Consider the following 72,089-nt stretch of genomic DNA (forward strand, 5'->3'; position numbering starts at 1 on the left):
ATGCACATCCTCCTGTATACTTTAAATCATTTCTAGATTACTTGTAATACCTAATACAATGTAAATGCTATGCAAATAGTTGTTATTGTTTAAGGAATAATGACAAGAAAAAAAAGTCTGTACATGTTCAGTAAAGACACAACCATCCCTTTTTTTCCCCAGTGTTTTTGATCCATGCTTTGCTGAATCCACAGATGTGGAGCCCCTGGATACAGAAGGCCAGCTGTACTTTGAATGACAAATAACAGATTTAAAATTTTCAAGGCATAGTTTTATACCTGATGGCCAGCTTTGTTTATTTGACCAAGAATCTGAGTTAGCTAGTTCTAGATACTGACAGGATAAATAAAACACAACACTGCTCCCAATCTTCTCAGTTTAGCGGAGGGACAGATATGCACTCAAATAATTAAAATATATCCTGATAAGAATATAGCATAGGTATGCGCGAAGAACTTGGCAATCGAAATTTTGTTGTTCAGGCTGGGCGAGGTGTCTCATGTCTGTAATCCCAGCACTTTGGGAGGCCATGGTAGGATGATCGCTTGAGCCCAGGAGTCCGAGACCAGCCTGGGCAACATAACAAGACCCTGTCTCAATTCAAACAATTGAATTAAAAAAAACAAAAAATAATTTTTTAAAAAAAGAAATGTTGTTGTTCAAGGAACAACAACAAAAATCTAGGGAGGTGTTAGAGAAGCCATTTGCCTGAGCTGAGAGTAAGTTGCTAGTGGTTCTCTTGATTGGTAGGTGGGGCCTGGGTTTCCAGGCATGGTAGCCAGGAAGGACAGCCACATGGCAGGTTTGGGTAATTCCAAACAGTGGAGGAAGGGTGTCTGGGGGAAGACTTGTAGGAACTCAGCTGAAAAAATTGGAGGATGATACTCTGAAAGAAAAACAAAGTTTTAAAATTTCTACTCTTACACTTAACACATAACGCTTCTGTGACCGGATATGCAGGGGTTTTCCCCCCACACTCTGTTAGAAGAAAAATTTTAGACAGATTAAATTTAACAGAGTTTAACTGAGCAAAAGTGATTCTCAAACCAGGCAGCTGCCGGAGCCAGAATAGGTTCAAAATGACTCTGGGGGTGCCACATGGTTGGATGACATTTAGGGACAGAAAAAGGAAAGTGATGTGCAGAAAATGGAAGTCAGGGGCAGAAGCAGCCAGCTTGGTTGCAGTTCAGCATTTGCCTCATTTAAACAGGGTTTGAAGAGTTGGCCACCTGTGATTGGCTGAGACTCTGTGGTATAAGAGTAAGTTACAGTCTGTTTACACATCCAGTTAGGTTACAGTTCACTATGCAGAGAGAAATCTTTAGCCTGAACTTACGTAGGGAGGCAGTTTTATTTATTTATTTAATTTTTTTTTTTGAGACAAGGTCTCACTCTGTCACCCGGGCTGGAGTTCAGTGGTATGATCATGGCTTACTGCAGCCTCGACTTCCTGGCCTCAAGCAATCCTTCTGCCTCAGGCTCCAGAGTAGCTGGGACTACAGGCACATGTCACCATGCCTGGCTAATTTTGTTTTTTAATTTTTAGTAGAGATGAACTCCTGGCCTTGCACAATTCTTTCGCCTCAGCCTCCCAAAATGCTGGGATTACAGGTGTGAGCCACTGTGCCCAGCTAAGGCAACTTTAGGCTAAACCTTTTTTTGAGACAGAGTTTCTCTCTTGTTGTCTAGGCTGGAGTGCAGTTGCACCATCTTGGCTCACTGCAACCTCCACCTCCAGGGTTCAAGTGATTCTCGTTCCTCAGCCTCCCGAGTAACTGGGATTACAGGCACATGCCACCACGCCTGGCTAATTTTGTGTTTTTAGTAGAGATGGTGTTTCACCATGTTGTCCAGGCTAGTCTCAAACTCCTGGCCTCAAGTGATCCTCTGGCCTCAGCTTCCCAGAGTACTGAGATTACAGGCATGAGCCACTGTGCCCTGCCTAGGCTAAACTTAATTTAACAACACCAAACAATCTCCAGCAGACACCAACTGGGTATCCCATAATTCAATTAGATTTTGATGGGATCTACCTGGAGATGGTGTCAGATCCTGCTGGTTGAGGGTTCAGTCCCACAAGACTGCCCTCCACTTCAGATGCCAATCACACATTGTAGGTTGTTACCTCTACTTCTGACTGACCAGCTGGAAACCAGAACTCCCATGACTGCCTCCTTGACTTTGGTTAATTTGCTAGGACAGTTCATATTTACCAATCTATTATAAAAGATTAAAGGCTACAGACGAATAACTAGATGAAAAGATGAATAGGGCTATATGTAGGGGGTTGTGGTGGTGACAGTCCATGCCCTCTCCAGGTGTATGCCACCCTCCCAGCACCTCCACACATTCAGCAAACAGGAAGCTCATCGTTCAAGAGTTTTTATAGAGCTTGATCTCCAGCTCCCCTTCACCTTCCCAGAGGTGGATGGGTGGGGGTGGAAGTTCCAACACACTAATCTTCTCGTCACTTGGTCTTTCTGGTGACTAGCACCATCCTGAGGCTATCTAGGGGCCCAAACCTATGAGTATAACCTCATTAGCATATACTCAAGGGTTACCAAAGAGGCTTATTATTAATAATAAAAGACACTCCTATCACTCAAAATTCAAAGGATTTTAGGAACTTCTGACAGGAACTGGGGACAAAGACCAAATGTGTTTCATATTATACCACACTTACCTAGGCCATTCATTAACTCTTCACCTGGCTGCAAACTAAAATTACATGTAGAGTTTGTAAGAACAAAACAAACACACACACAGACACACACACACACACACACAAAACAACAAGCCAGGCACGGTGGCTCACGCCTGTAAGCCCAACACTTTGGAAAGTCAAGGTGAGCAGATTACGAGGAGTTCAAGACCAGCCTGGCTAACATGGTGAAACCCTGTCTCTACTAAGAATACAAAAATTAGCCAGGCATGGTGGCACGCGCCTGTAATCCCAGCTACTCAGGAGGCTGAGGCAAGAGAATCACTTGAACCTCGGAGGCAGAGGTTGCAGTGAGCCGAGATCATGCCACTGCACTCCAGCCTGGGTGACAGAGTGAGACTCCATCTCAAAAACAACAACAACAACAACAACAACAACAACAACAACAACAACAACTCACCAGCTTCCCAGACTCCCATCCAGGCCAATTAAACCATAATCTCTCGGTATGGAGCCCAGGTATAGTGTTATTTTTTTAAAAACCTCTAGATAGTTTTAATGTACATCCAAGATTGACAGACTCATTGAGTTCAGTCATAAAGAACTCTCTCTCCATTCCATATCATTCAACAGAGCTATTTTGTGAGGGGCTGCTCTGCTGGCTGATATTACAAGGTAATACTATGTCAAAGTCAAATGAAATATAGAGTTGAATCTCTGAAATTAAAATGTTTTATTTGGGAGGAAATAATTGCAACTCAGGGCATACACACAGACCAGCTGGTCTTTGGCATGTCTGAAGTACAAAAAGGTTTTATAAAATGGGAAAATATTACTTATTGCTCTGAGAAAATTTCACTGGTGCTAGTAAGGTTTTGAGGAGCTGGCAAGTTTTGATTGGCAAATGATGACAATGAACAGAACTAGTCTCAGAGTTGTAGCAGGTCATTTCTGTAGCCATTAGTTAAACCTGGTTTCAGGTGATAGCAGGCAGTTTCAGCTTCCAGGCTTGCAGAAAATCGCATTTTTGGAACAATGTTTTGTGCCCTGAGTGCTTCTCCCTGGCTTCTTGACTCTGTTTTAGTTGAGTAAGACAAAAATGACCCAGTTTGATGACCAACTTTCACAGTTCCTTTGGAGCATGCCTTAGTTTCTCTTTTTAGAAGAGAGCAAGCAAAGAGGAGGAATACTGGAAGCTTAATTAACCTTATTAAATATAATTGTGCAATGCAAATTAAACTGAAAAGTCCCAACATCAGTAATAAAGAAGTAGATCCTACATACTGACATGGAAGCATACCCATACTATATTGCTGAAACAAAAATTAGTTTCTACAAAATATGTGTAAGAAGCCACTTTAAAAAAACAAACTAGGTGGGGCATGGTGGCTCACACCTGTAATCCCAGCATTTTTGGAGGCCAAGGTGGGGGGACTGCGTGAGCTAAGAAGTTTGAGACAAGCCTGGGCAACATAGTGAGACCCAGTCTCTCTCTCTATTTATGTATTTATTTATGTATGTACATATTTATTTATTTATTTATTTATTTGAGACGGAGTCTTGCCCTGTCACCCAGGCTGGAGTGCAATGTCGTGATCTCAGCTCACTGCAACCTCCACCTCCCAGGTTCAAACAATTCTCCTGCCTCAGCCTCCTGAGTAGCTGGAATTACAGGCAACCGCCACCACACCCAGCTAATTATTTTTTGTATTTTTAGTAGAGACGGGGTTTCATCATGTTGGTCAGGCTGGTCTCAAACTCCTGACCTCATGATCCACCCGCCTCGGCCTCCCAAAGTGCTGGGATTACAGGTGTGAGCCACCGCGCCCGGCCGAGACCCAGTCTCTTTAAAAAAAAATGGCTAACATGGTGAAACCCCATCTCTACTAAAAATACAAAAATTAGCTGGGTGTGGTGGTACATACCTGTAATCCCAGCTACTTGGGAGGCTGAGGCAGGAGAATCACTTGAACCCAGGAGGCGGAGGTTGCAGTGAGCGGAGATTGCATCACCGTACACTAGCCTGGGTGACAGAGCAAGACTTTGTCACACACACACACAAAAAAAGTGGACGCTTGCATCACTTGAGCCTGGGAGGTTGAGGCTGCAGTGAGCAGAGATCAGGACACTACACTCCAGCCTGGGTGATGAAGCAAGTCCCTCAAAAAGGAAAAAAAAAAAAAAAAAAAAAGTAGACCCTTGCACCCTAAATCTGTATTGTTCAAAGGTTAACTGTATCCTCCTTTAAAAAAGGGGTTACTGTTAAATAATAATTTTTATATCTTACTTTTTTTCATGATCCCTAAGGAAAACATGTCACAAATGGATATGTCTTTCTAGTTTTGTCAACAACCACTTTCACGGTATTTTTGGGCTGTTGCTTTTTACTTGTCATTTTTGTGTTGTAAACCCTTGAATCAAAACTCAAGGTCTTTTCTTTTTTTCTTTTCTTTTCTTTTCTGAGACAGGGTATTACCCTGTCACCCAGGCTTGTGTGCAGTGGCACAATCTTGGCTCACTGCAGCCTCAGCCTCTTGGACTCAAGCAATCCTCCCATCTCAGCCTCCCAAGTAGCTGAGACCACAGGTGTGCACCACCCATTCCTGGCTAATTTTTTTGTATTTTTTTTTGTAGAGATGGGGGTCTCACTATGTTTCCCTGGCTGGTCTTGAACTCCTGGGTTCAAGCGATCCTCTAGTCTCGCCTCTCAAAGTGCTGGGATTACAGAGTCACCACACCCAGCCATTTCCTATAATAAAAAAATATTTTGTCTGTGATGTAGCCATCAAAGTTTTAGGGGGAAAAATTAGCATTGTCTTTCCCTGGAGTCTAGACCTATAGGAAAAAAATTGAAGGCTAATATTTGGGTTCTAGATATCGTAAAATAAATAATAAAACATCTGTGATTACCTTGATTGAAAAGTTTGTGCATAGAAATTATTCTGGTACTTTGGAGAGCTATGAGAAGCCCTAATAGAAAAAAAAAACTGATAAATACAATCAAAATAACAGTCGAGCATATATTAAGCACTTACTATGCACTAAACTCTGTATATCTCCTGTCATTAGTTGGATGCAATTATTAGACATCTTTGGTCCTCCACAACATAGGTGATTAAAAAGTCTAAGAAACTGAGGCGTTATCTATGTCTTTGGTAAGACACACAGGCCCAAGTGAAGCCTGCAATGATGTGCAGGCTTCCGCTCCCCCACGGACCACATGGACCACTTCCTCTTTTTTTTTTTTTTTTTTTTCTTTAGACAGAGTCTCACTGTATCGCCCAGGCTGGAGTGCAGTGGCGCAATCTCGGCTCACTGCAACCTCTGCTTCCTGGGTTCAAGTGATTCTCCTGCCTCAGCCTCCCGAGTAGCTGGGAATACAGGCATGCACCACCATGCCTGACTAATTTTTTTATGTGTATGTTTTTGGTAGAGATGGGGTTTCACCATGCTGGCCAGGCTGGTCTCAAACTCCTGACCTCGTGATCTGCTCGCCTTGGCCTCCCAAAGTGCTGGGATTACAGGCACTTCCTCTTTTAACTGTTTTCATTTAGAAAAACTGAGAGGACTTTTGCTGCCACTGAATGACACAGCATAGTTGAAGCGGTTTTCTCGTCACTTATTATGGCTCGAATGTTTGTCCCTTCTGAAATTCATGTTGAAACTTAATCCTGGCTGGGCACAGTGGCTCACACTTCTAATCCCAGCATTTTGGGAGGCTGAGACTGGAGGATCGCATGAGCCCAGGAGTTTGAGACCAGCCTGGGCAACATAGTGAGTCCTCCTCTCTACAAAATCAAACAAACAAAAATTAGCTGGGTGTGGTAGCACACACCTGTGGTCCCAGCTACTTGGAAGGCTGAGGCAGGAGGATTGTTTGAACCCAGGAGGAGTTTAAGAGCAGTCTGGGCAATATCGTGAGACCTCATATCTATCTATGTATCTATGTATCTATGCATCTATCTATCTATCTATCTATCTATCTATCTATCTATCTATCTATCTATCATCTATCTAAAATAAATTAAATTAAAAAATAAAAAATAATGAGGCAAAGAAAAGAAAGTTAATCCTCAATATAACAGTATTAAGAAGTAGGGCCTTTAAGAGGTGACTGGGTCATGAGGGCTCCTTCATGAATGGATTAATGGATTAATGGGTTATCCTGAGAATGGGTCTGTTATAAAAGCCAGTTTCGCTCTCTCTCTTGTGCCCCTCTAAATCTTTATCTTTAGCCATGTTATGATGCGGAACAAAGCCCTCACCCAAAGCAAACCAGATACAGCCCCTCAACGTTGAACTTCTCAGCCTCTTCCATACATTTTTCTTCCTTTCTTTTTTTTTGAGATAGGATCTTGCTCTGCCATTGTGCCATTGCAGCCTCAAACTCTTGGGCTCAAGTGATCCTGCTGCTTCAGCATCCTGAGTAGCCGGGCTTACAGATGCACACCCCCATGCATCACTAATTTTTTTTTTTTTTTTTTTTTTTGAGATGGAGTCTTGCTAGGTCGCCCAGGCTGGAGTGCAGTGGTGCGATCTCGCCTCACTGCAACCTCTGCCTCCTGGGTTCACACCATTCTCCTGCCTCAGCCTCCCAAGTAGCTGGGACTACAGGTGCCTGCCACCACGCCAGGTTAATTTTTTGTATTTTTAGTAGAGACAGGGTTTCACCGTGTTAGCCAGGATGGTCTCGATCTCCTGACCTCATGATCCACCCATCTTGGCCTCCCAAAGTGCTGGGATTACAGGCATGAACCACTGCGCCCGGCCGCATCGCTAGTTTTTAAAAACTTTTTGTAGAGACAGATTCTTACTATGTTGCCAAGGCTGGTCTCAAACTCCTGGCCTCAAGACATCCTCCAGTCTTCGGCCTCCCAAAAAGATGGGATTACAGGCATGAGCCACCTCACCTGGCCTCTTTTTTTTTGTATATTACCTGATCTCAGGTATTCTGTTATAGCAACAGAAAGACGAAGACAGAATCCTTAGCTGTCTGCAAGTGTGCATGCCATTTTCATCATCTGAAGAGTCAGCGAGTGTCTTAGGTGGAGTCTTGCAAAAGCAGGCCCTGAGCCAAAGATTTGGATGCAAATGACTTGTTAAGAAAGGGCTCTTCGAGACCGTGCCATTGCACTCCAGCCCGGGGAAGAAGAGTGAAACTCTGTCTCAAAAAAAAAAGTGGGGGGCTCCTAGGAAAAGAACAGTAAAGGAGTGGGGGATGAAGGACAGGGAATGGGAAGAAGCCAAGCGAGAGCGTGATTTCAGAAGTCCTACACTCAGCCTGATCACACGGGAAGCTTTAGAACAAGAACACACCTCAGAGTTTTTCCTGCCTCAACACAAAGGAGCTGGGCTTTGGTGCTCTTCATCAGCCTGTCTTTGGCTATCCAGGGTTGTGGAAAGAGGTGAAACATAAAACTCCGAGATACTTCCGGCTCCCTCCAGTGTCTGAGGGTAATCTGCAGGACTGAGGGTAATTGCAGATGCTAGCTGTTAGCAGCAAACTATGCAAAAGCTGAGAACTGGCTTATAAAGCCAGATCTGGGTGAGTCATGTTTCCTGTCAACATCCTCTGCTGGGCCCATAACACATGCAACCCCAAACTTCCATTACAAGTTCAAAGTTTCTAAGGGGATAGCATTACAGTGTGTATGATATTGGACTCAGACCTGAGTTTGAATCCTAATTCCACAAAAGAAATTGGAAAAGAGTCATATTGCTGACCTGACCCTTTGTCACCATATCCATAAAATGGGATAATTATTCCTATATCAGAAATTTACTTATTTATTCACTTAATCATTTGTTAAATAAATATGGAGTGTCTACTTTGTGCCGGGCACTCTTTTAGGGTGGTTCTGAGAAGGGGATGGCAATGAGAAGGGCTCTGTAAGATGCAAGACTCCAGGCAACTGCTTTTACTTCCAGTGGTTCTTTATTTTCACAGCTCATTAGAGCAAATTACCACAGCAGGGAGATACAGGTTGAGTATCCCTTATCCGAAAAGCCTGGCACCAGAAGTGTTTTAAATTTTGGATTTTTTTTTGGATTTTTGGAATATTTGTTAATTATCAGTTGAGCATCTCTAATGTGAAAATCTAAAATCCAAAATGCCCCAGTGACCCTTTCCTTTGAGCATCATGTTGGTGCTCAAAAAGTTTGAGATGTTGGAGCATTTAGGATTTCAGATTTTTGGATTAAGGATACTCATTTTGTACAATGGAAAACTTCTTGGCACTAATCTGGTGAAAGAAGAAACTACGGGAGAATCCCTTTCCCTAAAAGGCTTTCAGTAACAAGATGGCCCTGACTCATTCTGGACAGTTCCTCCAAAGGTAGGCCTACAGGTAGAGCTCTTTTCTGGCAGCATAGGGGTTTTCCAGAATGAAGGTGTATTTTTTTTTACTGAGGCCAGGAAAGGTGAAGAGAATGAAGGGTTCCTAGTGACGATGCAGCAACCAAGTCATTTATGTAATGGAGCCTTATCTGACAGATTTCTAGGATAGAAACTCAGTATCCAAGCTCAGGCTTGGCAGACTGAGGTGGGCACCGTCCCCAGGATTGCAGTGTGGATTAGAGGTTTCAACCCCAATCATATTCAACAGCCCCCTTTCCCCCAACAACCCCTTTTTATAACAATTGTTTTGTGGTGATTCTTTTACTAATATGATCATGAAAATTAAGTAATTTAGCTTGTGAATGCTCTAGCTTGGCTGCACTGCTGGTATAAAGAAGTGCCAGACACTTGCAACTGCCTAGGATCTCTGTGAACCAGCGGCGTGGAAGACTGAGAGGCACGCTGGATTGATGGCTCAGATTCAAGTATGGTATTGCAGGTTCTGGTGTAATTTTCTAAAATGGCGAAAATCTCTAGGTAAAACTCCAAAAATAAAAAACCAACATACATCTTCCTTTGAGTTACCTGGTAGTTATATTCCTGGAAAATTCAGTGTATATGAGCCTGAGGTAGTAGATGGTCAATAAATACTCAAGAAATAAAAAAATCAAAAAATATAAAAATATAAAACACATTTCTTACATGTCCTTGGTGCTTGTAAGCCCAGATTATATGCAGGCTTTTTTTTGGACGGAGTCTCTGTTGCCCAGGCTGGAGTGAAGTGGCGAGATCTGGGCTCACTGCAACCTCCACCTCCTGGGTTCAAGCGATCCTCCTGCCTCAGCCTCCTGAGTAGCTGGGATTACAGGCACGCGCCACCACCCTCAGCTGATCTTTGTATTTTTAGTAGAGAAGGGGTTTCACCATGTTGGCCAGGCTGATGTAGAACTCCTGACCTCAAGTGATCCGCCCACCTCGGCCTCCCAAAGTGTTGGGATTACAGGCGTGAGTCACAGCGCCCGGCTGCTTTTTTATACATTAAGCGTGCTTGCAGAGGACTGCGACCTCTGGCCCTCAGCCTCTTAATAAATACTCCAAGTGACTTCATTGGAACAACCACTGAGAATCACTTATCTAGAGAGTGGGAAGTTGCTGATCTCATCACTGCGTGGGGTGGGGTGAGGGAAGCAACCCTGCCCTTCCCCTTTCTCGGAAAGCAGCTGGCTTTGAAGAAAGAGAAACCAGGACGGGAAAGTCCTGATTTCTAATCTGAAACAGCGCTTTTTGTCCAGAGACCGGTGACGAGCGACCCTGGGCTCGGGTTTTGATTGGGCAGTTCGGAAACTGTAAAAGCGAATTAAAAGGGTGACAAGCTAGTGTTTTAGCCTATCCAGTTCCGGGAGTTTGCACGCAGACGCTCTGCTTCGTGACCTTGGCTCTGCTCTGTGGGCGCCGCCCCCAGCCTGGGCGCGTCCATCGTCGAGTACCTTCTCCTCTGCCTCCCCGTCCCTCTGCTTCTATCTCTCTCCAATTGCCCTCCCTGGCCTGCGGCCTCCCGGTCCTCCTTCCCAGCCCAGTGGAGCCAGGCACCCGGCTTCGGCTTGCTCAGGTCTCTGTCCGGGACTGGGAAGCCACGGAGGGCCTGGAAAGTGGCACACTCCTGGAGCTCAAGCTTCCTACTCTCTCATCGCTGAATAACTACCGGGCAGGACTGGGTGGAACAGACAACATATTTAGGTCATTGATGGGCTGCTGGGTGGATGGAGCTGGAAAGTGATGGGCACTGCTTTCTGGGGCTGCCCAGGTTCCTTCCGAGGGCTCGCTTTTCCTGGGCAGAGCGGGAAAGCGGAGGGGCAGGCCGGTCGCGAGACGCAAATAGTCGAGAATAGCGATCCGGGGAGAAGTAGGTGTCTGTGGGGCCCAAGAGAAGTACCATCTCGGTAAGTAGGCCGGTGCATGCAGGGGAGCGCAGAGCCCTAAGCCCTTCTCTGGGGCCCGCCCGTTTTCCTGCTGGGCTTCTCATTTCCTCACTAGGTTCTACGGTTTGCCGATCTAAATCCAGTTCGTGTCCCATTGTATTGTGTAACATTTTTGGCAGCTTACATCTTTGTTTATTGAGATATAGTTCACAAACCATACAATTAACACATTTAAGTGTACATTTCAGTGGGTTTTAGTATATTCACAGGGTTGTGTAACCACCTACCTCAATTTTAGGACATTTTCATCACTCCCAAAAGAAATTTTGTACCAGTTCGGTGTCACTCCCATTTCTCCCAAACCCCTAGTCCTAGGAAACCACCAATCTTTCTGTCTCTATGGGTTTGCCTATTAGTATTTCATAGAAACAGAAACATGTAATATGTGGTCTTTTGTAACTGGCTTCTGTTTTCAAAGGTCATCATATTGTAGCAAGGATCAGTTCTTCATTCCTATTTATTGATGAATATTACTCTACTGTGTAGATATACTAAGTTTTGTTTATCCATCTATAGTTAATGGGCATTTGAGTTGTTTCCACTCTTCGGCTACTGAGAATAAAATGTGGTTATCAATATTCATGTATAAATTTTTGGTGTGGACATAGATTTTCAATTCTCTTGAGTATATATGTAGGAGTGGAATTGCTGGGTGATATGGTAACTCTATGTTTAATCTTTTAAGGAACTACTAGGCTGTTCTCCAAAGCTGAATGTACCATTGTGTATGACAGTTCCAATTTTTCTACATCCTCACCAACACTTTTAATCTTTTTTTATTATAACCATTCTAGTGGATATGAAATGGTATCTCTTTATGGTTTTGATTTGTATTTCCCTAATGACTATGCATTATTTTAAAATTATAAGCTAATTAATTTTTACAAAGATTTACATGCTGTGATTTTGACAACTTAACTTCTAGGTCACATGCTCAAAAGTCACAGAGCCTAGACCCAAACCAAGCCTCTCTATGGCTAATGCTCGAACTCCATCCTCTCTTTCCTAGAAGACAATCTGGGATAAATTTTTCAGAACTCCATTTGTTGCCTCTGTTAGAAAGAAAACACTGGGCAAGATGAACCTGCAAGTAGACTAAATGGTTTATTTCTTATTTGCTTTTAGGAGTGTATAAGGAGATTTTTTGGTCTCCCGTTTTTACTTTATAAAAAATGAGTGAGTGGGCCAAGCACTGTGGCTCATGCCTGTGATCCCAGCACTTTGGGAGACCGAGGCAGGCAGATCACCTGAGGTCAGGAGTTTGATATCAGCCTGACCAACATGGCAAAACCCCATCTCTGCTAAAAATATAAAAATTAGCCGGGCGTAGTGCCATGCACCTGTAATTCCAGCTATATGGGAGGCTGAGGCATGAACATTGCTTGAACCCCGGGGAGACGGAGGTTGCAGTGAGCCAAGATTGCACCACTGCACTCCAGCCTGGGTGACAGAGTGAGGCTCTTTCTCAAAAAAAAAAAAGAAAAGAAAAAGCTCTTAATTGAAGTAGTAACCCTTTCTTGGGTGTTCAATGATATTGTGCTTCTCTTCATGTAAGTGCCCCTTAGATTCCTCCTCCTCACTACCATCAGGTCATGGAATAGGGAGGGGCACTCAGTTTCAACAGCAGTGGTCTCCAAATTTTGTTCAAATGCATAACTATAAAAAGTTTTTTGTATACATTCTCTATATATAGCTATACATTTTATACATATACTACTATCAGTCTTGATTTAGACATTACTAAAGCTTAATTTTTCTCTCATTTTTTTTCAGTTAAAAATTCAGATTGAACTATCTTACAAATGGCTCCCAGAAGATCCACTCCCTGTGGGAGCACAGCAGTTGTGGAGGTGAAGACAGGACTGGACCCAGAATAAGAGTTCAAATATGTGGGGAAATCTGACCTCTAAATTCTTATAAGTCAGAGAGTGACTGAACAACAGCAGTGAGACATTGAAGAGTTTTAAATCTGCGGTAAACCTTGGCACAGATCACTTACTTCTCTAAGACTGAATCCAAAAAGCACAATGGAATACTATAATAAGCTGAGACAGCATGGTGAATTCCAGACAAGCCTGAGCATTCCCTATAGCCAGAGAAGGAGGCCCAACACCTAACAGCCTTGGATGCAGAACTGATAGAACTTGGGGAAAGTGATGAAGTAGTTGACCTCACCTGTGAATCTCTAGAACCTGTAGTGATTGACCTAACTCACCGTGACTCTGTAGTGATTATTGAACAAAGGAGGAGGCCAAGAGCAAACACAAGGCCACTCCAAGACCACACTGGCAGTTCTGTGGTGAACACTGATGAGGAGGGAGTGAAAAGGGACAGAGATGTATGTATAACCAACAGTGCCCACCATAATTCCCTGCAAAAAAAATTTTTTTGTCATATACTACCTGGTTATATTCAGTGTCAAGTTTGCATGGATGGATGCTCAGAGATTGAACTTAGTATACAACACATCTACTCTATAGAATGTGGTCACATCTGTAGTCAGTGCTTCTGCACTTCCTTTACACATACTAACACTGCCCAGTTTGTTTGAAAAAATCAGCCTCCATCAGTATCACTGCATTTATATATGATGTATGCCTTATTGCTCAAGACAGATCCTGTGGCTGGATTTTTCCATGTCTTTGTGCAGGAACTATGGGTTGTTGGCATCCAATGCTCTGAGCTTAAAAATACTGATTTTTAAAATTGCTATCTGCAGTATATAAAAAACTCTTTGATTTCTCATATGCTCTGAGACTGCTTTTTGTTTCCTTTGGTTTTATGCTTCAGCTCTGGACTTCAGTTGCCAGAGTGTGCCAGATACTGGGGTCGTCCTTAAAGCGACTTTCCCTTTCTTATAGTCATCAATTTTTAGTTGGCCACATGTGGACATTCTGGACCACATAAATAAAGACAACACCCTAGAGATGGTGAAGTAAGTTGTAAACTAAAAATAAAATCCTAAGCCCCCTAATTGACTGAATGGAACCCCTCTTGACCAAAGTGACCCCAGAAAAACCTTAAAACTGAGTTCCTGGCTATGACGGGATGGGAGGTCAGACATGCTTCATTATATCCCTGTCTCTTTTATGGTTTAGACACAACAACTGACCAGCATTAATGTCAAAATAAAGATCATAAGGCTGACAGAATAGACCCTTTGTGGCAATAACAAATTATTCGTAAGATCTAAGGTCATGCCAGGCAAGTGTTATGTCATGCACTCCTACACTTAAAGAATAAACTATGTTCTAACTGCCACAAGATTTTCTATTTATTTATTTATTTTTTGAGACGGAGTTCTGCCCTGTCAGTTTTTCTTTTTGTTTAGCAGCTAAACAAGCACCAGCTGAGATAAGCAATTTTTTTTTTTTTTTTTTTTTTGAGTCAGAGTCTTGCTCTGTCACCCAGGCTGCAGTGCAGTGGCCCGATCTCGGCTCACTGTGAGCTCTGTCTCCTGGGTTCATGCCATTCTCCTGCCTCAGCCTCCCAAGTAGCTGGGACTACAGGCACCCACCACCATGCCCGGCTAATTTTTTTGTATTTTTAGTAGAGACGGGGTTTCACCGTGTTAGCCATGATGGTCTCCATCTCCTGACCTTGTGACCTGCCTGCCTCGGCCTCCCAAAGGGCTGGGATTACAGGCGTGAGCCACCGCACCCAGCCACTTTCTCTTGATAAGAAGACCACTGACTATGGGCTGGTTCTGGCCAGTTTATAGAGGCTAAGCACCCTTGTTCCTTCCTGTCCTGAACAGGCATTTTGACTTATAGGGTCTAATTGTTATGCATTTAAGTGTTAAGTCTCCACCTTAGGCCTGGCGTGGTGGCTTACGCCTGTAATCCCAGCACTTTGGGAGGCTGAGGTGGGTGAATCACTTGAGGTCAGGAGTTTGAGACCAGCCTGGCCAACATGACAAAACCCCGTCTCTACTAAAAATACAAAAATTAGCTGAGTGTGGTGGTGCACGCCTGTAATCCCAGCTACTCAGGAGACTGAGGAAGGAGAATCATTTGAACCTCAGAGGCAGAGATTGCAGTGAGCTGAGATGGCGCCACTGCACTCCAGCCTGTGTGACAGAGTAAGACTCCGTCGCGAAAAACAAAAAACAAACAATAACAACAACAAAAAGAGTTAAGTCTCCACCTCAAAGTGAACATGGGTTGTATGTTACATGCATATTTGTTCAATAAGCATGAGTCAGGATGACCTTCATAATTATTCATAGCTCCTCCTGTAACCTGTTGAATATGTATGTTTAGCCAACCTATTCAGCATCAAGTTCCTACCCCCACTCCTCCTTTGAAGTGCCTGTCTCTGGTCTTTGCCAGAGATTGTACTTCCTGGCCTGTGGGATGGCCACCTTGCAGGCCTTTAACCCTTTGTAAGAAATAAAGTCTCCTCTCCAAATTTATGGCTGTTGTGAGTTCTATGTTAACAAAGTAGAGAGAAGGAATTTGGGAGACTGACAACTTTGCAAACCAGAGCCACTATAGAAGTTTGGACTTTTACTTAAGAGAGAAATAAATTTCATTCTTGCTTAAGCAACTTTTATACTGGGTATATTAGTCAGGTTGACATATAAAATTAACCATCACTCTGGGTCTCGTTTACAGCAATGGAATTTTTTTATTTTTTATTTTTTTTTGAGACAAGGTCTTACTCTGTCAACCATGCTGGAGTGCAGGGATGTGATCATGGCTCACTGCAGCCTCGACCTCCTGGGCGCAAACGATCCTCCCACCTCAGCCTCCTGAGTAGTTGGCACCACAGGCACGTGCCAACATGCCTGGCTAATTTTTAAATTTTTTGTAGGGACAGGGTCTCATCATCTTGCCCAGGCTGGTTTTGAACTCCTGGGCTCAGGTGATCCTCCCACCTTGGCCCCCCAAAGTGCTGAGATTACAGGCATGAGCCACCATGCCTGGACACTGTTTTTAAATAGTGAAAAAAAGACTTGAAGTACTCTTTGTGAAGATTGAGACCTCTTGCTACATAGGATTTGGAATCACAGGCTTCTAGAGACAGAAGGGGGTCTTAGGAATTCACATTTTAAAGAAGGAGGAACTGACACCCATAGGAGTTAAATGTCTTAGCTAAGGCTACTCAGTGCTCTGGTGAGAGACAAGGCTTCCATCTTCTAGGCCAGGCTAAAGGGGAACCTTCTTACCCCTAGGCTAAAGGTTCAAAAATGTGCAGGCGCTGGCTTTAGTAAAATCAGCTATACTAAGCATTGTCAAATGTTTTAGCCAACAACAAAAACGATCAAGATGAAACAAAATTACTTTTTTGACTAAGTGATCACCAGCATTTCATAGACATTTATCTGACAAAGGTTTTGATCTAACAAATGCCATGTATTGCCAAGGTGAGCAAGATACAGTACTACCTATCCTGCGGTTGTTCACAACTTAGTGGAGGGGCAGACATGCAATCAAACAATTAGAATACACTCTGTTAAAGCCACGTGTACAAAGATCTAGGGTGCTATAGAAATGTGTAAAACTAGGCCAGGCGTGGTGTTGCTCACACCTGTAATCCTAGCACTTTGGGAGGCTGAGGTGGGAGGACAGCTTGAGCTCAGGAATTTGAGATCAGCCTAGGCAACATAGTGAGACCCTGTCAGAAAGAAAAGAAAAAAGAAAAGAAAAGAAGGAAAGAAAGAGAAAGAAAGGGAGAAAGAAAGAAAAAAGAGAGAGCAAGAGAGAAAGAAAGAGAAAGAAAAAAGAAAGAAAAAGGAAGAAAGAGAAAGAAACAGAGAGAGAAAGGGAGAAAGAAAACAGAAAGAGAGAGAAAGAAAGAGAAAGAAAAAAAGAAAGAGGAAGGAAGGAAGGGAGGAAGGAAGGAAGGGAGGGAGTAAAGCTGTGTTTCTCAACTGGGGAGTGATTCCAACCCCTGCCCCCAGGAGACATTTGGCAATGCCTGGAGACATTTTTGTTATGACTGGGGGGCGGGGGGGCGGGGGGGTGGCTACAGGTATCTAATGTGTAAACGCCAGGGACACTGCTAAATATCCTAAAATTCACAGGACAGCCCCTCTAACTTAAGACTTAGCAGGCCCAAAATATCAATAGGGCTGAGGTTGGTAACCTCTGGTATAGAGCCAGCAAAATATTTTCTACAAGAGACAGGGAAGTGGGTAAAGCTTGGTTTGGGGATGAGGGGGTGGTTAGGGAAGAGTTTAGTAAAGAGATAATGACGGGGGTGTGGGGGAAGGGAAACTCCCATCCGAAGGGACAACATATACAAAGCTGCAGAAGCGTGACATATTTGGGCGATCCCAAACACCGGGGAAAGAGCTGCGGTCATTAAGTCTGGACAGCTAGGCAGGAGCTAGACGTGCAAGAAATCATATTGAGTTAGAGGAATTACTGTAAGAAAAACTGTTTGGCTCTGTGGTGGCTCTTTATAAGTCACTCAGGAGCACAGTGTTGGTACATCTCTCTGCAAGCTAAAACTGCTGAAGAAAGCTGTATGAAATGACGCTTTTTTCATCCTGCTTTCTTAGGGCCTGGTGTTTCCCAGGCCTGTGTTACTGTCTCAGAGATAAAATCAGGGCTGCTTCATTGGAATATGAGAGGTGAATTAGCTCTCTATTAAAGCCACTCAGCTGGTGTCTTGATGGTGTGATGGGATCATGAACAGGGGTGAGGTGGTTATTTTTCATGAGTTAGGCTTAATATAGGCTGCTGCTGACATGTATTTCCTCTTTCATAGAGCATCCTTAGTCCAGAAATGGGGAGCTATGAACCTTAAGATTAGACTACTAACTCGAATCTAAATGAGCTGCCCTTGTCTCCTACAAAAGAAAAGTTGGGCAGGTAGGGTATTCTAATGAGGGGTTCTCTTTCTCTTAAGCAAGTGATGATCAAAGTTAACTGACAAACTGTCACGGAATCTGCCAGACCTCACTCTGGCCTTGCCGCTACTCTCCAGCTCCTGAACTTTTCTTTCTTTCGTCATGCTCTGAGCCCATTCCTTGAAAACTAAAAGGTCCCTGACTCCCAGTCTGCAGCCATCCTGGGCCTGCTGAGCTCTGATTCAAGTGCCTGCCTCTGCCCCTTGGTGGGCTGAAGTTTCATGGAGGCGAGTGACCCTTTTTTTTTTTTTTTTTTACTTAGCAGGGCTTCTAGGAATAGTGTGGAAAACAGGATCATTGAAGAGGATATGGATTTGGGAGCACAAAAGGAAATTCATGAAGGGAAGTATTTAACTTGTGACAGCTGGTAGCTACTATACTCTCTCCAAGCCTTGGAATAACTGATAATTTAGACTAGAGAAGCTGGTAGGAAAGTAATGAAATCCACCAAAACATTTTGAGAAAAAATAAACTGTATACTATATACAATTTACTTTCATTATCAATGTAATCATTTTATTTTAGATTTAAAAATTATTATGTATAACTTGGTTTGCTTCCAATACCTTCACATTTGATTATTTTATATTTAAGGCAGAGTTGATACTCAGATAGTAAACATTTTTAATTGAATTCTTCCTTTAAGACCTCTTCAGAGCTAACATAAAGGAAGTTATGTTCTTCTGAACTTAGTGTTTTCCTGATTGTCAGACAAAAGAAAATGGTTATTTACTACATGAAAGCTTGAAAAACTCACTAATGGTTTTTCAGGGGCCCTTGAATCCTGAGTTATCATCCATTTCCACTAGTTTCCACTTCTTATAAAGTTTAATTTCATTATATTAATCATTAAGATCAGTTTCTAATTTCCTCTATCATAGGACCTTTAGGTTTGCTGCTACTCATCTCTGTGCTTAGCTATTGAAGCAAACAGGGCTATAAGCATTTTGTTTATAATTTCTAGGGCAAAAATAAACACTATTGCCTAAACCTACTATATTCTTATTACTTTAAGGCCAAGTCAGTGAAAATAGACACTTTTCCATAATAGTAAAAAAATTGTTTGTGTGATACTGAGTTTCCCATTACTTCAGATGTTCAGGCAGAGGTTGGAAAGGAGTGCATTAAATGGCTTAAAATTTCTTTCAACTCTGGGAAGCTCCAAGAAGTCAGAAAGTTCAGAATCTTACCTTCTTATGTGCAAATGGCTTGACTCGTGAAGCAGGAGTGTGTCTTGCTCTTAGGTTTAAGCTGGCTGTGCTATATAGTTTGTCTCTGTGGATGAACTGTATTTTTCTGCTCTCAAAGTTAATTCTTCATAAAAACTGCCCATCAAAGTTTAAAAATTACTTTGAAGGAATAAAGGTTGAAAAGCAACAAATGAACTCTCCTTAGATATCTTAACCATGATTTCAAAAATTTACAACACAAAACTTCTCAGGAAAAAAAAAATCTCTGGTAAAAATTAAGGATTTCTTATGCAAGCTTCCATGGACTTCATAGCTCTTTGCCTTTTCTCTGCTCTTTGAGAATGTGCACAGTGAACTGAAGGAGGAAGATACATACTTTCTTTCTTTCTTTCTTTCTTTTTTTTAGGACAGAGTCTCACTCTGTTGCCCAGGCTGGAGTGCAGTGGCACCATCTCAGCTCACTGCAACCTCCGCTTCCAGGGTTCAAGTGATTCTCAAGCCTCAGCGTCCCAAATAGCTGGGACTACAGGGGCGCACCACCACGCCTGGCTAATTTTTGTATTTTTTTTTTTTTTAGTAGAGATGAGGTCTCACCATGTTACCCAGGCTTGTCTCGAACTCCTGACCTCAGGTGATCCTCCTGGCTCGGCCTCCCAAAGTGAGGCTAAGATTACAGGCCTGGGCCATCGCGACCTGCTGATGTGCTTTCTTATAAAGTGATTCCTGCCAGCCAGGGCTTTATAAGGATGAATATCAATTCCTGACTCGAGTTTCTCTCTCTCTGCCTTAAGGTTAGACTTCTTCCCCTAAAAGGGGCTGGCAGTAGATGTGTTTCCTAAAAGATTTCCAGGTCCAGAAATTTTAGACTCTCCTTTGGTTTCCAATTCTATAGCTCCCTCTAGAGCAGTAGGAAGTTATTGCAGATATTTTCCTTCATAAATTTGATCCATTTAATAAATTCAATTCCACAAAACATATTGATGGGCTCTCTGCTGACTCAATGGTTAATAGGCTTTGGGGTCAAATAAAGAGTTCAAATCTGGGACCCACTACTTAATAATTGTGACTCTGGGAAGATACTTGAAGCAATCTAAGCTTCAGTTTCCTTAAAATATGTAATAATACGTATTTCATAGGGTTGTTCTGAGATTAAATGAAATAATGTATGTAAATCCTCTTCCACAGTGAATGCTCAGTAAATATTAGCTAATATAATTAATCCCTTGTTTTACAGAAAAGGATATATTATTGAAAGTCAGGGGAATTGGCAAACCCTCAGCTAGCAAGATGAATTAACCATATAAAACCAGTCAATCATATAATATCAACAATTAATAACATTAAATATACTTTCATATCATATAACTCACCCTTTTGAAGTTTACAATTCAGTGATTTATAGCATATTCACAAAGTTGTACAATTATCACCACTATCTAATTCCAGAACATTTTCATTATCCCCAAAAGAAATTCCATACCCATTATCAGTCACTTCCCGTTCCTCTTTGCCCTGCCTTGGTAACCGCTATATACTTTAAATATACTTTAAAAACACACGGAGGGGGCAGCCAAGATGGCTGAATAGGAACAGCTCTGGTCTACAGCTCCCAGCGTGAGCGATGCAGAAGACGGGTGATTTCTGCATTTCCATCTGAGGTACCAGTTTCATCTCACTAGGGAGTGCCAGACAGTGGGCGCAGGATAGTGGGTGCAGCACACCGTGCGTGAGCCGAAGCAGGGTGAGGCATTGCCTCACTTGGGAAGTGCAAGGGGTCAGGGAGTTCCCCTTCCTAGTCAAAGAAAGGGGTGACAGACAGCACCTGGAAAATTGGGTCACTCCCACCCTAATACTGTGCTTTTCTGACAGGCTTAAAGAACGGTGCACCAGGAGATTATATCCTGCACCCGGCTCCGAGGGCCCTACGCACATGGAGTCTCACTGATTGCTAGCACAGCAGTCTGAGATCAAACTGCAAGGCGGCAGCGAGGCTGTGGGAGGGGCGCCCACCATTGCCCAGGCTTGCTTAGGTAAACAAAGCAGCCGGGAAGCTCGAACTGGGTGGAGCCCACCACAGCTCAAGGAGGCCTGCCTGCCTCTGTAGGCTCCACCTCTGGGGGCAGGGCACAGACAAACAAAAAGACATCAGTAACCTCTGCAGACTTAAATGTCCCTGTCTGACCGCTTTGAAGAGAGCAGTGGTTCTCCCAGCACGCAGCTGGAGATCTGAGAACGGGCAGACTGCCTCCTCAAGTGGGTCCCTGACCCCTGACCCCCTAGCAGCCTAACTGGGAGGCACCCCCCAGTAGGGGCAGACTGACACCTCTCATGGCCGGGTACTCCTCTGAGACAAAACTTCCAGAGGAATGATCAGACAGCAGCATTTGCGGTTCACGAAAATCCACTGTTCTGCAGCCACCGCTGCTGATACCCAGGCAAACAGGGTCTGGAGTGGACCTCTAGCAAACTCCAGTAGACCTGCAGCTGAGGGTCCTGTCTGTTAGAAGGAAAACTAACAAACAGAAAGGACATCCATACCAAAAACCCATCTGTACATCACCATCGTCAAAGACCAAAAGTAGATAAAACCACAAAGACGGGGAAAAAACAGAGCAGAAAAACTGGAAACTCTAAAAAGCAGAGCACCTCTCTTCCTCCAAAGGAACGCAGTTCCTCACCAGCAACACAACAAAGCTGGATGGAGAATGACTTTGACAAGTTGAGAGAAGAAGGCTTCAGATGATCAAACTACTCCGAGCTACAGGAGGAAATTCAAACCAAAGGCAAAGAAGTTAAAAACTTTGAAAAAAATTTAGACGAGTGTATAACTAGAATAACCAATACAGAGAAGTGCTTAAAGGAGCTGATGGAGCTTGCTGTATTCAGGAAACCCATCTCACATGCAGAGACACACATAGGCTCAAAATAAAAGGATGGAGGAAGATCTACCAAGCAAATGGAAAACAAAAAAAGGCAGGGGCTGCAATCCTAGTCTCTGATAAAACAGACTTTAAACCAACAAAGATCAAAAGAGACAAAGAAGGCCATTACACAATGGTAAAGGGATCAATTCAACAAGAAGAGCTAACTATCCTAAATATATATGCACCCAATACAGGAGCACCCAGATACATAAAGCAAGTCCTGAGTGACCTACAAAGAGACTTAGACTCCCACACAATAATAATGGGAGATTTTAACACCCCACTGCCAACATTAGCCAGATCAACGAGACAGAAAGTTAACAAGGATACCCAGGAATTGAACTCAGCTCTGCACCAAGCGGACCTAATAGACATCTACAGAACTCTCCACCCCAAATCAACAGAATATACATTTTTTTCAGCACCACACCACACCTATTCCAAAACTGACCACATAGTTGGAAGTAAAGCTCTCCTCAGCAAATGTAAAAGAACAGAAATTATAACAAACTGTCTCTCAGACCACAGTGCAATCAAACTAGAACTCAGGATTAAGAAACTCACTCAAAACCGCTCAACTACATGGAAACTGAACAACCTGCTCCTGAATGACTACTGGGTACCTAACAAAATGAAGGCAGAAATAAAGATGTTCTTTGAAACCAATGAGAACAAAGACACAACATACCAGAATCTCTGGGACACATTCAAAGCAGTGTGTAGAGGGAAATTTATAGCACTAAATGCCCACAAGAGAAAGCAGGAAAGATCCGAAATTGACACCCTAACGTCACAATTAAAAGAACTAGAACAGCAAGAGCAAACACATTCAAAAGCTAGCAGAAGGCAAGAAATAACTAAAATCAGAGCAGAACTGAAGGAAAAAGAGATACAAAAAACCCTTCAAAAAGTTAATGAATCCAGGAGCTGGTTTTTTGAAAGGATCAACAAAATTGATAGACCGCTAGCAAGACTAATAAAGAAGAAAAGAGAGAAGAATCAAATAGAAGCAATAAAAAATGATAAAGGGGATATCACCACTGATCCCACAGAAACACAGACTACCATCAGAGAATACTACAAACACCTCTGTGCAAATAAACTAGAAAATCTAGAAGAAATGGATAAATTCCTCGACACATACACCCTCCCAAGACTAAACCAGGAAGAAGTTGAATCTCTGAATAGACCAATAACAGGATCTGAAATTGTGGCAATAATCAATAGCTTACCAACCAAAAAGAGTCCAGGACCAGATGGATTCACAGCTAAATTCTACCAGAGGTACAAGGAGGAACTGGTACCATTCCTTCTGAAGCTATTCCAATCAACAGAAAAAGAGGGAATCCTCCCTAACTCATTTTATGAGGCCAGCATCATCCTGATACCAAAGCCGGGCAGAGACACAACCAAAAGAGAGAATTTTAGACCAATATCCTTGATGAATATTGATGCAAAAATCCTCAATAAAATACTGGCAAATTGAATCCAGCAGCACATCAAAAAGCTTATCCACCATGATCAAGTGGGCTTCATCCCTGGGATGCAAGGCTGGTTCAATATACGCAAATCAATAAATGTAATCCAGCATATAAACAGAACCAAAGACAAAAACCACATGATTATCTCAATAGATGCAGAAAAGGCCTTTGACAAAATTCAACAACGCTTCATGCTAAAAACTCTCAATAAATTAGGTATTGATGGGACATATCTCAAAATAATAAGAGCTATCTATGACAAACCCACAGCCAATATCATACTGAATGGGCAAAAACTGGAAGCATTCCCTTTGAAAACTGGCACAAGACAGGGATGCCCTCTCTCACCACTCCTATTCAACATAGTGTTGAAAGTTCTGGCTAGGGCAATTAGGCAGGAGAAGGAAATAAAGGGTATTCAATTAGGAAAAGAGGAAGTCAAATTGTCCCTGTTTGCAGATGACATGATTGTATATCTAGAAAACCCCATTGTCTCAGCCCAAAATCTCCTTAAGCTGATAAGCAACTTCAGCAAAGTCTGAGGACACAAAATCAATGTACAAAAATCACAAGCATTCTTATACACCAATAACAAACAGAGAGCCAAATCATGAGTGAACTCCCATTCACAATTGCTTCAAAGAGAATAAAATACCTAGGAATCCAACTTACAAGGGACGTGAAGGACCTCTTCAAGGAGAACTACAAACCACTGCTCAATGAAATAAAAGAGGACACAAACAAATGGAAGAACATTCCATGCTCATGGATAGGAAGAATCAGTATCGTGAAAATGGCCATACTGCCCAAGGTAATTTATAGATTCAATGCCATCCCCATCAAGCTACCAATGACTTTCTTCACAGAATTGGAAAAAAACTACTTTAAAGTTCATATGGAACCAAAAAAGAGCCCGCATCGCCAAGTCAATCCTAAGCCAAAAGAACAAAGCTAGAGGCATCATGCTACCTGACTTCAAACTATACTACAAGGCTACAGTAACCAAAACAGCATGGTACTGGTACCAAAACAGAGATAGAGATCAATGGAACAGAACAGAGCCCTCAGAAATAATGCCGCATATCTACAACTATCTGACCTTTGGCAAACCTGAGAAAAACAAGCAATGGGGAAAGGATTCCCTATTTAATAAATGGTGCTGGGAAAACTGGCTAGCCATATGTAGAAAGCTGGAACTGGATCCCTTCCCTACACCTTATACAAAAATTAATTCAAGACTGATTAAAGACTTAAACATTAGACCTAAAACCATAAAAACCCTAGAAGAAAACCTAGGCATTACCATTCAGGACATAGGCATGGGCAAGGACTTCATGTCTAAAACACCAAAAGCAAGGGCAACAAAAGCCAAAATTGACAAATGGGATCTAATTAAACTAAAGAGCTTCTGCACAGCAAAAGAAACTACCATCAGAGTGAACAGGCAACCTACAAAATGGGAGAAAATTTGCACAACCTACTCATCTGACAAAGGGCTAATATCCAGAATCTACAAAGAACTTAAACAAATTTACAAGACAAAAACAACCCCATCAAAAAGTGGGCAAAGGACATGAACAGACACTTCTCAGAAGACATTTATGCAGCCAAAATCACATGAAAAAATGCTCACCATCACTGGCCATCAGAGAAATGCAAATCAAAACCACAATGAGATACCATCTCACACCAGTTAGAATGGCATCATTGAAAAGTCAGGAAACAACAGGTGCTACAGAGGATGTGGATAAATAGGAACACTTTTACACTGTTGGTGGGACTGTAAACTAGTTCAACCATTGTGGAAGTCAGTGTGGTGATTCCTCAGGGATCTAGAACTAGAAATACCATTTGACCCAGCAATCCCATTACAGGGTATATACCCAAAGGACTATAAATCATGCTGCTATAAAGACACATGCACACGTATGTTTATTGTGGCACTATTCACAATAGCAAAAACTTGGAACCAACCCAAATGTCCAACAATGATAGACTGGATTACGAAAATGTGGCACATATACACCATGGAATACTATGCAGCCATAAAAAATGATGAGTTCATGTCCTTTTTAGGGACATGGACTAAATTGGAAATCATCATTCTCAGTAAACTATCGCAAGGACAAAAAACCAAACACTGCATGTTCTCACTCATAGGTGGGAATTGAACAATGAGAACACATGGACACAGGAAGGGGAACATCACACTCTGGGGACTGTTGTGGGGTGGGGGCAGGGGGGAGGGATAGCATTAGGAGATATACCTAATGCTAAATGATGAGTTAATGGGTGCAGCACACCAGCATGGCGCATGTATACATATGTAACTAACCTGCACATTGTGCACATGTACCCTAAAACTTAAAGTATAATAATAATAAAAAAAATGGTGGAGTAGAGAAGTCCCAAAGTCCATCCCTCCACAAAAACTGGCAAAAATTTTGAAGATCGAGTTTTTTAAAACTTGAAACTAATCAAAAGCTTACAGCAACCAGGGAAATATTTAATAATAATTAAATAAAACCTTGAATCTCTGTAAAATAACTTTTTAACACTTTAACTTACTCAGGTTTACCTCATTTCCCATCTTGGTGGTGGTTTTAAAGACAGCTGACATTCCAACTACAGTTACATAGTACAAGTGGGAGCAGCATGGACCTTATTCCCAAAGAACTGTGGCTTTGACCTGTCTGGTGCTTCCATGAAGTGTTACATAAAAGGCTTGCCATTAGTTTGTTTAACTCAGAACTTTTTCACAGATGAGATGGCTACCCTGGAGGTATAGTTTGGAAACATTTAAAAGCAAATGTTTTTATTGCTGCCACCTGGGGAAAGGCATAATAGTTGGGGCAAACAATAGAGTAACCAAAAAGCTGAGAAAGAAAGGCTGGGGAAAGAGTTATTTTGGGGAATACCCTTTGAAAAGTACCCACATATTCCTGGTAATCTAGAAGGCCAACTGCATGCCCAGGACTGAGTGCATACTAAAAAAAAAAAAAAAAAAAAAAAACCTGAGAAAGACCCCAAGTTTTCTTCTCGGAGTGACTTTTAGGATCTGTGTAAGCAGGAACTGAGGACTAAGGAAGTTGTAAACTGTGTGTTGAAGGCATGCTCAACATATACGAAGCCCATTTACAAAGACTGGGAGGTTTTTGTTGTTGTTGTTTGATTTGGGTTGATTCTAGGCATTTAAGGAAATCTCTGTTGAACTATTAGATGACTACTAAGTTCATGGGACAGAATTCAGTAGCTACATGTGACAAAGATACAGACTTTACAAAATTTGTTTAGAAAAGTCACTAACTAAACAAAACAACTACAACAAGAAGTAACAAAAAACCCCAGAGAAGGTGGAAGATTCTGATTTCCAGAGATTTCACATTATACTTGTCAAAGTATCAGATATTCAACAAGTATAAATAAATGAGAACATATGGCCCATGGACAGGAGAAAAGGAAATTAATAGAAACTATTCCTGAGGAAGCTCAGACATTGGACTCACTAGACAAAGATTTTATATCAATTATTTTAAATATTCTCAAATAGCTAAAGGAAACAATTTGCAAATAAGGAAACCATGAGACTGATGTCTCACCAAATAGTGAATATCAGCAAAGATGTAGAAGTTATAAAAAGGAACCAAAGAGAAATTATGGTGTTGAAAAGCATAATAACTGAAATGAGAAATTCACAAGAAGTGTTCAAATCAGATTTGAGCAGGCAAAAGAAAGAATTCATGAAACTGAAAATAGGTCAATTGAGATTATGCTGAAGATCAGGGAAAAAAAAGAATGAATAAAAATGAGCAGAGCCTCAGAAACCTGTGGGACTGTTATGCATAGTTGGAGTCCCAGAAGAGAGGAGAGAAGGGGACAGAAAGAATGCTTAAGGAAATAATGGTTTAAAACTTTTGAAATTTGACAAAAGACATAAAGCTATACATCAAAGAAGCTCAACAAACTCCATGTAAGATAAGTTAACAGAGAGCCACACCAAGTTATAATTAAACTATTAAAAGCCAAAAATAATCTTAAAAGTAGCAAGAGTGAAGTGACTTATGTACAAGAGAGCCTCAATAAGTTAACAGCTAATTTTTCATCAGAAATCGTGGAAGCCAGAGAGCAATGGGATGACATCTTCAAAGTAATTGAATAATCCACAAAGAATTTTGTATCTGGCCAAACTATCTTTCCAATATGAAGGAGAATTTAAGACATTCTCAGACAGACAAAAACTGAGTTTATCTCTAGTAGACCTTACCTACAAAAAATGACAAAGGGACTTCTTCAAGCTGAAATGAAGGGACATTAGACAATAACTTGAACCCAGACAAAGACATAAAAAAATCACTCATCAAAGAACTACCTATTTTTGGTTTGTAACTCTTCTTTTTTTTCTAAAGTTTTAAAAGATAATAGCATAAACCAATAATTGTATATAAAAAAAGAAATCAATCTTAGTTTAAAACTCAAGTGTGCAAAGAATAGCACATAGTATTTTCTATAACACTGCTAAATATTGGCTTTGCATTCCCATTCCTGTGGGCTGGAGGTAAATTTGTTATCTTTCAGGAAAGGCATCCACACTGATTAATGCTGAAAGTCCATTACCCAGTCTAGTCAAATTCATATATTGAGGACATTTGAAATATTCTGCCCACTCCCAGCACGTGCACGTGCACACACACACACACACACACACACACACATCTTTCTTTAAATATATAGAAATGTTAAAGTGTCAAAAACAATTTAAGTGTTGGTTTTTAAATGGTGGATTAAAAGTAATTTTCTCCCTTCTCTTAGAAACTCATCCTTCTTTAAGTCAAAAACCACAAGGAGAATGAAAAATAGACAAATAATTTGCAATGAAACTAGAGACATCAAATAGCTTGGACTACAATCTATGAGGAAGGACTGCCAAATATAGTGAAAGTCAAGCAGGAATGTGAGAAAGGATGCCTAGGGAAGCAGACCTTACATGAAGGGAGGTGGTACTTTTCCAAAGAAAGCACCCCATCCTGTTGGCCACGACCCACAAGCCTTGGTACAGAACAAAGAGAACAGGCAAGCAGGCTTAAGCTGGAGTAACCCATTTGTTATACAGATTTGAGATATGGGAAAGGTGAAGTTGAACAAGGACAAATATGCCATATTTTCAGAAAGCAGTCTGTTGCTGAGGTAGAATGGAGGAGAGAGACTCTGCATTGCAAACAACCCTGCAGTGTTGATCATGGGGAAAAAAGAACCCATGCAAACATTGTTTTATAAAGAAAATAGCCTCAAATATAACCCTGCCTCCATCCTCATACAAGTCTCTTGCAAATAGCTGATTCAGGAAGAACTCACGTCATTCAAAGGTGTTTAGAGAAATACAAAATAAATAGCATCTATAAAACAACAAAATGGGAGAAAATGTCCAAAGCAAAGCACAGAAAGTTATGGAGTTAGAAGATATGAAAAAGAAATTAATAAAGACTGGAGTGAGAAGCGTCAACATCTGTCTGATAGGAATTTCAGAAAAAGAGGCTACAGAGAATGGTTGAAAGGCAACATTCAAAGAGAAGATGGCTATATTAGGTCCAGACAGGCAAGACCCAGGTTTGGGGAGATCAGGCATCAGCAATAGGGAATACAGGCTATGTGAGAAACTATGGAGCAAAGGGCTACAGACTCAATCAAAAGCATTTTCACAACAAAAGTGAGAATGTAGACATGGAATGAGGGCAATATAAATAGTTATTAATGAGAATGGAATTTGATCATGAGGCAAAGAATGTTTAGCCATGTTCCCCTGGCTAGAATAAATCTGAATATAAGGGAAACTAAGCCCATAAGGAGAGGTAAATATAAACTTCTAACTAGGAATGGGCAGGGTTAGGAATGAGGAACAGAGCAGTTCTGGATATTCCAATTCTCAAGTGGATATATAGCAGATGGAAATTGCTCTGGCCTTCAGGATAGAGTTCTTTGAATTCCCTGATTTCACCAATGACTTGAGTGTCAGAGCAAGTTCGTACTCCTCTGAGCTCCAGTTTTCCTCTCAAGAACAGAAGAGTAACCTCTGGACAAACTCTCAGGGATTTTGCCTCAGAATACATCTTCTGTCTATGTTTAAGTTTTTTATCCTTCAGAGGAAGATGATATGCAAGTTGAAAAGTAGAAGCTAGGGACTTCTAGTTGCACTTTGTCCTGGTCCCATAAATGTAGTGGAGGTCCAGATGTGAGCAGCTCTTGGGCAGAGCCTCTATGTTATTCATTTCTATGACCCAGGAAGTATGGGCATAGAAACAAAGCTGCCATCACTGAATGTTTATTTACACCATTAGACCTTTAGGCACTGAGATTGAAGCCACTTCTGGTGGCCACTTCTGGTGGCTATTCATCAAATAGTAGCCCACCCTGGAAGGCATTATATAGCATTCTGCAAAGCAGGATATTATTCAGTATAAAAATTCTGGCTCTGGGCTGGGCGTGGTGGCTCATGCCTGTAATCTCAGCACTTTGGGAGGCCAAGGTGGGTGGATCACTTGAGGTCAGGAGTTCGAGACCAGCCTGGCCAACATGGTGAAACTCTGTCTCCACTAAAAATACAAAAAATTAGCCAGGCATGGTGACGCATGCCTGTAATCCCAGCTACTCGGGAGTCTGAGACAGAAGACTCGCTTGAACCTGGGAGGCAGAGGTTGCAGTGAGCCAAGATCATGCCATTACACTCCAGCCTGGGCGACAGAGTGAGACTTTGTCTCAAAAAAAAAAAAAAAAAAAAAAAAAAAAAAAAAAAAAAAAAAAATTCTGGCTCTGGAGTCAAATGGCTTCAATTTAGTATTATTAATTTTTTGAGATAGGGTCTTACTTTGTCGCCCAGGCTAGAGTGCAGTGGCATGATCTAGGCTCACTGCAGCCTTAACAGCCCAGGTTCAAGCGATTCTCCAGCCTCAGCCTCCCGAGTAGCTGGGATTACAGGCATGTGACACCACACCCAGTTTTTGTTTTTGTTTTTGTTTTTTCCGGTAGAGACAGGGTTTCACCATGTTGCTCACGCTGGTCTCAAATTCCTGGGCTCAAGCGATCAAGCTTTGCCTTGGCCTCCCAAAGTGCTGGGATTACAGGCGTGAGCCATCGTGCTTGGCCTACAGCTTCCATTTTTTCAAAAATTGAGGTAAAATTCATACAACATAAAATTAATCTTTTAAGATGTACAATTCAGTGGCATTTAGTGCGTTCACAATGGTGTATAATAATCACCTCTATCTAGTCTCAAAACATTTTCGTCCTCCCAAAAGGAAACCCCATGACCAGTCACTTCCAGTGATATGAGCAGTCACTCCCCATATCTCCTTCTCTCCAGCCCTGGCAACCAATGATCTGCTGTCTCTATAGACTTACCTATTCTGTATATTTGATATAAATGGAATCGTGTAATATGTGACCTTTTGTGTCTGGGTTTTTTCACTTAGCATAATGTTTTTGAGGTTCATCCATGTTGTAGCATGTATGAATACTTTATTCCCTTTTCTGACTGAATAATCTTCCATTGTATGAATATGGCACACTTTTCCATTCATTAGTTAATGTGCATTTGGATTGCTTCCACCTGTGCCTATTGTGAATAGTGCTGCTATTAACATTTAGGTACAAGTTTTTGTTTGACTATCTGTTTTCAGTTCTTTTGGGTATATTCCTAGAAGTGGAATTGGTAGGTCTGTCTTATGGTAGTTTTTTGTTTAATTTTTTGAGGAACTGCCAAACTGATTTCCACAGTGGTTGCACCAATTTATATTCTCAATTAACAATGTACAAGAGTCCATTTCTCTGTATCACCAATACTTATTGTTTTCCATTAAAAAATTACAGCAATACAAGTGAGTGTGAAGTGGTATTTCACTGTGGCTTCGATTTGAATTTTCCTAATGACTAGTAATACTAAGTATTTTTCCATGTGCTTGTTGGTCATTTGTTTATCTTCTTTGCATAATTGTCTATTCAAGTCCTTTGTCCATTTTAAAAATTGGGTTGTTTATTTTTTGCTATTGAGTTGTAAGAGTTCTTTATTCTGGATAATAGACCTTATCTGGTATAGGATTTGCAAATATTTTCTTCCATTCTGTGAGCTGTCTTTTCACTCTTTTGCAAAAAGAAAACTAAAAATAGTTTGTTTTTTGTGATGTCTTTATCTGTCTTTAGGACCAAGATAAGCTATCCTCACAGAATGAATTAGGAAGTGTTCCCTCTTGTTTTTTTGGAAGAGTTTGAGAAGGATTGATATTAATTCTTTAAATAGTGGGCAGGATTACCAGTGAAGCCGTCTGGTCCTGGGCTTTTCTTTGTTGGGAGGATTTTGATTACTGATCTACTCTCTTTACTTTTGTAGGTCTGTTCAGATTTTCTGTTTCTTCTTGAGTCAGTTTTGGTAGTTGGTGTGCTTCTGGAAATTTTCCATCTCATCTGGGTTGTTCATTTGTTGGCATACAATTGTTCATAGTTTCTTATAATCCTTTTTTATTTCTGTAAGATCTGTACTAATTTACCCACTTTCATTTCTGATTTTAGTAATTTAAATCTTCTCTCTTTTTTTCTTCATCAGTCTACTTAATGGTTTCTAAATTTTGTGGATTTTCCCTCCAAAGAATCGCATTTTTATTTCATTAATTTTTCTTTCTTTCTTTTTTTTTTTTGAGACGGAGTCTCACTCTGTTACCCAGGCTGGAGTGCAGTGGCGTGATCTTGGCTCGCTGCAAGCTCTGCCTCCTGGGTTAACTCCATTCTCCTGCCTCAGCCTCCCGAGTAGCTGGGACTACAGGCGCCTGCCACCACGCCTGGCTGATTTTTTGTATTTGTAGTAGATTGTTTTTCTATTTTCTATTTTGTTTCTTTTCTTTTGCCTTTTTTTTTTGAGACACGGCCTCACTCTGCTGCCCAGGCTACAGTGCAGTGGCACAATCATGGCCCACTGCAGCCTGGACCTCCCAGGCTCACGTGATTCTCCCACCTCAGTCTCCCAAATAGCTGGAATTACAGGTGCATGCACCACACCTAGCTTTTTTTTTTCTTTTTAGATGGAGTCTCGCTCTGTTGCCCAGGCTGGAGTACAATGGCACGATCTCAGCTCACTGCAACCTCCCCCTCCCAGGTTCAAGCAATTCTCCTGCCTCAGCCTCCAGAGTAGCTGGGATTACAGGTGCTCGCTACCACGCCCAGCTAATTTTTTTATTTTTAGTAGAGATGGGGTTTCACCACATTGGCCAGGCTGGTCTTGAACTCCTGACCTCAGGTGATCTGCCCACCTCGGCCTCCCAAAGTGCTAGGATTACAGGCATGAGCCACCACACCTGGCCTTTTAAAAAATTATTATTTATAATTTTTAGTAGAGATGACATCTTACTGTGTTGCCCAGGCTGGTCTCAAACTCCTGGGTTCAAGTGATCCTTCTGCTTTGGCCTCCCAAAATGCTGGGATTACAGGCATGAGCCACCATGCTCTGCCTCTATTCTTTACTCTTTCCTTCTGCTATCTTTGGTTTAGCTTGTACCTCTCTTTCAAGTTCTAGGGAAAATTTTGGCTATTGATTTGTGGTCTTTCTTTTTTGATGTAGGTGTTCATAGCTATAACTTTCCTTGTTAGCACTATTTTCACTGTTCCCATAAGTTTTGACATGCTGTGTGTTTTTGTTTATTTGTTTTTGAGACAGGGTCTTGTTTTGTCACCCATGCTGGTAGATGTGATCTTGACTCACTGCAACCTCCACTTCCTGGGTTCAGGTGATCCTCCTACCTCAGCCTCCCCAGTAGCTGGGACCACAGACATGTTCCATTATGGCCAATTATTTTTTTTTCTTTTTGTATTTTTGGTAGAGACAGGGTTTCACTAGGTTGCCCAGGCTGGTCTCAAGCTCCTGAGCTCAAGTGATTGGCCTGCCTCAGCCTCCCAAAGTGCTGGGATTAGAGGTGTGAGCCACTGTGCACAGCCTGTATTTTTGTTTTTACTCATCTCAAAGTATTTTCTAATATTACTTATAATTTCTTCTTTGACCAATTAGTTAAGAGTGTGTTGTTTAATTTTCACATATTTATGAATTTTCCAGTTTTTCTTCTGTTATTGATTTCTAGTTTCATTCCATTGTAGTCAGAGATATTTTGTATGATTTTTTAGAACTATTTCTATCTTCACATCTGTCTCTTTTTGCTACACGTATTTTGAGGCTCTGTTGTTGGGTGTGTATATGTTTATAATTGTTTTATCTTCTTGATTGATTGACCTTTATATCATATCCTTGATAATATCCTTCTTTGTATTCTTGTAACAAGTTTAACAATTTTTATCTTAAAGTCTATTTTACTTGATATTAGTAGAGCTATTCCATCTTTTTTGGGTAACTATTTGTATGGATTGTCTTTCCAACTTTTTACTTTCAACTTGTCTGTGTATTTGGTTCTAAGGTGAGTCTCCTGTAGACAGCCTATAGTTGGGTCATATTATTTTTATCCATTTTCCTAATCTGTGCCTTTTAATCAGAAGTTAATCTATTTCGTCTAAAGTAATTACTGATAAAGACTTACCTATGCCATTTTGTTATTTTCTATACGTGCTTTTTTGTTTCTAAATTCCTTCATTACTTCCCTTTTTTGTGATTGATTTTTTTCTAGCGTAACATTTTGATTCTTCTCTTTTCTTTTTCTTTATATTGCTTAGTAGTTTTTTCTTTAGTAGTTACCCAGGGGGTTATAATTAGTCAACTTTATAACAATCTAGGGTGAATTAATGCCAACTTAGTTTTAATAGTACAAAGCAAAAAATTTTACTATAAAAACTCTGCTCCTTTTCAGCTCTGTTTTCTCCTTTTTGTTGTTATTATCACCAATTATCTCTTTATACATTGCATATCCATTAACACACATAACTATTGTTTTGTGCATTTGTCTTTTATATTGAATAGGGGAAAAAGAGGAGTTAGAAACCAAAAACTGCAATATTGGACTTTACCTATGTAGCTACTTTTTCACTGGTCTCTACTTCTTTATATGGCTTGGAGATACTTCTTAGTTTCCTTTCATTTCAACATGTAGGACTCCTTTTAGCATTTCTTCTAGAGCAGATCTACTAGCATTTTTTGTAGATTAAGACTACTAGACAACTCCTTCAGTTTTTGTTTATCTGGGAATGTCTTAATTCCTCTTTTCATGAATATATAATTCTTTATTTTTAAAAAATTTTAATTAAAAAAAAGTAGAAACAGGGTCTTGCCATGTTGTTCCTGGGCTCAAATGATCTGCCCACCTTGGCCTCCCAAAGTGTTGGGATTACAGGTGTGAGCTACTGTGCCTGGCTGGATACAGAACTCTTAGTTAACAGTTTTTTTCTTTCGGCAGTTCAGATATGTCATCTCTCTGCTTCTTGGCCTTCATATTTTCTGAAAAGAAATCAGCTAGTAATCTTACTGAGAATCCCTTGTATGTGAAGAGTCATTTCTCTCTTGCTGCTTTCAAGATTCCTTCCTTGTCATTGGACACTTCAATTATAATGTGTCTCATTGTGAATCTCTTTGAATTTATCCTGCTTGGAGTTTGTTGAGCTTCTTGGATGTAAAATTTCATCATATTTTGGAAGTTTTCAGCCATTACTTTTTCAAATATTTTTTTTTTTTTGAGACAGAGTTTCACTCTTGTTGCCCAAGCTGGGGTGCAGTGGAGTGATCTCAGCTTACTATAACCTCCACCTCCCAGGTCAAGCAATTCTCCTGTCTCAATCTCCCAAGTAGCAGGGATTACCAGTGCCTGCCGCCATGACCGGCTAATTTTTTGTATTTTTAGTAGAGACAGGGTTTCACCATGTTGGCCAGGCTGGTCTCTAACTCCTGACTTCAGGTGGTCCACCTGCCTCGGCACCCCAAAGTATTGGGATTACAGGCTTGAGCCACTGCGCCCGGCTGCTTCAAACATTCTTTCTGCATTTTTCTCCTTTCTTTCTGAAATTCTTATTATGTCTGTTTGATAGTGTCTTGTGGATCTCTTAGGCTCCGTTCATTGTTGGTCATTCCTTTTTCTTTTTTTTTTTTCTGAGATGGAGTGTCATTGTTGTTGCCCAGGCTAGAGTGCAATGGCGTGGTCTTGGCTTACTGCAACCTCTGCCTCCTGGGTTCAAGCAATTCTCCTGCCTCAGCCTCCCAACTAGCTAGGATTACAGGCGCCTGCCACCACACCCAGCTAATTTTTGTATTTTTAGTAGAAATTTTTAGTAGAGATGGCTAACCATCCTGTGTTAGCCAGGATGGTCTAAATCTCCTGACCTCGTGATCTGCCCACCTTGGCCTCCCAAAATGCTGGGATTACAGGCATGAGCCACTGTGCCTGGCCTGAAATGTGTTTTTTTAAAAAGGAGTGAAGGGGACCCTGGATGGTTGACGATATCACACTACTGACTAAGGAATCTGATTGATTTTCCAATTCTTTGTATATAATTTCTAGAAAACAAAAATAAAATAAAGGTAATAACTAGTAGAGCAGAAGTTGAAAAATAAAACTTTCAACAGACACTTGGGGAAAGTGGGTAAAGAGAGAGATGTACAACAAAGTACATTTCTTTGATTTAGTACTGTTTCTTCCTCTGCCTTGATTCTTTATTAAAGTTTAAATAGCATCATACGCTATAATTTCAGAAAACACTCAAGTTACTGGTTCACTTTCAAAGGAGAGATTATGTGCTTTTACTTTAGTTGTACCAATTTTCAGCTCCTTTAGGAATGGAGCCATCATCCTGGAGTGTTAAAATGGGCAACAAGAAAGATAAACTCATTTTAGCTGTTCTTTTCTAAAGGTATCCACCAACCCCTCCTCCAACATCGATCCAGGCAACTATGTTGAAATGAATGATTCAATCACCCACCTACCCTCTAAAGTGGTGATACAAGATATTACTATGGAGCTACACTGCCCTCTGTGCAATGATTGGTTCCGAGACCCACTGATGCTAAGCTGTGGCCACAACTTCTGTCAAGCCTGTATCCAAGACTTTTGGAGGCTGCAAGCAAAGGAAACATTCTGTCCTGAGTGTAAGATGCTATGTCAGTATAGCAACTGTACATTCAACCCTGTACTGGACAAGTTGGTAGAGAAGATTAAGAAGTTACCCTTACTCAAGGGCCATCCACAGTGCCTAGAGCATGGAGAGAACCTGAAACTGTTCAGTAAACCAGATGGGAAACTGATCTGCTTTCAATGCAAGGATGCTCGGTTGTCTGTGGGGCAGTCTAAGGAGTTCCTGCAAATCTCTGATGCTGTCCGTTTCTTCACGGTGGGTGAGCCCTGGGCCTTGAACAATTCCTTAGAAAAACTAGTAAAAATATTTCATAGGGCTTCTTCTTTCTTCCAACCCCATCCCTTTATTCAAATGATGATTAGAAAGCCCAGACTGCTCGAAAGTACAATGTATCTTGCAAAGTTCTTTTTCTAGAGTTGCTGCTTATAGGAAAGGAACAGTGGAGGAGCCCTGGCTTACTCCCTCAATCAAATCTGTACCTAAACTCTGCCATGGTAGCACTTTGCTAAACACTGTGTAGAATATGGATAGATAAGATATTGCTCTTGTTATAAAAAATTCAAAATTTGGTTAAGTTTAAAAAGAAGAAAACAACAGAAGCAATATTAAGATAGCCTCCTGTTAAAAGTTAAATTTTGTCACATTTGTAATTCTTAAGGGTTTAGAATTTCTGAGACTATTAGAGAAAAATGAAATAGGGGACATATAGTGAAAGAAAGGGAAAGGACTTGAACTGGGAAATCATTTGGATTTTGAAGGGCAGAAGGAAGAAACAAATGTTCCAAGTGAGAACAACACAAGTAAAATGATAGATGCTGAGAACAGTATATAACTAGAGTGGAAAATGTGTAGAGTTCTATTCCCTTCTTCAAATCCCTGTAGCTAGCTACTAAGAGAGAAAAACTAAGTTTTAAGCTGTAATTTACTCCATGATTCTTTTTTTTTCTTTTTTTTGAGATGGGTCTCACTATGTTGCCCAGGCTGGTCTCAAACTCCTGGGCCCAGGTGATCCTCCCATCTCAGTCTCCCAAAGTGCTGAGATTACAGATGTGAGCTGCCACACCCGGCCTTTTCTTTTCTTTTTCACAATTCTTGAACGAGACAAGAACTATGATACAGGGGAAGGGGAAGATTTTTGCAGCAAGAGCTTGCTTTTTTCTTGCACACTGGGGCCTTGGGGAAGATGTCCTTTATGGTCCTTCATCTCCCGAGTTAGTCTGGGTTAATTCTATTTGGTATTCCCAGGAGGAGCTTGCCATCCAACAGGGTCAACTGGAGACAACTCTGAAGGAGCTTCAGACCCTGAGGAACATGCAGAAGGAAGCTATTGCTGCTCACAAGGTGAGGAGCAAGAAAGAGGGGTTATGAGATAGAACTGAAACACACCCTCCATGTAACTTCAGCTATGGGTACAAAGGTGCCTAACATATATTATCAACACACTAAATGGTACCTAGGCTATGGAATTGGAAAACTGAGTCTGTAGGGTGGAAAGGAATATGGTGGTGGAGTAGGTTCCTAATAGCTGATCAACAGAGCAGATTAACCTTTCCCCTAATATGCTGATCTTTTTGATAGTTCAGTCACCAGGTGACTGTCGTGGGGTTGAAATGTGTCTGGTCTTTGGCTTTATCTATGGCAAAAAAAAAAAAGGAACTTATCAGAAAAAAATCAATCACTAAAGATTGCTATGTCCAAAGAAATACCTTTATTTCCTTTGAGTTTATAACCAGACACCTCTGGACTAGGTCTCTAAGGTCATAGGCTTTTCTCAGCTGATTTGATCTTCTTAGCTTCCTCCAAGCTAAATAAAGCTATTGTCTGCACTTTCAACTTCATAGGCACTCTAGGACAACATTAATGGCTAGAGATTTGGCAAATCAGTCCCTAGGTTGGGGGTGCTAAATTGGAAGTTCTGTTTCTTTATTCATTATTCTATGGAGAAGAGCCTTCTCAGGTATTTGGCACCTGGAAGAAAAAAATACGCAGACTCAGGGAAAGAAGAAGGATATATGGAAGTAATGATGTCTTCAGAAAATCTTGTTCCTTTTGTAAAAATTCCTATTAGTGTGAGCATTCATTCATTCATTTAACAAATATTTATCGGGTGGGTCAGGCATAATACTAGATATTGGGGATGGGAGACAGCTGTTAATTAAATAATCCCACGAGTAATAATAAAATAACAACTGTGATAAGTACTATAAATGAAAGTATAGGGTATGATGATAGCATATAAATGGAGAACATAATCTAGACTGGGGGAGGGGTGTTCTCTGACGAAGTCACATTAAAAATTGAGAATTGAAGGATAAGTAACTTATCCAAGTGAACTGGGTGAGTGGGGATATGAAGGAGGTACCCTGGAGAAGAATGTTCTAGGAATAGAAAAGAGTATCTGGAAAAGTCCTGAGATGGAAAGTTAGCTGCTATGTTAAACAGAGAAAAGGCCAATAAAGCTGGAACATGCTAAGCAAGATGATATTGATGAGGTGGATATGGGCTCACTGTAACCTCATACTCTTGGGCTCAAGAGATCTTCCCACCTCAGCCTCCTGAGTATCTGGGACTAGTTTGCCACACATGGCTAATTATTTTATTTTTGGAGAGACTGGGTCTCACTATGTTGCCCAGTCTTGAACTCCTGTTCCAAGCAATCCTCCCAGCTTGGCCTCCGTAGGTGTTGGAATTACAGGTATGAGCCACTGTGCCCAGCCAAGACTATCTTAAGGGTGCAATAATAATTATGGACCATGGGATCCAAGCTAGATAAGAGAGGACATGAAGGTAGAAGTTCCTGAATAGAAATGGAGGGATTGGTGAATAGGAGGTTTCAATGAGATCCAATAATTGTTGCAATAGGAGTATCTGAGTGAGCCTGGTGCATAAAAAGTTATTTTGGAGATGATACAATTGCTGGGGGTGATAAAATCCTAGGTGAGACTATAGGAATGAATCAATAAATGTGGAAATCACTAGAAATGAGGAGAATGAGGAACTGAGAAGCCAGGATGTCAAATAGTTTAACTGTGAGGATGTTGAGGTAACCCAAGGAAAAAGCTGCAAGTGTAACAGTGGCATTCCCCCAGTTCTGATTTCTAGGTAAGGACAGTTCTTCCAGCCTCCCAATACCCCCAGTCTAACAGTACCACTTGGCAGCTTTTGGATTATCAATCTAGGAGGGTATTATCTTTCATTCTAGAATGTTTGACTAACTCCACAGTCTTATTTAATATGGCATTGGTTACCATCTCAGTACTGCAATAGGAAACTAGAGGTCACTTTTGCCTATTTCATCCTGAACTATTAAATTAGTTGGAAAAGGAGTAAGTCTCCCAAAGGACTCATTTTAGTATGACTGAATTTGATATTCAGTAGCCGTTTGTATGCATTTTTCTGTGATGGTATTTACCAAGTGTGTGAGTGTTGGTGGTGTGGCCCCCATCCCCAAGCACTAGTCTCTGCAATAACCATGGTGATAATCATGGAGGTTTCCAGGAAAACAAGCTACATCTGCAGCAACATGTGTCCATGGAGTTTCTAAAGCTGCATCAGTTCCTGCACAGCAAAGAAAAGGACATTTTAACTGAGCTCCTGGAAGAGGGGAAAGCCTTGAATGAGGAGATGGAGCTGAATCTGAGCCAGCTTCAGGAGCGATGTCTCTTAGCCAAGGATATGTTGGTGAGCATTCAGGCAAAGACGGAACAACAGAACTCCTTCGACTTTCTCAAAGTGAGAATCCACACCAATATGATTATGGGTACCTTCCTACCTAGAGGGGGGAAGAGGTTTGGAAAGAATGCAGAAGTGGCTTTTCACATCCAGGGAAAACAAAACAAAACAAAACAAAACAAAACTGTTATAGTGCTTTTAAGATTCTCTGGAAGAAAAGGAGGAGGCTGCTTCAGCTATATGCACAGCAGAAAGCTTTACTTTCATCCTCTTAGGAAATATAATTTTTAAACTCCATTAATAATAGTATATAGTAATGGTTTAATATTTTTCCATAAAGAGCTTGATGCTTTATTTCTCAAAAATAAAAATGTTGCAGCCTGAGTTGTATCTTTGGCTCTCAGCAATCATAAGTTGACCTGTCTGAAAAGCTGTTTTCTAACCTTTGCTTTCTTAAGCTTCACCTCTAAAGAAACGTTGGTTACCATCTCAGCACTCAGAAGTTTAATTAGCTAGAGTAAGGAAAAGTGGCCTTGGGACTGGGATACCTAATGTGTTTTTCTTCTGAGACTATTTGAAAGTATACGTAAAGATAGCTTAACCTTAAGTATTGTCTTATTGGCTTCTGTCTTGCTCCCTGTAGAAGGGAACTCTAGAAAGAGCAAAAGATCAGTTTAACCTGGGTTAGGATCAGGGATGAAGATTAGAAAAAGTGTATGAAGGATGAAAGAAGTTGGTAGAGATGAGTTGGGGACCATCTGCACAAATTCTGGTGGTGGCTGGTATCACCAAAGAAATTTTGAGAGTTGATGAACAGGCATCTGATGTCTTTCTTTCTCCTTTCTTCTAGGACATCACAACTCTCTTAAATAGGTAAGTGTTTCCCTATGGTACTATTAATATCATTCCTTGAGTCTCTGGAGGATGTCTAAGGATAAATGATTTATGTCCCCTGCAGCTTGGAGCAAGGAATGAAGGTGCTGGCAACCAGAGAGCTTATTTCCAGAAAGCTGAACCTGGGCCAGTACAAAGGTCCTATCCAGTACATGGTATGGAGGGAAATGCAGGACACTCTCTGCCCAGGTATCAGTGGGTAGTAACTATTGGTTCTTGAGGCTCCTAATCTATGTTTAATCTGTGTGACCTCTTCTGTGGCCCTAATTAAGTTTTTACAGTCTGGGATAGGGAAGGGGTACAGTTTGGCCAAAAGGAGGCTAGTTGGTATGACTGAATTTCTTCTAGTACCATGACCTAAGAATTTATGACTTTGTGCTGGTAAATAGATATGAGTTTGATATCAGGATTACTTCTTAGCATATGATTTTGACTGATTTATGAAATGTGGCAACAGCCAAAATTTTATCTTGTTTTGCTAAATCAGCTATATGAATCCCAGGGGCTTCTCTGAAGAAGGAGGAGGTTTCTGAACATACTCTTTTTATGTACACTGGGTCTTTACAGTTTCTTTTGTGCTTGATGTTCATAGCGTAGAACATTTTAGAAGATTGTTTAGATCTTCAGTGCTTCAGAAGAAAACCAATAATTTAAATAAACATACCTAAGAAGGACACTAAGTGTTTGTGTTCCTGTAGATACCAAAGGACTGAGCAAGACAAAATAACACCCATGGCATTTCAAGAACATCAAATAAAGTTCTAAATAAAAATCTTTATAGAAATAAAATTCTAAATAGAGTTTTTATAGAATTCATAGACTCATCATTATTATTATTGTTTATGGTTATTGATTTAATGAGAAATCACAAATATATCCCTGATTTAATGAAAAATCGCAAATTTTTCCAGGTAATTGACATTGAAGAAAAATCAACTATACTGAGATATAGTTAACATAGAGTAAAATTATCCAATTTTAAGAGCACAATTTGATGAGTTCTGATGTATATATACACTTAGGTAAACCTCTCCATAATCAAAATATAGAAGATTTTTATCACTCCAAAAAGTTCCTACATGCCCCTTTGAAGTCAATCTCTTCCTTCTACTCTCAGCCTCTAACATTTACTGACATGTTTTATTTCACTTTAAATGTGTCTTTTCTAAATTTTTGTCTAAGTGATAGCATACATTACGTAGTGTTTTGTGTCTTCTGGTTTTTTTCACTTAGCATAATTTTTTTTTTTTTTGAGATGGAGTCTCGCTCTGTTGCCCAGGCTGGAGTGCAGTGGTGCCACCTCTGCTCACTGCAAGCTCTGCCTCCAGGGTTCATGCCATTCTCCTGCCTCAGCCTCCCGAGTAGCTGGGACTACAGGCGCCTGCCACCATGCCTGGCTAATTTTTTTGTATTTTCAGTAGAGACGGGGTTTCACCCTGTTAGCCAGGATGGTCTCGATCTCCTGACCTCGTGATCTGCCCGCCTCAGCCTCCCAAAGTGCTGGGATTACAGGTGTGAGCCACTGCGCCAGGCCGCATAATGCTTTTTGAGCACTTATGTTGTTCCATGTATCAATAATCATGATTATTTATTCAGTTTACTTATTCATTTCCCAGTTGATGGACATGGGGTAGTCCATGGTAGTTTTATCCATCCTGCAATTAGTGAAAATCCCAGTTTCTCTATATCCTTTCCAAAACTTGATATTGTCAATCTTTTTAATTTAAACCATTTTATTGAATGTATAGTAGTATCTTATTGTGGTTTTAATTTGCATATCTCTTGTTTTGGTGGGAGGGTGGGACAGAGTCTCACTCTGATGTACAGGCTAGAGTACAGTGGTGCATCTCAACTCACTGCAACCTCTGCCTCCGAAGCTCAAGTGATTCTTGCGCCTCAGACTCCCCAGTAGCTGGAATTACAGGTGTGCACTGCCATGCCTAGCTAATTTTTGTATTTTTAGTAGAGACGAGCTTTTGCCATGTTGGCCAGGCTGATCTTGAACTCCTGGCCTTAAGTGATCCATCCACCTCAGCCTCCTAAAGTGTTGAAATTACAGGCATGAGCCGTGGTGCCCGGCTGCATATCCCTAATGAGCAATCCTGTTGAGCGTCCTTTCAGGTGCTTCCTTGCCATTCATATATTTTTTTGGTTGTGTTCAAACTTTTGTCTATATTTTTGTTAAATTGTTGTATTATTAAGTTGTAAAGGATACAAATCCTTTATCAGATATATGTTTCTTAAATATTTTTTCTCACTCCATGGCTTGCCTTTTCAATGTATTTTTATTTATTTATTTTTTTGAGATGGAGTCTCGCTCTGTCACCCAGGCTGGAGTGTGGTGCGATCTTGGCTCACTGCAAGCTCCGCCTCCTGGGTTCACGCCATTCTCCTGCCTCAGCTTCCCAAATAGCTGGGACTACAGGTGCCCGCCACCACGCCCGGCTAATTTTTTTGCATTTTTAGTAGAGATGGGGTTTCACCATGTTAGCCAGGATGGTCTTGATCTCCTGACCTCGTGATCTGCCCGCCTCAGCCTCCCAAAGTACTGGGATTACAGGCGTGAGCCACCGCACCCGGCCATCTCTGGCTAATTTTAGGACTTGCTTTTTGTCACTTGCTTCCATCAATTTGATTATACGGGGTCTTGGTGTGATTTTCTTTGTATTTATTCTGCTTGTGCTTCATTGAGCTGCTTGGATCTAAGGGTTTATAATTTTCATCAAATTTTGAATAATATCAGCTGATATTTCTTCAAATACTTTTTTACCAACCCCTTTTCTCCTCTCCTTCTTGGAGTCTAATTTTACATATTTTAGACAACTTGATATTGTCAAGTTGTCTCATGTCATCGATATTCAGTATTTTTTTAGACTTTTTTCGACTCACACTTTATTTTAAATGGTTTCTATTGTTATTCAAGTTCTCATCTTTTCTTCTGCACGGTCTAACCTTCTGTTAATATTGTTCAAGATATTTTCATTTTATATACATTTCATTTCATTTCTAGAAGTTTCATTTGGGTCTTTTTATATCTTTCTTATCTCTTCTCACCATGTTCATGCCTTCCTCTACATTCTTGAAAAAAATGGAAGACATTTATCCATTTTAATATCCTTGTCTGCTAATTCTATCATCATTGTCATTTCTGGGCCTGATTTTATTGTTTGATTGTTCTCCTGAGAGTCATATTTTCCTGCTGCTTTGTATGGCTAGTAATCTTTTTCTTTTTAATGGGATTTATTTTTTAGGACACTTTTAGATTTTTTAATTTTACAGAAAAACTGAGAAGATAGTATAGAGTTTTTTATATGCCCCATCCTCATTTTTCTCTATTATTAACATCTTAGATTTAACATTTTTAACAACTAATGAACCAAATTGATACATTATTAACTGAAATCCACAGTTCCTTTAGATTTTCTTAGTTTTTACCTAATGTCATTTTTCTGTTTTAGGTTTCCATCTAAGATGCCACATTACACTAAGTTGTCATTTCCTTTAGGTGCCCCTTGGCTGTGACAGTTTCTCAGACTTGCCTTATTTTTTATGACTTAGACAGTTTTGAGGAGTACTGGTCATATATTTTGTAAGGATGCTGCACTATTGCAATTTGTTTGATGTTTTCCTCATAAAATTTGGGTTATTAATCGGGAGAGGAAGACAGTAGCATTAAAGTGTCATTGTCATCACATTAAGTGTTCATACTGTCAATATGATTTATGACTATTGATGTTGACTTTAATCACCTGGCTGAGGAAGTGTCTGTCAGATTTCTCCACTGTACTCTTTTTCCCTCCTTCTATACTTGTATACTTTGGAAGGCAGTCATTGTGCACAGCCCATGCTTAAGGAGGGGATAGTTATGCTCCCTCTCCCTGAGGGTTGCGTATTAATGTAAATTATTTGAAATTTTGCTGCCCTGGAGATTTGTCTCTTCTGGTTGGTAATTTTTTACTGGATGCCAAATATGATGAATTTCATATTGTTTGTACTGAGGAATTCATATTGGTGAATTTTGTATTTGCTGGATTTTGTTGTAGTTCTTTCAGTTCTATTGAATTTAACTCTGGCATGCAGTTAACATGGTATGACATCATTTTGTTCCTTTTGAGGCTTAAATAAAGCCTAGTTAGAGTGGCTCAAGAGCAGCCTTTAATCTAGGGCTAACTTAGCCCAGTTTCTAAAGTAACATACCCTTCTGATTACCCTACCTGACTTTGACATATTACGACACTTTTCCATTCTGGTTGGCAAGATTGAAAATTATTCCCAGCCTTGTGTGAGCTCCAGAAATTGTTCAGTCTATTGATTTCTGGAGGTTCTTTCTCTGGCCTTGACGAGTTTCACTGCATGCATGTGCAGATTAGTACTCAGCCACAGCCTTGAAAGAATCCCTTTGTAGATGTTTGTAAGTTTCTGTGAAGTTCCCTCCTCTGTGTTACTCTGCTCAGCAAATTGTAGCTGCCTTGGTATGACAGAGTTTTTCTTCCTGTATACTTTGCTCTGTAAAGCCAAACTTCACTTCTAGCAATCTTTTAAAGTGCAAACTGATTTTTAAATTTTTGGTATAATTTTACATCAAGAAAACCAAATGAGATTTATTTAATATATGACTATTTATTAATAATGTATTATTTATCCATATACTCTCCCTCTATACAGAGTGGGAAATTGTTTTTCTATGGTAACTGTGGTCAGACCTTTGTAAAATATATTCCATACTTTTAATTTCTAAGTCTTTGCTTATTTTGTAGATCCATATATTCTCCTTTTCTGCCAGCCTTATAAATTAGGCTGTTGCTTTAGAGCAGGAGCTGGCACTTTTCTGTAAAGATTTGAAGAGTAAATATTTTAGGCCTTGCAGGTGTATGGTCTTTGTTGCAGCTACTTAACTCTGCTCTTGTAGTGAAAAAGAAGCTACAGACAACATATAAATGAATGGTCATAAATGTGCTCCAATAAAACTTTACTTACAAAGTAGGCAGTGGGTCAGATTTGACCTGTTGGTTGTAGTTTGCCTACTCTAGCTTAGGGAATTTTTCAATTTAAAATATTTGCATGAACAAATGCCCAAATAATGTGGAGTGAACCATATGGGGAAAAAGCATTCTAGGACAAGAGAAGAAATTATAAGGACCCTGAAATAGGAATGATCTTCATTATGTTCAAGGAACTGCCAAAAGGCAAGGGTGGATGAATCAAAGTAAATGAGGGAGAGTGTGGTAGGAGATGAAGTAGAGGGGTAGGTAAATCATGTGGCTCTTTTTTCTTCTATAAGGACTCTGGATTTTATCTCAGATGCGATGGTAAACATAAGAGTATGCTGAGCAGGGAAATGGCTTGATCTCATTCATGATATGTGTAGAATAGGGTGCAGATGGGCAAGAGAGGAAACAGAAGAGTAAAAAGCTATTGCAGTAGTTCCAGGCCAGTGATATTTCTGGAAGTAGTCGGAAGTGTTTGGGCACAAGATATATTTTGAAGGTGGAGCTGACAGAACTTTTTGTTATATGAACGTGGCATGAGAAGGAAAAGAGAGGACAAAAACCTGACTCATGGGAATCTTCAGAGCCAATGCAGGCTGAACTAGCTAGAGATGTGTCAGAGGCTTAGCAAAGAGAGCAGAGTGGGATTCCAAAACGTTGCTAAAAAGTCTTTATGGTACCTCCAAAGAAAACCCAGTCCTCACATCAGAAAGATTAACAACCCAAAGTGAATGGGGATATGTAAAGGGATAGGGATTTAGCCTATATGGAAAAATTCAAGATTCTTAATTCTTCAAAGCCTCTTGTTGGAAAGAGAAGTCCCTGGGATAATGGAAAAGACTCAGGCTTTTCTGAGAAGATAGAGTTAGACTAGAGTTCATGACTAGCCTGGCCAACATGGTGAAATCCTGCCTCTACTAAAATTACAAAAAATATCAGCTGAGCGTGGTGGTGCATGCCTGTAATCCTAGCTACTCAGGAGGCTGAAGCAGAATTGCTTGTACCCAGGAGGCGGAGGTTGCAGTGAGCCGAGGTTGTGCCACTACACTCCAGCCTGGGGGACAGAGCAAGAATCTATCTCAAAAAAACAAAACAAAACAAAACAAAACAAAACAAAACAAAACAAAAAACAGAGAGAGAGAAACTAGATTGATTCTGCTTCCAAGGATAAATAAATCCAATAACAACAAATGCATGCATATATGTATCTGTGTCCATGGTGTGAACACACATAGCTATTAGGTCTCCTTTATCAAATTTCATGTCAAGGTCCAATGATATCACATCTGGAATTTGTGTCATCCTCTTGCTGGTCAGCTTTCAACCTCTCTTCATTTAGTTTAGATATTCTTTTTTATACTGCTGCCCTTTGAATTGTCTAAACCAATGCTTGTAAAATTATCTGTGATGAAGGGCCAATTAAAAAAACCTCAATCTGTCATGGACTGATACTTTTGTAGAATACAATATAAATTACTTGAAAAAGTAAAATTAAAAAAAAGCAAAGATTACAAAGTACAAGCCCAATTTTGTAATTATTAGATTCAACTGGCATAAAATTACTGTCAATTTGCTATGAAAGTTTTTAAAAGTTTACTCTTAATTTCTGTGGACCACATTATGAGTAGCAATGACATAAACCACTCTAGATCTCAAAAATCTCATTATCTGTTAAACCAAAATAAACCTCTCACTATTGTCCTCTAAACTCTGTACCAGTTAGTTCAGTCTTGCCTGTGTCTAACAGGCAAGCTCTTGTGTTCTCTTCCACACAGGGGACTGTTTTTAATCCATTTCTTTCTTTCCGCTTATTCAAAACATCCTAAATACATCTCATGTATATACAACTGAATACTTACCTTCCTCAGAAAGCTTTCCTAGAACATCCTTACCTAATTTTTACCCCTTTGGCATTTGTATTTTCTTATATTTATTAGTATAGGTTTATATTATTTGTATTGTTTCCTTTAGTAGAGCATAAATTACTTCCGAGTAAACCCTGATTTTTACCCTAAATATAAAAATGTCTAGAATATACTAACATGGATACCCAAACAATAAAAAGCATGTAAGTGGCCAGGTGCGGTGGCTCATGCCTGTAATCTCAGCACTTTGAGAGGCCTAGGCAGGTGGGTTGCTTGGAGCCAGGAGTTTGAGGCCAGTCTGGCCAACATGGCGAAACCCTGTCTCTACTAAAAAATTACAAAGATTAGCCAGGTGTGGTGGCACACACCTGTAATCCCAGCTACTTGGGGGGCTGAGGCATGAGAATTGCTTGAACCCAGGAAGCAGAGGTTGCAGTGAGCCGAGATCGCACCACTGCACTCCAGCCCTGGGCAACCTTGTCTGCCTCAAAAAAAAAAAAAAAAAAGCATATAAGTAATTGCTTGCCTGTCTAAGAGTCTATGTGTATGGGGAGATAAAGTACTATTGAATATTAAATACTATCTTTTACTGTGGGAATTTGTGTTTACCCCCTTTTCTCCCATGCTCTGCTTTCTTTTATTTTCTTACTAGGCCTGTCTCCACTAACTCTGGACCCTAAAACAGCTCACCCAAATCTGGTGCTCTCCAAAAGCCAAACCAGCGTCTGGCATGGTGACATTAAGAAGGTAATGCCTGATGATCCTGAGAGGTTTGACTCAAGTGTGGCTGTACTGGGCTCAAGAGGCTTCACCTCTGGAAAGTGGTACTGGGAAGTAGAAGTAGCAAAGAAGACAAAATGGACAGTTGGAGTTGTCAGAGAATCCATCATTCGGAAGGGCAGCTGTCCTCTAACTCCTGAGCAAGGATTCTGGCTTTTAAGACTAAGGAACCAAACTGATCTAAAGGCTCTGGATTTGCCTTCTTGCAGTCTGACACTGACTAACAACCTCGACAAGGTGGGCATATACCTGGATTATGAAGGAGGACAGTTGTCCTTCTACAATGCTAAAACCATGACTCACATTTACACCTTCAGTAACACTTTCATGGAGAAACTTTATCCCTACTTCTGCCCCTGCCTTAATGATGGTGGAGAGAATAAAGAACCATTGCACATCTTACATCCACAGTAATGAGTCATACTATTATACAAATTCAGAGTGTTATTAAAGAGGTATTGAAATATTTTACCAGTCTCACTGGATTCTCTTCTCAATTTGTGGGGAACTATGGAATAATGAAAAGAGGATGCGCAAATCAAATTCCATTCTTTCAGTATCCTAAATGGATTTCACTGGAGGCTTTCAAGGTATCATTCTTCTCCGGGGTCTTTTATGACACAGGAGCCACTCTCATGAGAGTGATCATCATGCTACTGTTACTGGAGCAAACTGCAACTTGAGTTTGTGATGTTTGGGAACCCTTTTCAAATATGCCCAGAAATGATCATGTTGTCATATTTTCCAGCTTAATGACCCTTAGCAGATGAATTTTCAGGTGTTCACTCTTCTATTTATTTTTTGATATACATTTTCATCTTATTTCATTTTTAGAACTTACTGCTGTAATTTTATTTTATTTTTTTGAGACAGAGTCTCGCTGTGTTGTCTAGGCTGGAGTGCACTGGCATGATCATGGCTCACTGCAGCCTCAACCTCCTGGGCTCAAGCAATCCTCCCATCTCAGACCCTGAGTAGCTGGTACTATTGGCACACGCCACCACAAGTAGAGATGGGGTTACATCATGTTGCCCAGGCTTTTCTGGAACTCTTGGGCTCAAGAGATCCTCATGCCTCAGCTTTCCAAAGTGTTGGAATTACAGGTGTGAGATACCATGCCTGTCCTGTAATTTTAAACCATGCTCCACAGGCTTAAATAAAAAAGTAGGAAATGATCTGGACTAGTTTATAATCTTGTCTTGAATTCTCTCAAGATACATTTTAGTCCAGCAAATCTGTGATTCTTTCCTTTCCTTTCTCAGTTCCATTTCCCTGCTTTATCTATCTGCAGGAGACAGGCATATATATATATATGCAGTCTGACAGATGGGGTCTCACTATGTTGCCTAGGCTAGTCTTGAATTCCTGACCTCAAGCATCCTCCCACCTTGACCTCCTAAAGTTCTAGGATTACAGATGTGAGTCATCACACCCAACCTCCATCTACTTTTGACTACATCCTTTTTCATCATTCCTGCCTATAATTTAAGTAGTATTTTGCATCTTGTTCTGTCCAATATACTCATCCTTGAGCTTTTTCCAAGTCTAAAATTCTTCACATCATTGATCTCAGCAGTACTCTTGATTGACTGTCCCTATTTCCTTTCTTTGGAAGTCCTCATCTAAACGGGCTTTATTCTCTATAGCTGACAGTTTTGGGGGGACTTTTTAGGACCTTCAGCATTGGCCCTCTAAAATTAAAATTAGCACAGTTTCTTTTTTTGGGGGGGGTCAGGGCAAAAGCTTAAATGTATGTATGTGAAAAATAATGCAAATACTACAGACAATATTCATGTAGTTTGTTATATACAATATGCATACATTTACAACTGATTTGGATAAACAGCCATAACAGGATTAAGACTACATTTAAGAAATTGCCTTTTTTTTTTTTTGAATTCACTTCAATCAGAACGTAGTAAGAACATATTTTGTGCCTGGAATCTTGCTTAATGTCTTAAAGGGTATAAAAGCAGCATAAAAAGAAAAAGAAAGGCATGCCAATAGAAAGTAATCTGACTAAAAATTAATTCACTTCTAAGGTATAAAAAGTTACAGCTAAAATATATTATTTTTTAAGACAAGGTCTTACTCTGTCACCCAGGCTGGAGTACAGTGGCACGAACACGGCTCTTTGCAGACTGGGACTCTTGGATCCTCCCACCTCAGCCTCTCAAGTAGCTAGGATTATAGGCGCAGGCAACGACGCCCAACTAAATTTGTATTTTTAGTAGAGACGAGGTCTCACTATGTTACCCAGGCTTGAAATATGTTATTCTTAAGATGCAATGGTTCTTAACCCTGGATACACATTAGGTTCACGTAGGAAGCTTTAAAAAAATTTAGATGCCTGGAATCCAGCCAAGACCAATTAAGGAAAGATCTCTAGCAAGTGAAACCCTGCTAGAGTCCCAGTGTACAGTAGCTACAAGCCACTAGTTTCTAAAGGCTCTCAGGCGATTCTAATGTGTGGCTGGGGCAGACAGCCACTGAACTAAAGCAACATGTTTTATTTTTTACTTAAAAAATTTTTTTCCACAAGTTATTGGGGTATAGGTGGTATTTGGTTACATGAGTAAGTTCTCTAGTGGTGATTTGTGAGATTTTGGTGCACCCATCACCCGAGCAGTGTACACTGCATCATGTTTGTAGTCTTTTATCCCTTGCCCCCCTCCCACTCTTCAAGTCCCCAAAGTCCATTGTATCATTCTTATGCCTTCGCATCCTCACAGCTTAGCTCCCACATATCAGTGAGGACATACAATGTTTGGTTTTCCATTCCATGAGTTACTTCACTTAGAATAATAGTCTCCAATCTCATTGAGGTCACGGCAAATGCCGTTAATTCATTCCTTTTTATGGCTGAGTAGTATTCCAGCGTATAAATATACCACAGTTTTCTTTATCCACTCGTTGATTGATGGGCATTTAGGTTGGTTCCATGATTTTGCAATTGTGAATTGTACTGCTATAAACATGCATGTGAACGTATCTTTTGCATATAATGACTTCTTTTCCTCTGGGTAGATACCCAGTAGTAGGATTGCTCGATCAAATGGTAGTTCTACTGTTGCGGGAAGTCAGGGATCCCAAACGGAGGGACCGGCTGGAGCCACGGCAGAGAAAACATAAATTGTGAAGATTTCATGGACATTTATCACTTCCCTAATAATACTCTTATAATTTCTTGTGCCTATCTTACTTTAATTTCTTAATCCTGTTATATTCATAAGCTGAGGATGTACGTCATCTCAGGACCCTGTGATGATTGCGTTAACTGTACAAATTGATTGTAAAACATGTGTGTTTGAAGAATATGAAATCAGTGCACCTTGAAAATGAACATAATAATAGCGATTTTAGGGAACAAGGGAAGAAAACCATAAGGTCTGACTGCCTGTGGGGTCGGGCAAAAAGAGCCATATTTTTCTTCTTGCAGAGAGCCTATAAATGGACATGAAAGTAGGAGAGATATCGCTAAATTCTTTTCCTAGCAAGGAATATAATATTAAGACCCTAGGAAAAGAATTGCATTCCTGGGGGAGGCCTATAAACAGCCGCTCTGGGAGTGTCTGTCCTATGCGGTTGAGATAAGGACTGAGATACGCCCTGGTCTCCTGCAGTACCCTCAGGCTTACTAGGATTGGGAAACCCCAGACCTGGTAAATTTGAGGTCAGACTGGTTCTCTGCTCTTGAACCCTGTTTTCTGTTAAGATGTTTATCAAGACAATATGTGCACCGCTGAACATAGACCCTTATCAGGAGTTCTGATTTTGCCCTGGTCCTGTTTCCTCAGAAGCACGTGATCTTTGTTCTCCTTTTTGCCTCTTGAAGCATGTGATCTTTGTGACCTACTCCCTGTTCGTACACCCCCTCCCCTTTTGAAATCCCTAATAAAAACTTGCTGGTTTTGCAGCTCAGGTGGGCATCACAGACCTACTGATATGTGATGTCACCCCTGGCAGCCTAGCTGTAAAATTCCTGTCTTTGTACTCTTTCTCTTTGTTTCTCAGACTGGCTGACACTTAGGGAAAATAGAAAGAACCTACACCCCCAGTATTCTACTTTTAGTTCTTTAAGGAATCTCCATACTGTTTCCCATAGTGGCTGTACTAGTTTACTTTCCCACCAGCAGTGTAGAATTGTTCCCTGTTCATTGCATCCATGCCAACATCTACAGTTTTTTGATTGTTTTGATTATGGCCATTCTTGCAGGAGTAAGGTGGTATTGCATTCTGGTTTTGATTTGCATTTCCCTGACCATTAATGATGCTGAGCATTTTTTTCATATGTTTGTTGGCAGTTTGTATATCTTCATTTGAGAATTGTCTATTCATGTCCTCAGCCCACTTTTTGTTGGGATTGTTTTTTTCTTACTGATTTGTTTCAGTTTGTTGTAGATTCTGGATATTAGTCCTTTGTCAGATGTATAGATTGTGAAGATTTTCTCCCACTCTATGGGTTGTCTGTTTACTCTGTCGACTGTTCCTTTTGCTATGCAAAAGCTCTTTAGTTTAATTAAGTCCCAATTATTTATCTTTGCTTTGATTGCATTTGCTTTTGGGTTATTGGTCATGAAATCCTTGCCTAAGCCAATGTCTAGAAGGGTTTTTCCAATGTTATCTTCTAGAATTTTTATAGTTTCAGGTCTTAGATTTAAGTCTTAGATTTAAGTCCTTAATCTATCTTGGTTGATTTTTGTATAAGGTGAGAGATGAGGATCCAGATTCATTCTCCTACATGTGGCTAGCCAATTATCCCAGCACCATTTGTTGAAAAGGGTGTCCTTTCCCCACTTTATGTTTTTGTTTGTTTTGTTGAAGATCAGTTGGCTGTAAGTATTTGGGTTTATTTCCGGTTTCTCCATTCTGTTCCATTGGTCTATGTGTGTTTTTTTTTTTTTTTTTAAATACAGAGTCTCGCTTTGTCTTCCAGGCTGGAGTGCAGTGGCACGATCTTGGCTCACTGCAAGCTCTGCCTTCCAGGCTCACGCCATTCTCCCACCTCAGCCTCCTGAGTAGCTGGGACTACAGGCATCCGCCACCATGCCTGGCTAATTTTTTTTGTATTTTTTTTTTAGTAGAGACGAGGTTTCACCGTGTTAGCCAGGATGGTCTTGATCTCCCGACCTTGTGATCCACCTGCCTTGGCCTCCCAAAGTGCTAAGCTTACAGGCGTGAGACACCATGCCCAGCCCTATGTGCTTATTTTTATACCAGTACCATGCTGTTTTGGTGACTATGGCCTCATAGTATAGTTTGAAATCAGGTAGTGTGATGCCTCCAGATTTGTTCTTTTTGCTTAGTCTTGCTTTGGCTATGTGGGCTCTTTTTTGGTTCCATATGAATTTTAGAATTGTTTTTTCTAATTCTGTGAAGAATAATAGCAGTATTTTGATGGGGATTGTACTGAATTTGTAGATTGCTTTTGGCAGTGTGGTCATTTTCACAATATTGATTCTACGCATCCATGAGCATGGGATGTTTTTCCATTTGTGTCATCTACGTTTTTTTCAGCAGTGTTTTGTAGTTTTCCTTGTAGAGGTCTTTTGCCTCCTTAGTTAGGTATATTTCTAAGTTTTTTTTTTTTTTCTGTAGCTATTGTAAAAGAGGTTGAGTTCTTAATTTGATTCTCCTCTTGGTCGCTGTCGGTGTATAGAAGAGCTACTGATTTGGGTACATTAATCTTGTATCCAGAAACTTTGCTGAATTCTTTTATCAGTTCTAGGAGCTTTCTGGAGGAGTCCGTAGGGTTTCCAAGGTAAATGATCAAATCACCAGCAAACAGTGACAGTTTGACGTCCTCTTTACTGATTTGGATGCGCTTTCTTTCTTTCTCTTGTCTGATTGCTCTGGCTAGGACTTCCAGTACTATGTTGAAGAGGAGTGGTGAGAGTGGGCATTCTTGTCTTGTCCCAGTTCTCAGAGGAAATGCTTTCAGCTTTTCCCCACTTGATATTATGTTGGCTGTGGGTTTGGCATAGATAGCTTTTATTACATTGAGGTATGTCCTTTGTATGCCACTTTTGCTGAGAGTTTTAATCATAAATGGATGCTGGATTTTATCAAATGCTTTTTCTGCATCTATTAAGATGATCATGTAATTTTTGTTTTTAATTCTGTGTATGGGTGTATCACATTTATTGACTTGCATATGTTAAGCCATCCCTGTATCCCCGGTATGAAATCCACTTGATCATGGCGGATTATCTTTTTGATATGTTGTTGGATTTGGTTAGCTAGTATTTTGTTAAGGATTTTAGCATCTATGTTCATCAAGGATACCAGTCTGTAGTTTTCTTTTTTGGTTATGTCCTTTCCTGGTTTTGGTATTTTAGGGTGATGCTGGCTTCACAGAATGAATTAGGGAGGGTTCCTTCTGTCTCTATCTTGTGGAATAGTGTCAAAAGGATTGGTACCAATTCTTCTGTGATGTCTGGTAGAATTCTGCTATGAATCCATCTGGTCTTGGGCTTTTTGTTTGTTTTTTGGGTTTTTGTTACTTTTTTTTTTTGAGACGGAGTCTCGCTCTGTTGCCCAGGCTGGAGTGCAGTGGCACAATCTTGGCTTGCTGCAACCTCCACCTCCCAGATTCATGCGATTCTCCTGCTTCGGCCTCCCAAGTAGTTGGGACTACAGGCATGCATCACCACGCCCAGCTAATTTTTGTAGTTTTAGTAGAGACAGGGTTTTGCCATGTTGGCCAGTCTGGTCTCAAACTCCTGACCTCAAGTTATCTATCTGTCCATCTTGGCCTCTCAAAGTGCTGGGATTACAGGCATGAGCCACTGCATCCAGCCTCCTGGACTTTTCTTTTTGTTGGTAATTTTTAAACTACCATTTCAGTCTTGCTGCTTGTTATTGGTCTGTGCAGGGTATCTAATTCTTCCTGATTTAAGCAATGAGGGTTGTATTTTTCCAGGAATTTATCCATCTCTTTTAGGTCTTCTAGTTTATGTGCATAAAGGTGTTCCTAGTAGCCTTGAGTGATCTTTTGTATTTCTGTGGTGTCAGTTGTAATATCTCCTGTTTCATTTCTTAATGAGGTTATTTGGATTTTCATTCTTCTTTTATTGGTTAATCTTGCTAAGGGTCTGTCAATTTTATTTGTCTTTTGAAAGAACCAGATTTTTGTTTTACTTATCATTTGCATTTTTTTGTTTGTTTCAATTTCATTTAGTTCTGCTCTGATCTTGGTTATTTCCTTTCTTCTGCTGCGTTTGGGTTTGGTTTGTTCTTGTTTCTCTAGTTCCTTGAGGTGTGACCTTAGAATTAGATGTCAGTTTGTGTTCTTTCAGTCTTTTTTTTTTTTTTTGAGATGGAGTTTTGTTTTTGTTGCCCAGGCTGGAGTACAATGGCGCTGTCTCTGCTCACTGCAGCTTCCGCCTCCCAGGTTCCAGTGATTCTCCTGTCTCAGCCTCCTGGGTAGCTGGGATTACAGGTGTCTGCCACCACGCCTGGCTAATTTTTGTATTTTTAGTAGAGACAGGGTTTCACCATGTTGGCCAGGATGGTCTCAAACTCCTGACCTCTGCCCACCTGAGCTTCCCAAAGTGCTGGGATTACAGTCGTGAGCCACCATGCCTGGCCGAGATTTACTTTCTTATTTACATTTTTCAATACTGCTTGATGTTTCAGTTTGTGAATATATCATTTTACCAATATAATTTTTAATATTTAACTTTTAAAAGAACGAAAAAAGAGAAACAAAGTGACTCTAGCTTAACTTTACTTTTTTTTTCTTTTTTGTTTTTTGTTTGACATGGAGTATTGCCCTGTCGCCAGACTGGAGTGCAGTGGCGAGATCTCGGCTACTGCAAGCTCCGCCTCCCAGGTTCAAGGGATTCTCCTGCCTCAGCCTCTAGAGTAGCTGGGACTACAGGCATGCACCACCACACCCGGCTAATTTTTGTATTTTTAGTAGAGATAGGGTTTCACCATGTTGGCCAGGATGGTCTCGATCTCCTGACCTTGTGACCCACCTGCCTCGGCTTTTCTGATTATAAAGAGAAAAACACTTATGAGACTATTATTTTAAAAATCTACAAAACAAAGAAGAGAGAACACTCAAAGTTTGCACAATGTCTTTGGAGATAATCTGTCAGTCCAGAATCAAATTTCCTAAAAGTATTAGGTGACCATAAAAGGAGAGAGGGGAAGCATGACCTCATCACGAGGTGAGAAAAATTGGCCATTAAAATTTACAGCTGATAAAGGGACAGAAAACATGTTAGAAGGGTCCATTACAAGATAATTTAATAAAAAATATTGAAAGCAGCATAGAAGAAATCCAATGTTACAGAAATTTCATCTGTCCTGCAAAGGACATACCTGAAAAACTGAGGAGCAATTCTGAAATATAAAGAAAAAACAAACAAAAAAGAATAAATATCAAATAAATATGAATATAAGTAAAATAGGACAACTCACTAAATACCACGAGATAAATAAATAATATCTTCAGTTTGTAAGGGATCGTGTCAGAAATTCTGCATACTATAGTAGACTGGTTTGCTAAAATGGCAATGAGCATCCCCTTGTTTTATGAGTCCCCTTTTGCAATGTGACTTTGCAGCATCTCCCATTAGGAGGTGGAGTCTATTTTCCCACTCCTGCAACCTGAGCTGCTGGTCTCAGTTCCTTGCTTTGGACAACAGAACATGTTAGATGTCATGCTGTGCCAGTGGCAAGCCTAGGCCTTGCAGATGCATGTAATTTGCATGTTCTGTGCTTTCTCTTGGAAGCCTGCCAAGCTGCCATAGAAACAAGCCTGGCCTCGCCAGCTGCAGGATGAGTCCACAGAGGACAGAGCCATTCCAGATGAGGCCAGGCCCTAGCCAACCCGGCAGCTACTACAAATACATAATTGAGACCATCCTAGACCAGAAGTTTTCAGCAGAGTTCAGCCCAAATTGGAAACCTGCAGAATTCTGAGCTAAATAAAAGATTATTGTCTTAAATCGCTGATTTTTTTTTTTTTTTTTTTTGAGACTGAGTCTCGCTCTGTCGCCCATGTTGGAGTGCAGTGGAGCGATCTCGGCTCACTGCAAGCTTTGGCTCACTGCAAGCTTTGCCTCCCAGGTTCACACCATTCTCCTGCCTCAGCCTACCCCGCAGCTGGGACTACAGGCGCCCGCCACCATGCCCGGCTAATTTCTTTGTATTTTTAGTAGAGATGGGGTTCCACCGTGTTAGCTAGGATGGTCTCGATCTCCTGACCTGGTAATCCCCCTGACTCAACCTCCCAAAGTGCTGGGATTACAGGCGTGAGCCACCGCACCTGGCCAAGTTGCTGACTTTTTTTTTTATTTGAGAAGGAGTTTCGCTCTGTCACCCAGGCTGGAGCGCAATGGCGCAATCTCGGCTCACTGCAAGCTCCGCCTCCCGGGTTCAAGCGATTCTCCTGCCTCAGCCCCCAGGTAAGCTGGGATTACAGGCCCGCGCCACTACGCCCGGCTAATTTCTTTTGATTTTTAGTAGAGACGGGGTTTCATCGTGTTAGCCAGGATGGTCTCGATCTCCTGACCTCGTGATCCCCTCGCCTCGGCCTCCCAAAGTGCTGGGATTACAGGCATGAGCCACTGCGCCCAGCCACGAGTCGATGACTTTTAAAAAATCTTTTTAATTGACAAGGAAAAATTATATTTATGGTGCAGAACATTATATATATGTACCTTTATATATACATATATATACCTTTTTATACATACCTTTATGTTTATATACCTTTATAGATATATATACGCCTTTTTGTGGTAAGAACACGTATAGTCTATTCTCTTAGCAATATTCAACTATATAATATATATATTTTTTGAGATGGAGTTTCACTCTGTCGCCCAGGCTGGAGTGCAGTGGCACAATCTCAGCTCACTGCAAGCTCCACCTCCTGGGTTCACACCATTCTCCTGCGTCAGCCTCCCGAGTAGCTGGGACTACAGGTACCCACCACCATGCCTGGCTAATTTTTTTTATCTTTAGTAGAGACAGGGTTTCACCGTGTTAGCCAGGACGGTCTCGATCTCCTGACTTCGTGATCCGCCCGCCTTGGCCTCCCAAAGTGAATATATTGTTCTTAACTGCAATCACCATGGTGTAAGATAAATCTCTTTAACTTATTCCTTCTTTCTAACTGAAATTTTGTGTCCTTTGACCAACATCTCCCCAATACCCCCGCCCCTCAGCCTCTGTTAACTTTTGATGTGGCTTTTAAGGCATCAATTGCTAATCAACACATTCACATTGACCCTAGCTGTCATTTATATGGGAAGGCAAAGAAAGATAATCTCAAGAATAAAAGAGACTTGAAAATACATTATCTTTTAAAAATTACTTGAAGATGGACATGAAACACTGAAAAAAGATAAAGCAAAATTAAGATACCAAGACAGGAAAAATCATAATATAAAATTATTGTTAGAGACTAGTGATAACAACTAATACAAAATGATGAAATTATTATAAATATGACTTAAAATAATACAAATAATATGCTCATGAAATACATAATACAAAACTATGAAATTGCATAAAGCTAAATTAAAATGTAAGTTTGTATAAGTAAATAAAAAAGAAAAAGAGAGTACATAAAAGTATGTTCAAATTCTTATTTTAAATTATAAAGGGGTCTTAAAGGAAACCAGTGGTTATATCAAATAGATATACGTTATCACATTTGAAAAAAATTTAAAGGATTAAAAATGTGGTGTTAAAATAGACTGAAATTAAAGTACGCAAACTGCTGGAGAGAAGAAAAACAATGAATGCATCTAACATACAGCAAAAGACAGAAATGACAAAAAAAAGCAAGGCATGAACATCAACAACCAAATAAAAACAAAATGACAGAAGTAGGAGCAAATATATCATTTATTGCAATGAACATAGAAAGATTAAAATTCCGTATTAAATATAATTGATATAAAAAGAATCCAACTAAGCAAAAAGCCTAAAGTTGAAAAAATATATTAGACAAACACAAATAAACTGAAAGCTACAATTGAGAAATAAAATCAGACACTGCTGAATTCAGGGCAAATATATTAAAAAGGATTCTTAATGGCTTTATAATTAACATTTTATAATGAAAAGAATAAAATCTATAGTTACATTATAAATATCCACAAATATGCATCAGTCAACATTGCTTCAATATATAGAATGAAAAGAAGTATAAAAACAAGACAAAATTGTTAAAAGCACAGTTATAATGCTATTGACAGATCAAACAGATATAAATAAACAAACATAAAACAAAAATTAATCCTGTAGTTGTTCATCTTTTTAGACTCTTGGACCCCTATGGGAATCTCATGAATTTTCTCTCCTCACTCAGAAGCATGTGCATATTGCCTGCATGTCAGGGAATTTATGGATACCTTGAAGCCCATTCATGAACTTCTTTGTGGTCCCCTATGGTTTACTAATACTAGATAAAAGGCTTTGAGTTAAATAATAAAGGTTGGTTTAATAATTACCAAACTTTAACTCTATGGAGAATAGATTTCCAGTGCCCATGGCTCATTCACATAAATCTATCATATTAGACCACAAAGACAATCTATAATTCTAAAAAGTATATATTATGCAGACCACATCTCTAAGCAAAGTGCAGTAAAACTAGAGACTAATAAGAACATATTAACCCTAAAAATAGAGTCACTTTGAGTTGTTAAAAGTCACTCTCTAAAATAACTCTTTGGTTAAAGAGGAAAAGAAAATGATGACTAGAAAAAAATTAGCAAAACTAAGAACACTACATACTATATCTTAGAAATGTAGATGAGTGATTAACACCACATTAGTTATTAAAAGCTAGCTCTTTCAATAAACTGTGTTGGGACAACAAGCTAATAAATTGGCACTGAGGATACAAAGGAAGAATAGAATTCATGAAGAGCTAAGTCAGTTTTGAAATAAAAGAGGAAAGATGAGGTGGGGAGAGCACATTATTCTTTATGATATTAAGATGTAGGAAAGGCCATTGTGATATAAACAGTATGGACTAACATGGATAGAGATAAATAGAACAAATCGGAACAGAATAGAGACCTCAGAAACAGATTTGTTTGCGTGTGACTTTGATTCACAGTAGATGTGACTCTTTAAAGCAATAGGGAAGGGATGATTTGGTTGGCATATAGCATTGAGAAAACTGATTCCGTAGGACATGAGGAGATGATGCAGAGAAGGGATTCCTGAATGGCCAAAATACATATAAGGAGACTCTTACACACACAAGTATATAGATAAATAAAAACTAAAATGACAGTAAGATACCATTGTATATCCATTATAATATAAAAATTAGAAAGATGGTGAAGATGTCAGAAAACCGGCTCCTCATGCACTACTGACAGTTGTATAAACTGGTACGGCCCTCCTAGAAAGCCGTCTGGTTGTGTCCTCAATAAAATAAGTATGCACACATCTGTGATCCATAAGTCCCTCTCTTGGGCGTATATCCTAGAGAAATTTTCCAGCAGGTTGGTAAAAATGCATTTTAGAAGATGTTTTAATGCATATTTTTGGTATTGGAGATAACCTAGGTATCCAACAATTGAGGAATGGGTAAGTTAAAGGTAGAAAATGTAACGCAACATTATTTAGCCTCAAAAGTAATGAATGAGACAGCATTCAGCACCATGGACAATCATTTAAAACATGCTGGGTGAAAAGTTTTTAAAAAGACAGAAATTTATAGTATAATGCCATTTGCATAAACTTGTTTAAAATTTTGTGGGTACATAGTAGTTATATATATTTAGGGGGTACATGAGATGTTTTGATACAGGCATGCCATGTGAAATAGGCACATCATGAGGAATGGGGTACCTGTTCCCTCAAGAATTTATCTTGTGAGTTACAAACAATCCAACTTTACATACAACAAACTATTTTTCAAAGATAAATAAATTTGATTATATATAAAGTGTATGTAACAGATACCTATGGAAGAAGATAAATGAGACAGTGAAACAGGGATAAAGGAAAAATTAAATAAATGGATTTATACAAGAGAGGGGCCTTACATGGGTGTATGATTACAATGTGCTATGATTAACTCAACATTCTGATCTATTTCCACTTATTAAAGTATGTTTTAAAACACTAGCTTGCTTCTCCTCTAATTTAGATTCAGTTAGCATTTGCAGAGCATCTACGAGTGCCAAGTACTTCCACATTCTTTCTTTCATGTAATGCTTACAAGAAACAGGGATGTTTGCTATGATTGTCTACATTTTGCTAAAGGGAAACAGGCACCTGAATTTAAAGAATTTACCCAAGGTCACAAAGTTAGTAAGTAGAAAAGAAGGGATTGAGACCTGGGTCTGTGTGACGCATTGTGTTCCCTCTAACATAATCTACAGTGTCTGTGTGTGGTGTTACAGTGTTGAGACATCATTTAAACTCATGAATCATAAATCATGCTACTAGAACTATAGACAATAGACTGGATACTGACTCCTAAGAACAATAAACAAAGATATTGATGCTGCTGTGATGACAGAAATCACAACACAACAACACAAGAATGCATAAATCCTGCCATGACCTCTCTTCCCAGTGGGGTTCCTCACCACAGGAAACATACACAAGAAACTAGAGGGGCTTGAAAAATGCAGTTGAAGGTTATGGCTCAGACCTGTCGGCCTACACTAAGCTTCCTCCTTTCTCTCCTTGAAATAAAGATAACCAGGCCCTGAGACTACTTAAACAGAATCTTACCCTCTTTGGAGAGTCATCAGAACATAAGATAGTGATCTTCTCTATCACAAGGCACAAGATTTTACATAATAATTCTGACTTTGTACAGGAGCTTCAGCTGAGACTCCAAGATTTGTAAGAAGTCAACAGAAAGTGTGTCCATTGCCCCAGAAAAATGAGTAAGTGCTTATGACGGGGATCCACCGATATCCATGTCCTCTGCCTCTTCTGGTTACACTGCTGGACTACATTTTATAGTCTCCTCTTCTATGTAAGGGAGGCCTGATAACCAGCTTTCAGCAATGCAACGTAAGTGAAAGGAACTATCTCACCAACCAGCCATGTCAATTAAAAGGAAAGTTATCTTCCTTGTATCAGTGAATTATTTCTATGAAACAAACCATCCCAAACATAGTGGCTTAAAATAACAACCATTTATTTATATCATAATTCAGCAGGTCAGCAACTTAGGCCAAGCTTGTTGGGTGATTCGTCTAGTCTTGTCATGGCTCCCTTTTGTGTCCACAGTCAGAGGCAGGTCAGCGACCTTCCCTCCTTCTGGAGTTTGGCTAGCTATAGGCTGGGGTGACTGCACAGCTGGCCACGTGTCTCTCATTCTCCAGCAGACAAATCCAGGCTTGTTGATTTAGAAGTGGCAGGATTTGAAGAAAAAGAGCAGAAATGTGCAAAGTTTCCTGAGTCCCACGCTCAGAACCAACACAATATCATTTTTAACCACACTCTATTGGTTTTAACAGACTACCAAAGGAAGCCATGGCACAAAATAAGACCATTCACATAGAATACAGCAAATACACTAGTGAAAGAAGTCTAGATACTGAGCAACTACACAAAGCAGAGCTCCCCTACAACCACCAACCTATTGACCACTTTCGTCAATGACATGACCATTTAAAGCCACTGAGGTGTTTGTTATAGCATTTAGCCTATGCTGACTTGGCTCACTAAGCCACCAAACTCATTCAGCCCATCTTTAACATCCAGCTTACGTGAAAGAAGATTTGTGTTAATTAAAGGGGGAATCATTAGAGAAGATTCTTGCCCCTCACCTACCCCAAAACAACAGAAGGAGTTCCCAAAAACTAATTTTTGGAGATTGGCATTGTCCGATAGGAGGAACAAGTTGAAACTTCCTCCCTGGCTGAAGGTTTGCACAGCCAGAGAATCTTGTGATGAGGCTGGAATGTGAGAGAGCTGTTGGGAGAAATGGACATGGTTTCCCTAGAATCTGGGGAGACATGAACGTGAAGGGCTAGCTGGAGCACCACCTGAGGGCAGAATAGAAATGGACTGTACCTTGAGAATTTAGTGGATCAATGAAGCCAATTTTTCATGTGGACCCTATGAAGTTTAGTCCACGCTTAAGCTATCTTGAGAGGACCTCATCAAAGACACTGCCTGTGTCCCCAGCCATGGAAATCTTCATACTTTGTTTTAATGAGAGTAGACATATGCGAGGACAAGAGATCTTCTGAAACCAGATGAGTTTGGCCACACATTCTCTGCATTTTGCATCTTTCTGAAAGCATTCCTTTGAAAATTTTTGGTGTTGGTTAATAGGGTGATCATCATTCTGGAGGAAAATGTTCAGAGAGGGAGAAGAGATGCAAGCATGTGACTCTCATCCCATGAAGCCAAAGGTATGCGAAACACCCAGACTCAGAATTAACTGTGACAGATGGTGCCTAAACATCTGCCTCCGGTAGGAACCAGACTACTGCTCCACCTGCTACTAAGAGAGCTTGCAATCATCTCCCCCAATACCCTTCTCCCCAGGGAAGCCTTCTCATCCACCAAACTCCTCTCCACTTGCCTCCTTCACTGTTTTTTTCATCTTTTGAAATCATAACCCCGTAATCACACCTGTCCTCTGGGGCTTCCATTCCCCTGTAGGGCCATCTGACTTTCCATATGTGTGCTTCATCTCCTTTCTGAAAAATGTGGCTTAGTATTTCAACCCTCCTCAACATGGCACCAAGAGTATATCTACTTTGTTCTATAGTTCTTGAAGAGCCTTAAATCTAAACCATGACATCAGCCAGAGTTTATAGGATTACTTGATAGTTTGCAACAAAAGTCATACTCGTTGACAATAATAATAACAACATACATACCAATTGCTATATGCTGGGCCTATAAGGTATTATTTTCTCTACTTTATTGATGCAGAAACTGAGGCAGCAGAACTGTAAAAGGACTTGTAAAAGTTCATACAGTAAGTATATGGCAGAGCCAAGATTCAGGGCTGCCATGTATGGCTGTGCAGGTTATGCTTTGCACTGTATCAGGAGGTACCATTTGCCTCGGCTGATATACAGCCTGCACAACACTACACACCAGAATCTGAATGTAGGCAGACTGTCTCCAAAGTTCTTATGGACTCTCTAACAAAGGGAGTTAAAGCATAGCATAAGATTTATGTATGAAGACCTTCATCACAGAAGTGTTTATCCTAGCAAAAAAAAAAAAAAATATTGAAGCAAAAATAGAGGAATGACTAAGCTAATTACATTTAGGCCACTTCACAAATAATTTTAAAACTATTAATAATGTATAAAAATGATGTAATATTGAAAGATACCTTAAATTATAGTAAGGGATGAAAAGAATCAACATATGAAAGTCAAAAACAGAAACACACCACCCACCTTGAGCCCCTGAGATGATACTATACCTTCTGGGACCAACTGAATACCTTCTGACAAGTCAATTATATTTTACTCCTGTCATCATGTGCAGGAGAGCAACTAGTCCTCAATGGAATAAAAATTGTTTCTAGCTGAAGTTTTCTTTTCCTGACATCATGCTTGTTCCCGCAAATCCATGATGTCCAATCAGGGTATCTCAAACAACATTGCGCCTGGCAATGGAACTCACCTCAGAGTAAAAGAAAGCAGGTAATGACTAATACCAATGGAATTTACCAGGCTTACCATTACTTCATTATCCAGAAGTAATTAGCCTTACAGACCAAGCAAAATATTTGCTTTCTCCTTCAGATCATAAAAGTATTAGACTAAAAATTATTTCCAAAACTTAACTCCTCCATTTCTGACCTGGATAAGACGGCAGATTCTTGCCCTCTCTAGTCCTCTCCACAATGCACAATAGCAAACTGTAGGGACCAGCCGTACACGGTCTGTGGGTCTTTCTCCCTGTGTGCAGAGAGGAGAGATCATAGAAATAAAGACACAAGACAAAGAGAAGACAAGACAGCTGGGCCCGGGGGACCACTACCACCAAGACGCGGAGACTGGTAGTGACCCCGAATGCCTGGCTGAGCTGTTATTTATTGGATATAAAGCAAAAGGGGCAGGGTAAAGAGTGTGAGTCATCTCCAATGATTGATAAGGTCACGTGAGTCATGTGTCCACCGGACAGGGGGCCCTTCCCTGTTAGGTAGCCCAGGCAGAGAGAGAGAGAACAGCTTACGTCATTATTTCTTCTATGCTCTTTTCAGAAAGATCAAAGACTTTAATACTTTCACTAATTTTGCCACTGCGATCTAGAGGGCGGAGCCAGGTGTACAGAGTGGAACATGAAAGTGAAACAGGAGAGTGACCGCTGAAACACAGCATCACAGGGAGACGGTTAGGCCTCCGGATAACTGCGGGCGGGCCTGACTCCACAAGAGGTGGTGGAACAGAGTCTTCTCTAACTCCCCCGGGGAAAGGGAGACTCCCTTTCCTGGTCTGCTAAGTAACGGGTGCTTTTTCTAGGCACTGACGCTACCGCTAGACAAAGGGCCGCTAGGCAACCGGCGTCTTCCCAGGCGCTGGCGTTACCGCTAGACCAAAGAGCCCTCTAGTGGCCCTGTCTGGGCATAACAGAAGGCTCACAGTTGTCTTCTGGTCACTTCTCACAGTGTCCCTTCAGCTCCTATCTCTGTATGGCCTGGTTTTTCCTAGGTTATGATTGTAGAGTGAAGATTATTATAATATTGGAATAAAGAGTAATTGCTACAAACTAATGATTAATGATATTCATATATAATCATATCTATGATCTATATCTAGTATAACTATTCTTATTTTATTTATTTTCTTTATTATACTGGAACAGCTTGTGCCCTCGGTCTCTTGCCTTGGCTCCTGGGTGGCTTGCCGCCCACAACAAACATTGCAAAAATAACTCAAGAGACAATGAAAGGGGAACTCTGAGAGGTAGAAGACGAGGGTGCATCGGTTTGAGACCCCAGGCAGGACTGGAGAAGCGACACAGTGTCAGGGCATCCTATGTCCTTCCAACCTACAAAAGAGGTGATCCAGGTCAAGCATTTTCTGATCTGAGCCTAGCAACAGAAGGCAGCCCAGGTAGGCTAAGGTCTCCCCCACATTGAATAGGAGTCTACCTATACCACCACCTGAGCCCAGCAAATAGGGTGGATCAGAAGCCCACTTACATACTAAGGGGGCAGGGAAGCTTTCTTCTTCCCTGATGGGCCTGAGACTCTCCTCCTCCTCCACCCAGAGACACCATGCAGTTGGAAGGCACCAGAAAGGGAAACACACCAAAATAAGAGAGCGTCATGACTAACTGAATTCGTTTGGCAGACAACAATGAAAAAGAAAATCCAAAAAGAAATAAATTTTTTGAAAGCATTTACATTGCCATCAGACACAAGAAGGTCCTGTCAGGCATGGACAAAGTCTATACAGTCATAACTCATGGCCTAGAGAGCCCTTGGAATGTACAGCTACAGACAGCTACAGATACCCCATATCCTTGCCCCTAGGGACACCAGGAAACAGGGTTTCATCAGCCAGACTGTGGTGACAATGACTGAGGATTACTTCCCTTCAATCCCCTCAGAGACAAAATGAAATGAGGGGAAAGTCATCCCTGACTTTGTTTAAAACACAGCATCCTACACAGGTTTTACAAACATCTTATTTTTTACGGCCTTTTTCTGTTATTTCATTTTTAAGAAACCCACCACTCGCCTATTCATCCCCTGACAGAAACTTATTTAAAGCTCATGAGAAAGCAGAGAACTATTTCACAACATTGAAGCAAAATAATCTGACTGAACCAAGCTTTCACAGGGGAACTGGGGAAAGAGCGAAGAACCAAGCAAAATAGACGAGTCAGGAGACTAAATTTGTAAAATAGTTTGGTTTTGAATTCTTATTTCTAGTTTTTCCAAAGTAGCATTATAACTAAGAGATTTTCCTCTAAGTTGCTATAAAAAGCAAAAGTGGGCCCAGATGTTACCAGGGAGCTGTCAAGGCTCTCCTGCCTCAAGAAACACCTTACCCTTCCCAGAGAATGACTTTGGAAAGAGGTCACTCTCAGAGTATTTACTAAGAGAGAGAAGGAAGTCAGTACTCCACAATTCTCCTGGATTTGTAATCCCTTGCTCTTCTGCTGGCTTTTAATTTCTATCTGGATGGCCTACTATGAGGCTGCCCTGACCAGATTCTTCCCCAGAACAAGGAGCTTTCAGTAAGTGAGAAGAGAGGAGTGACAAATCACACTCCACTTTCAGAGTGTCTTGTTATGGAAAATTTTCTTGCATCGCATCCGAGAGCATTAACATAAAATAATTGCACTAGGCCGGGCGCAGTGGCTCACGCCTGTAATCCCAGCACTTTGGGAGGCCAGGGCAGGCAGATCATGAGGTCAGAAGATCGTAGCCATCCTGGCTAACATGGTGAAACTCCATCTCTACTAAAAATACAAAAAAATTAGCCAGGTGTGGTGGTGGGCACCTGTAGTCCCAGCTACTCGGGAGGCTGAGGCAGGAGAATGGCGTGAACCCAGGAGGTAGAGCTTGCATTGAGCAGAGATGGTGCCACTGCACTCCAGCCTGGGTGACAGAGCGAGACTCTGTCTCAAAAAAACAAAACAAAACCAAACAAACAAAAACTGCATTAATGTTAGAAAGAACTTATGAGAACATTGTAAAAGTATCAGTAGAGCACACATTCATTCATTTCTTTAACAAATAACTATTGAGCAACTTCTACATGCCAGATATTGTCCTAGCCACAGGAAACACAGCAATAAAAGAAAAAAAAATCCTGCTTTAGAAGGCTTACATTGGAGTGAGAAGAAACAGACAAATAGTTATCGGCATCTGACCATAAGGTAGGTTAAGGAAGAATAAAGTAGATTAAGGAAGGCAGAATTAGGAATATAGGGAATGAGAATACTGTTTTAAATGCTGAAAGATAATCTTTCTGAGGAGGTGACCTTGAGTAGAGACAGAAAGAAATGAGGGGAAAGTATGCACAAATGTGGAAGAAAAGCACTCCAGACAGAGAAAAAGCGCATGGGAACATGCACGTTCATGGAGAGTGAAGAGGGGAGGGTGGATGGAGAGTCGTGTGCTGGCAGCGAGAGCAGGGGTGGTGGGAGCAGCCCACAGAGCACCTATGGCCAATGGAAGGATCAGACTTTCACTGTGTGCAATATAAGAAGCCACTGGAGAGTTTTGAACAGAACAGCAACATCTTCTGGTCCACGTTTCTAAAGGGTCATGTGGATTGCTGTTGCAGGATAGGTGGTGGAAGGGGCAAAACCAGGTAGGAGGCTATTGCCGCAGTCAAGACCAAAGATGGGGGTGGCTTGAATCAGGATGGTAGCAGTGGAGATGATGAGACATGGTCAGATTCTGAACAGATTTTGTAGGTAGAGCTGACATTATTTGTTGATAAATTGGCTACATGGACTGTGAGTGGGAAATAGGAATCAAGGCTGACCCCAAGACTGTTGACCCAAAAAGCTGATAGAATTTACTGAAAAGCAGAATACTGCAACAGAAGTAAATCAGAGGTAGGTATGAAGCGAATTAAGAGTTTGATTGGAGATGTATTCAGTTTGAGATGCATGTTACACGCCTCAGTGGAGCTGGCAAGTAGGCAGTTGGACTTAAAAGTTGGACACTTACAGGAAACGTTAACTGCTGAAGTTACTTTTGGAAGTTATTACCCAGATAGCTGGTACTTGAGCCATGGAAGTGAAGTTTACAAAGACAGAAATCTTCTTGTTAAGGCCCCTTAGATTTCAATAATCTACCAGATTTGTGCAATAGTAGACCAAATCAAAAATAAATAGAACAATAAAAATCTGTCTCTGGAGCCTACATAGTCAAAGTAGAAAAGCCTCTGGACCTTTAAGACTTGCAGTTTACTAGCTCTGTTCAAGGAATTCAATGACCACAAAACATGTGTGAGCATATGAGGATGCCCAAAGAAGGGAATTTAGACCAAGATCATAAAAAAGTTTTCATAGGATACATCAAAAAGACATCTGATACACACACAAACACATACACACTAAATGCAAGATAGATAGAGATAGATATAGACTTACCACGGACATTTATGCTTAATTATCCATAAGGAATAGAATCAAGTCCCATTAATTTTTTCAATTCTTTCTCTAACTCAAGACTTTCAAACCTCCTCTCTCTTTTGTTGTCCCTTCCTTGCTCATCTCAAATCAAAATCACAATTTATAAGATCACTCTTACCAAACCAAAGAGACTTGGGGGGAACAGTAATTTTTATGAGCTAACTTGGGATCTGTTATCATTTTTAACAGATGACACTTGATTTCTCACCTGATGTACTAAAGAATGGCAGAACGAAAGCCTCTAGGGAGAAAATGAGATTTTCATAACTTAAACACTAAAAACAACAGCCCCATAACACTGAATGTCATTATCAAGCAGCGAACACTCTCGCCTCTCTTGTCAAGTGTGGTGTGCACGAGATGCCTTTCAGAAGGCCACACGTTCGTTTACACTCATGCCTACCCACCACGCCACCCCCATCACAATCAGACACACACACACACACACACACACCACCAGCAATCACGCTGTTACCTCTGGCACACTTGGAAAACATGTGTCAGAGCTAGAACCTTCTCTTGTCACATTATCATAAATTACTGCACAGGATATGAGTCTGTGGTTGCAGACCATTTTTTTCCTTATGTGGTGAATTTGGCCAGAACTGGTGAGAATAATGAATGCAGCTGTACATGCAATGTGCAAGGAGGATAGATATTCAGACCCAGGGTGAATTAGAGAAAGTAAAATCCCCAGCAAGAGGGACGACCCAGCTCACTCAAGCTTTGTCAGTCACTGTTTACTTCATGTTCACCCATAAAACAGATAATGACAATATTTTCCTATATATTTCTAAGCTGCTGGTCTCTGGGGAAGTCTAAAAGTTCATAGTGGCCTTAAAAATATGTACCAGATCTTTAGCAGACAATAAAAGAGATGTGGAATCAGCATTTTATCAATCACTGGATTAGACCTTCCTACACCCCAGGCAAGGGACTATTTGCAAGGCTACCAAAAAGCAATGAGCCTTGTCCTACTCCACTGTTTTGCCCTTAAATTCTGTTGTAAGTCTTTTGGGGGAAGCTTTACCTCCGGAATCTTGTCGTGGAGTATTCTAGAGGGGAAAAAGACAGCATAGCACACCACACCACAACAGACTACACAAACTCACCTCTCTCTCTCTTCCTACCCCACCAAGCCCCTTCTTCAGTGCCTTCGGGAGGGCTGCCTTTCTTATCCTAGCATGGCTTGGAATTAGCAGAATACAGGATTAACACTTTATGTGCTAGGCTTCAAGAAGAGTTTCAACACCCACGGGGCATGTTAAAGTTTGAAAATGCCTTCATGCCCTTTACCACAGTGAATACTTCCAACAAGTCTCTGGGAGAAGCAATGTGGGCATTATTCTCCCGTTTCATAATTGAGAAGGGAAGGCTCAGAGTTAAGGCAGCACAGAGGCCAAGGTAGGAAAAGGCTGGCAGCAAGATATGACCTGGAGGCTCATGAATTGAGGTCCACCTGCAGGAACTATATTCACTTGTCTTTCTCTATAGGAAAAGATTCTGGTCTCAGGCAGACCCTACTGCCACTCAGGCAAACTTATTAATTCCTCTAAGCCAATTCATTCATCTCTAAAGTTAATTTATTATACCTGCAAAGGCAGTTATGATTAAGGAAAATGGAGAATAGAAAGCACCAGGACCAGGACCGAGCATGTGTTCTGGGGATGTTAGTTTCCTATGTGTCTCTTCTCCACTCCTCCTGCCCCAGCTACAATCCTCGCAACACTATTACCATTACTATAATTGTTACTTTGATGTGATTACACCTAACCTGTTCTCTGTGCTTACTACATACCAGCCACCCCATACTTAATTCTTGCCACAATGCTATGAAGTACCACTATTATCCACCTTATTTGAAAGCCTGAAAAAAAAATTGATTGACAGGACAGTTATACAGAGTTGAGAATCCTTCTCTGGTCTGAGTCCCGTGTCACAATCTCAGCCACTTTGGAACACTGCCTGGATGCTCAGGCCTCCTGCTCAGCCCACTTGTTCTCACTAGCTTTGAACGTCTGCCCTCTCCCTCTCCATTCTCATGCCCTGGTTCTCACCTGACCTAAACAACCTTGTAACTAGATTAATAAACAGCTTGTAGGACCTGGCCCCTGGTGCCATTCACGTCTCTCACCTAGGTTTGTCAGATATAGTAAAGAAAAATATAGAACTCCCAATTAAATTTGAATTTCAGATAAATAACCATGTTTAAGTATAACTAGGTCCCAAATATTACACGCTATGCAGACTTGCATGAGACATATTTGTACTAAAAGTTATTCATTATTCATCTGAAATTCAAATTTACATTGGTATCCCATATTTTATCTTGA

The 72,089-nt window shown here is 40.6% G+C and overlaps 1 protein-coding gene across 3 annotated transcripts; it reads left to right on the top strand.

The window, feature by feature from the left end:
* The first annotated feature begins 10,167 nt into the window (after positions 1-10,167).
* On the top strand, positions 10,168-49,146 carry TRIM69 (tripartite motif containing 69). Of its 3 annotated transcripts, XM_055098379.2 has the most exons (8): positions 10,168-10,939; positions 12,752-18,064; positions 36,249-36,725; positions 37,716-37,811; positions 39,969-40,202; positions 40,993-41,015; positions 41,101-41,225; positions 48,542-49,146. In XM_055098379.2, the coding sequence occupies exons 2-8, from the start codon at positions 18,059-18,061 to the stop codon at positions 49,081-49,083; spliced, it is 1,503 nt and encodes a 500-aa protein (XP_054954354.1). In that variant the 5' UTR covers positions 10,168-10,939; positions 12,752-18,058; the 3' UTR covers positions 49,084-49,146. The 3 variants fall into 3 exon arrangements, with proteins under 3 accessions (XP_054954354.1, XP_057155840.1, XP_057155841.1); XM_057299857.2 differs by lacking the exons at positions 10,168-10,939; positions 12,752-18,064; positions 36,249-36,725 and having other exon boundaries at positions 39,961-40,202; positions 48,542-49,138; XM_057299858.2 differs by lacking the exons at positions 10,168-10,939; positions 12,752-18,064; positions 36,249-36,725 and having other exon boundaries at positions 39,961-40,151; positions 48,542-49,138.
* The last annotated feature ends 22,943 nt before the right edge of the window (positions 49,147-72,089 follow it).

The sequence above is a fragment of the Pan paniscus genome, chromosome 16, assembly GCF_029289425.2.
Source record: "Pan paniscus chromosome 16, NHGRI_mPanPan1-v2.0_pri, whole genome shotgun sequence".
Lineage (NCBI taxonomy): Eukaryota > Metazoa > Chordata > Mammalia > Primates > Hominidae > Pan > Pan paniscus.

Coding starts and splice junctions, on each gene's coding strand:
- TRIM69 (XM_055098379.2), top strand. Junction 36,726..37,715: donor ATGCTGTCCGTTTCTTCACG/GTGGGTGAGCCC, acceptor TGGTATTCCCAG/GAGGAGCTTGCCATCCAACA. Junction 41,016..41,100: donor ATCACAACTCTCTTAAATAG/GTAAGTGTTTCC, acceptor TGTCCCCTGCAG/CTTGGAGCAAGGAATGAAGG.